The 72,089-nt window shown below is 37.4% G+C and overlaps 1 protein-coding gene and 1 long non-coding RNA gene across 3 annotated transcripts; one reads left to right on the top strand and one right to left on the bottom strand.

The window, feature by feature from the left end:
• Positions 1-22,557: 22,557 nt before the first annotated feature.
• Positions 22,558-60,592, bottom strand: Slc35f5 (solute carrier family 35 member F5). Of its 2 annotated transcripts, XM_063258970.1 has the most exons (16): positions 60,269-60,590; positions 59,434-59,524; positions 59,156-59,297; positions 55,443-55,586; positions 52,929-52,991; positions 49,997-50,078; positions 48,896-49,086; positions 46,773-46,854; positions 45,969-46,056; positions 43,296-43,360; positions 37,105-37,209; positions 32,624-32,783; positions 30,766-30,856; positions 27,993-28,147; positions 27,102-27,198; positions 22,558-25,191 (listed from the first exon to the last, which is right to left on the bottom strand). In XM_063258970.1, exons 1-15 carry the CDS (start codon positions 60,306-60,308, stop codon positions 27,123-27,125), a joined length of 1,575 nt encoding a protein of 524 aa, XP_063115040.1. In that variant the 5' UTR covers positions 60,309-60,590; the 3' UTR covers positions 22,558-25,191; positions 27,102-27,122. The 2 variants fall into 2 exon arrangements, with proteins under 2 accessions (XP_063115040.1, XP_063115041.1); XM_063258971.1 differs by lacking the exons at positions 27,102-27,198; positions 52,929-52,991 and having other exon boundaries at positions 60,269-60,592.
• Positions 38,156-42,262, top strand: LOC134478269 (uncharacterized). The gene is made up of 2 exons (XR_010050772.1): positions 38,156-38,643; positions 41,301-42,262. It is a non-coding gene; the product is annotated as an uncharacterized LOC134478269 (long non-coding RNA).
• Positions 60,593-72,089: the final 11,497 nt, after the last annotated feature.

Below are 72,089 nucleotides of genomic sequence, written 5' to 3'. Positions count from 1 at the left end.
GTCTTGGGCCAACAAGACAAGAGGAATAAAGTGGGGTTGTAGTTTTCAAAATTGAGCTCTTTACTGCCACCTGGTGCTCGGTGGCTCATCCTTAACTTCTTAAAGAAGATTCCCAGCAACGGAAACCAGACTTCAGGGTCTCCTGTTGGTGCCTTTCCCCTTGCTGCCACCAGAGGGAAAGGGACATGGCGGGCATGGGCTCTGGCCTGGAAAAGGGCAACAGCTCCGAGTTTAGCTGGGTAACTTACCTTTCAGGTTCCAGTTACAACTGGACTCAATCAGCTTCAGTCCTCAAAAGAAGCCATTAGTTGTTGAGAATTTGCTGCTGACTCAGTTTTGCTCTAGATTGTTTTAGAAAATATATTTTTCTCTACAGTAGGAAAGGACTTTGCAGCATTGAATTACATTTATGAAACATTTTTTATTAAGGTCCTAAACTAAGATTTTGTTTTCTGGAGCCCTTTTCCTTTTTTAAGTTTGATTTTCTTGTACAGATACTGCCCACCGCCCAACTTCGCTGATGACTGATTCTTCATCTTTGCTGCTTGTGAAGTAGATATTTTTGGTTCCTACAAGAGGAAGATAAAAGCACAGAAGCTGGCTCAACTCTTTCCTCACACCACACATTTCTGTCTTTCACATGTGTAACCCTTTTTCCAGAATGCCTACTACCTGATTTCAGACAGGACAGGTCATTTGGTCCGGCACATATTGAGAAGGTTAAAAGTTCACATGGTAACTGCTGTACGTTTTGTTAGATTTCAAGCCTTGGTTCCTGTCTGGGACTGATTTTGCTACTATTGCAGAGCTAATAGCCACAGAAGGTCAGAAGGGGAAAATAAATGTCCAGCGGGGAATTTGATATTCAAGAGAAAACTACTCTTTCAACAGAGAGAGGCAAAGACCACAACTGTTTTTGTAAGGGATGAGGGGAGAAAAATCTCAAAAAACAGCTTTAGAAATGTTTAAAGAAAAGTCTCCAAAATAGCTCCTCAGAGATTTTTATTCCTGTCTGATTTTTCCAAGCTGAAAGATAGACATGGATTTGCTAGGAAGGGTCACTCTCTTACAGGACACCTGTGTCTTGTGGCCCCGGGACTGGAATGTGGGAACTTCAACAGCGGGAGCCTTACTGGGAAAGGGTGAAACCATACTCCAGTCAGGTTTCTGTTCTCCAAATGAGAGGGCTGCAGGAACAGGCCTTCACTTTAGACTCCAGGCCAGAGACCTTCCTTTGTGATGTTTGCTCATTATCATGCCAATGAGGCCATGGCCATTAGTGCAGCTTCCTGGGGACCAGTTTGCTGCTCTGCTCTGTGGCCACAGATTGCAATTCCACGGCCACCATCAGTGCTACAAAGGCCTGTACTTAGGGCATCCGTAGCCATGAGAAACCAGATAATGTAATGTGTTATTAGTTATGAAAAAATCAAGTTAAGGCTGTTTTATCTACTCTTTTTAACCTTTTTATCCTGCAAGAGTTTCTTTTTAAATTTTAACATACTGTCTTGTTACTTTTCTCTCCTTGCTGAGACAAAAATATCCAGTACCCAAAGTTAAAGGTGGGAAGGTTTAATTCAGCTCACAGTTTATAAACGATTCAGTCCACAATCAGCTGGCTGCAAAGCTGGGTGGTATGGCAGAGGGGCAATGCAGAAGACAAACAGTTCATGGCTGCAGAAGACAGCAAAAGCAACCAAGACAGGGAGAGAGCAGACAGGCCTGTTTCCCTCCAATTGCATGCAGGCTACTGGCCTAGGGTATGCATGGCACTTGCACTCTTAATCCCAGCATTGGACCATGAATCAATCATGAAGTCTAGATTCAGCTACCTCTGAAAAACCTGCCCTTTATGACTGCAGGAGGTTTTGGAAGGACATCTAGATAAACCACAACATATATATTTATCCAATTGTTTGGTAATATATGCTTGTGTTATAAAACATAGCATATCAAATACAGCTTGGAATAATTCTCCTTCATTTGTTTCATACTTTGAATGTCTGTTCTCCCTGTAAGAATCTGCTACTGTCAGTTCCTCACAAATTCTTACACAGTGTCTTTCCATATTGGTATGGTTCAAGAGTGGTTTGTCCCACCAAAACTCATGCTGAGTCTTAATTCCTCAGCTTGGCAGTATTGGGACAAGAAGCTATGAGGGTCATTTAGATCAGACCAGAGTTCCCATGAATAGATTAGCGCTGTGTCATAGGAGTAATTTCTTACCTTCAGCTAACTGGACTAGTTCTAAAAGCAGGGCATTGTAAAGCAAGGTTATCGCTGTGTACTGTTTCTCCTGCACACATCAGCCTGCCCTTGTGCTTTTCCTCCATGCACAGACCAGCACAAGGTCCTCATCAGAAAGCAAGAAGGTGCCAGCAACATGTCCTTGACCTTCCTTACCTCTAGAACTGTAAGCCAAATAAATCTCTTTTCTTTATTAATGTCCCAGGCTTGGGTATTCTGTTGCTGCTACATATAATGGGCTTAAACACATGGACATAAGAAATGTGCATATACAGAGAGACAGATGTAATGAGATCTCACTTACTGTGGATTCTAAATCAAGTTCATAGAATTAGGATGGAGAATGAGTTACCAGAGACTAGGGGAGGGCAATAATATTTGTAAGAGATATTAGCAAATTTTCTTTCATAGAATTATTTCTTCATAATATACATTATAATATACATTATATAATGTATATATAATATACATTATAATATTTTTTATAATGTGTCCTATCTTATACCATATAAATGTTAACTCACGGTTATGGGTTCTAGTCAGTTACCCAGCATGTGAAAGGCCCTGGGTTCCATTCCTAGTGCCACAAACAAAACAAAAACAAAAAAATTCAAGGAACAAAATCCAAAAATTGAGAGTAAAACTGTAAAACTCTTAAATATGTAGGCATAAATCTTTATAATTTTATATTTGACAATGAAATTCTAGACATTATACAAAAAGCACAAGCAACAATAGGGGAAAGTACATAAAATAAACTTCATCCAAATGTAAGACTTTTGCCAGGGATATAGCTCAGTGGCACAAGCACCTGCCTGGCAAGCTCAAGGTCATGAGTTTCACCACTGGTACAAAAAAAAAAAAAAAAAAAGACCTGTGTACCAAAGAAGTAAAAAAAGATGACAACTCACAGAATGGAAGACGATATTTGCCAGTCCTATTTCTGTTCAGTGTCTAGTATGATTTTATGTTTTCTTTTTTTTTTTTTACCAGTACCAGGGATCGAACTCACAACCATGCACTTGCAGGGCAGGTGCTTATGATGCTGATTTTATGTATTCTTAGATTCTGTATATGTATTTGGCATCCATTAACTACAAGGCTAAACTGGCAGCTGGAGTTTCCCTCTCTCCTACAGCTCAGCCTGCCTGGAATTCTACTTTCCCCTTCAGCCTGGCTAATACAACCCAGATATGCTACCACCCACCTTCTTAGTGAACTTTCTCAGTCCGAGCCAGGATTTTCCAACCAGAAGTCACCTTAAGACCAGGCAACTAGAGACCACTGCTGTGGCCCATGCATGATGGAATTACTCAATCATGGCCAAGCTTTTTACTCTGCCTCCCTTTCCATTCTTGCAGAAACCTCTGGTTACTCCTGAAACTCCAAAGGTTACTCCTGGCCCTCCCTCCAGTCCTGTGCCTTCTGACCACCCTGGTGTCCCCTGCCACCCCATGTGTCCTGGTATGTTCCCTCCTCCTCCTGTGAGTGGCATTGACCTCTCAGTAAATCTCCTCCATAAATTAAATCCTGCGGTACAGAATCTATAAGGAATTGTTACAACTCCCTGACAAAACTACAGTTCAGTTTAGGAACAATCAGTGAGGCATTTCTCCAAGGAAGATATGCAGATGGTCAAAAACCACAGGGAAAGGATGCTTCACCTCGTTAGTCACCCAGGAAATGCAAGCGAAAACCACCACATGCATAAAATGTGTATGCAGTTAGCGCCACTGAACTGTATACCTCAAAATGGTTAAATGAGTACATTTTATGTAATGCATATTTTTACCACAGTAGGAAAAAAATACATATATATATAAGATTGTATTAGTCCATGTTCTCCAAATAAATGACCAATAGGATTTGTTCATTTGCTCTCTTGCTTGTTTATATATTATGAGATATTAAATGTCTCATATAATTATTGTGGCTTCATTCAATGATGGGTTATTACAAGTTGGAGCTGAGGGTGAAGTTTGAAGGTCTGAAAGCCAGGAATGCAGAGATAGAAAACGCTGACCTTTTGTTCTGCCCTAAGCCTTCAACATACAGATGAGGCTCCCTGCAATGGAGAGGGCCCTCTGCTTTACTCACTCTCCAATTCAAATGCCAATCTCTGCCAGAAACACCCTCACAGACACACCAGAAATAAGTTTGATCAACTAACTCTCTCTGTATCTAAAAGTAAAAAATAAAATTAACCACCATAACCATAGACCATAAAAATACAAATAAAACCAAAGACTCACAGTGAGATTCCACTACCAGGATGCTAGAATGAAAACTAATAAAGTAACACACACACATGCACACGTCCCCAAACCAGAATATAGCAAGCATTGGTGGGGTGCGAAGACACTGGGACACTACTACATTACTGTAGGAAGTCACTGAGAAGTTTCTCAAAGCATTAAACAGAGTCCTGTTTGACACAGCAGTTCCACAGTAGATATACGCTGCACTCAAGAGACATGAAAACATACAGCCATTCATAACCGTGTGCACAAATATTCACAGCAGCACTATTCAAAATAGTCAAAAGTGGAAACAAGGAAATGTCCATCACTGATGAGTGGATAAAGAAATGTGGTACTGCTACACAATAGAACATTATCCCACAATAAAAAGAAACTACAAATGTGTACTGCTACAACATTGTTTGAAAACATTATTTTAGATTTAAAAAGCCAGTCACAAAAGGCTACCGATTGTATGGTTTCATTTACATAGACTTTCTGGAGTAAGAAAATATGTAGCAACTGAAAGATTTGTGCCTGCTTAAAGCTCGAAACACATGGAAGTGGGGGTGGACACTGAAGGGTACAGGATTTGCTTGGGAATGATGAAAAAGTCCTAAAACTGACTATGGTAATGATTGCACAACTCCGAATATACAAAAACCCACTGAGTCATACACTTTGGGGAATTGTATAGGATGTGAATTATAACTTAGACAAATGCTACCTCATTACCAAGAAATGCAAGCCCAGAGGGCCGAGGAATATCAATGGTGGAGCTTCGTGATTACCCACAGCACTCACACCACCACTGAATTGTGAGCGACTGTCACAGTTCAGTGTGTCCACAGTTCTCTGAAAATTCTCCATTTTAACTACTGTGATCCACGCACACCACTCACCATGTGGTCGTAATTTTAGACCAGTAAGTGTTCCAACCACCACATTAACCTAATTCATCATCATTTAACTCCAGGCTCTTCTCCATATTGAAATGTACTAGAAAATGAAAGAAACACGGCACTCTCAAGGCAGATGAGGCAGATTCCACGCAGCAGTCTGCCCCCAGGTGATTTAAAACAGTTTTAGACACATGTAACAAATTACATCATTAATGGGTCAAGTAAGCAGGTGCGGGAGGGCAATACTGAAGGTCATTCATCATCCAAACATCCATTGCAAAGCACAATTTATTCTATTGTTAACTGAATCTTTTGATTGACCTCATAAAAAAAGATCTCGCAAATCAATAAGTAAAAGACCTTCTGGCAAAGACCATGCACTTACAGTTCTCAGAGGCAACACAGGTTAAACTAGGATTTAAGTCTGAAGAAACGCCGTCCTCTGAGACACAGGTAAACCGCGAAACTTCCATATTTTCTCCTGTCCCAGTGTTAAGTATCAGAAAGTTCAGAAGCAGTAGAAAATGAGAGTCTCCAGCATTACTGGTGCAAAAGTAAAGCAACACAGTCTGTTGAAAGAGGCCACCCCGCATGTAATACCATGCATGGCCCCATAGCCTGGGACACAGCAATTCCCCTCTAGAAGTCATGCTACAAATGCATTGTTCTCTTTTTTTGGGCCCCTACTCCTCTTTCCCTGTCTCCCTTTTACTTTCTTTCTTTCTTTCTTTCTTTTTTTTTTTATTGGTACCAGGGATCGAACTCACGACCAGCTGCTTGCAAAGCAGGTTCTTATGCCACTGAGCTAAATCCCCAGCCCGTCTCCCTTTTTCACTGCTTCAAGTGAAGTCAACAAAGGGGTAATAAATCCTATAAATTCGATAGAATTTAATTTGTTTATTGACTATAGGAATTAGCAGTTTAAAAAAAATTCCTTCCATGAAGCTTCACAGCTACAAAAGAAATAAATGAAGCGCTCAAAATGCTACTGCACTGTAGTTTGGGTTAGTAACCCTATTCAGCCAAAGCCGACCTTGTTTGAGCCCAATCGTCAGCATAGGCGCGACCTGCGCGCCCCCTGCTGGCTAAACGCAAAATAAATTTGAGGTAGAAAGTTTTACCAACACTTTCTGGAAAACTACAAGCGTTGCATTTACTCAGACTTCCTGTTTGTATTGCTTTCCCTCCTCTAACTCCCACCTCTTTCTTTCGTCAGATAAATTTGCCTCCCACTTCTCAGGAAAGATCAAGGTGCGCTGATATTCTTAATCTCAATTCCTAAAGCTGTTTATTCCTTCGTACCCTGTTGTATAGTTGAGCCAGCTCGTCCCTACCTGAGTATTTTGAGTTCTGGTCTCTTCCCGCGCGTGTCTCTCCTGTACTGCCCACTTACTATGTGACTACATCACACCTGGCCCACCCCACCCCGCCTCAGGGTTCCATCTCACCTGGGAATACTTGGTCACTACTCTTTCCCTAATCCAGGTGCTGTTGTTGTTTTTCTTGTTTTTAAAGAGAATAAAACCAAGCAAAATGAAGCAATAAAGCCAATCAAGACAAAATAATGAAAGCAATACAGGATTTCAAAACAAGATAATGGGAAAACAACGATGGCTACCATGCCTCTTGTTATCTTCAAAATAACTGCCCATACCATCAGACATAATAAAATCAAACAAAACAGAGCAGAATAAAGCCAACTGAAACAAAATAATGAAAGTCATACAGGACTTCAAAACAAGATAATAGGAAATTAACAATGGCTATCACCTTCCCTTTTTAGGTATTTTCTCCCGTTTCACTTTCACAATATCTATTGTACATTTTGGATCCTACTAACTCCTTCAGTTTTTATATTAGGGAGACAACATGATGCTCACCTATGTGATTCTGAACCATTTCACCCAGAAGCACGATCTCAGGTTGCATCCATTTACCTACGAAAGCTTTACAATTATACTTCTTTATAACTGAGTAGCTTTCCATTGTGTAAAAATGCTGTATCTTAGCCATTCTGTTGTTGATGGGTAAGTTTTTCTTGCTTTTTTCCCAGTCTCCATCACATGGAGCATTATCTTCTCTCTTCAAGCCTTTATTACATGAATTTCCTTTCAAGTCAAACGTGTTTCTTATATAAATCATATTGATGGATTCTGTCTGCCAATCCACTATCCCTGTGTTTCTTTTTATTGGTGAATTGAGTCTATTTACATTAATTGGTACAACCAACGTGCACGGGCTCATCTTTGCCATGCTATCCTCCAGCAATCCCCCTCTGCTACTCTTCCTGGAACTGTGGTCATCTTTCTATCTAGAATATCCTTCAGCACTCTTTGTAGAGTTGGTTGAGTGGTCATGAATTGCTTCAGTTATTCTTTATCATGGAAGTATCTTATTTTTCCATTTATTTTGAAAGATAGTTTTTCAGGGTACATCAATCTGGGTTGGAAGTTGTTTCAGGACTTTAAATAGTTCACTCCAAACTCCTCTTGACTTGATGGTTTGTGTTGAGAAGTCTGCCGTGATTCTGATGGATTTTCCTTTATAGATGACCGGGTTCCCCCCACCCCCAATAGCCTTTAATATTCTGTTCTTGTGCTGAACTTCTGAGGCTTTTTTGTGGTTTTTGTTTGTTTTTTTGTTTTTTGGAAACAGAAATTGAACTCAGGACCTCATGCTTGCAAGACAGGTGTCGTGCCACCATAGCCCTGACCCCTGGGATCTTGATTATTACGTGTCTGGATGTAGCTTTGTTTTTGCTTTGGCTAGTTGGAGTTATACATGCCTCATGTATCTGAGTGCCAGATTCTTCTCCCATGCTTGGAAAGTTTTCTGCTATTACTTCTGCAAATAGTCTTTTTTATGTCATTTGTGTTTACTATTGCTTTTTTGATGACACCATCATTCTTAAATATTTTTCTTTGCATTGTCTTGAAGCCATTGGATTTCTATTTCCTGGTTCCTTATTATTTTTAAAAGATTTTTCCTTTCATGACCGCTAGCTGCCATCGTGTCTTCAAAGTCTAAGAGTCTATCTTCAGTTTCTTTTGAGTGGTTTTTCCAACTTTCAGTTGAGTTTTAATTTCCTGGATATCTCTTTCATGAATTCCAATTCTTCCATATGTTGCTTATTCAAAGGTTCTTTCAATGCTCCCCTCTTTTTTAAATCTATATCTTCTTTAGATGTGCTCAGTAATCCTTTTATTATGCCTGTCATTACTTCTTTTACCTGAGATACTATTTCTGATCTGATTTCTTTTACAGCCTCATGAGGTAATTCCTTTACTTCAGTTGCCATCATCCCAGAAATTTCAGGTATGTAACTTTCCATGTCTTCTATGTCTGTCTCCTGGACTTGTTCTGTGTGGGCTGGAGGTCTTAGATTGCCTTTTGCTCTTTTGTCTTTTGTCTTGACATTTTCCTGAATTCCTCCTGACGAGCTGGTTGTGGGATCCCACCCACTTCTCATATTGGCTACCCATCTGTGGTGTAGGGGAATGGGTCAGGCACCTGGATTTCTCCTACCCTAGGATCCTGGGGAGACTATGGAGTGTGGGGCAGGCTTCTCCAGACAGGTGGGGCTTTTCCAAGTTGTGGCTGGCTGGTTCTCCCAGCCCACGCTGGCTACAGGTCCCCAGTGGTGGCTGTTGATCTCACAGGGTTGGGGTTTGGTCCTTCTTCTCCCAGCCCAAGCTGCTATCTGAAGAAGGGTCCTGACAGTGGTCTACATGCACGTGGGGGTGGGGATGGCTGCTGCTTCTATCAGCCTGTGCTGGTTACACTTCCCAATACGTTTCCACACTTAGCTGCTGGTTCATATTGTTACTATTGCTTCCAGTTTTTCTACACCCCCAGCCCTTCCTGTCCTCTGAGTGAGCTTTAGCCAGGGTTCTACTGAGTCTCCAACTTTCCCGCTGGTCTCCAGGTCCCTGAGTTCCATCAATGGAGGGAGCAGGAGCCCATCTCAGACCCCTTCCTGCCAGTTACAGCAGCTCCTGATCAATGGAAGGAAGAGAAGCCTGACTCACATCTCTTTCTCACCAGTCACAATAGCTCCTGATCAACGGTGGAGAGAAGAGCCCATCTTGGTTCTTTCCACTTGCAGCAGCTTTAGTCAATGGTAGGACAGGGACCCATCTTGGACCCCTTGCTGCCAGTAACAGCAGCTCTTAATCCATAAGCCTTCTTGTTATTTTTAAAAGATCTTTCTTTTCACAATCCCCAGATGAAAGTCTATCTTCAGGTTCTTTCCAGGGGTTCTGCCATATTTCAATGGAATTTCCTGGATATCGCTTTGAATATTCTTTATGCGTTGTAATTTTTTCTTACATTGTTGCTTCTAGGTTTCTGTCATTTCTATGCTCTTCTTTTTAAAAATCTATGTCTTCAGGGCTGGGGATTTAGCTCAGTGGCATAAGCACCTGCCTTGCAAGCAGGTGGTCGTGAGTTCGATCCCCGGTACCGATAAAAAAAAAGAAAAAAATCTGTACCTTCTTTAAATATACTCAGAAACTCTTTTATGTTTGTCATTTCTTCTTTCACCTGAGATATTATTTCTGATCTGATGGCTTTTACAGCTTCATGAAGTTGTTTCTTTACTTCAGTTGCTATCTTTTCAGAAATTTCAGGTATTTGACTTTCAGTTTCTTCTATTTCTGTCTCCTAGACTTGTTCTGGGTGGGCTGGAGGTCTGACATTGCTTTTTGCTCCTTCCTCGTGACATTTTTTGGGGTTTCTCCTGACAAGCCCGTATTGGAGTCCCAGGCACTTCTCATGTTGACTGCCCATCCATGTTGTAGGGGAAAGGGCCAGGCACCTGGGGTCCCTAACCTAGTTCCTGGGGAGACAGCATGGTAGACTTCTCCAGGTATGCATAGCTACACTGAGACTTCACCAATGGCAGCAGGTGTGTTGGGCCTGGCTGGCTGCTTCTCCTGGGCCATGCGGGTTACCCGTCCCCAGTGACAGCTGACAGGCTCACAAGAGCGTAGTTGGCTGGTTCTTCCAGCCAACACTGGCTACCAATCCCCAATGGTGGCTGGTGGGCTTGCGGGAGTGTGGTTGGCTAATTCAAGGCTTTTTAAAATGAAGCCTGTGGAAAATTTATGTACTACGCACTTGAGTGCTTGATAAAAATGCTGATTACCAAATTCATTGAGATCATCTGTGATTCTGGGACCTACACGTATAAAAAACCCCCTAGTGAGTTCTTGTGCACACAAACACACACAAACACACACACACATATGCACCATGTGAAACCATTCTATTTTTTTTTAAATGAAATTGGTATATTTTAGATATACAAAGTGATTATATTTATCACAGGGAATTTGTATCCATACGTGTGGTATATTTTGATTCTTCTTTTTTCCCAATCCCCCTCCTCCCTTCAGTCCGTCTTCCCCTCCCAATTTACAAAGCTTTGCAAGCCACAGGATCTTGCCCAGAAACTTGCCGTGGCTTGGAACCATCTAAAAAATTAAGTGTAAAAAACTCAATGCTGCTTCTCAAAGCTTTTGGTGGATTATTCAAAGTATTTGCTGTCCCTTGTTACAAGCAGACCATTTGTCAACTTTCCTATTGCTGGCTCCAAGTACTCAATACCCCAAATTTAAAATAAATGTTTAATTTGGATTGTGTTTCACAGGGTTCCGTCCATTGAAAGCAGGCTCCAAGCCAAGAATATCACATTGGAAGGTTATGACAGAGGAAAGGTCCTCAGTTTAGGATAACTGGAAAGCAGAACAGGGGACAGCTCCAGAGAGGACGAGACAGGGGACCAGATATAGATCCCAAGGCTATGACTCCATGATTATTGTGGTTGATACATTGTATCAACTTGAGAAAGTTAGAAATTTAACTAAGTTACTCAGTAGGGGGCTAGGGTTCTCATTTTGTAAACACTCTTTCTGAGTCTGTGCAAGAGGAGGGCATAGAGATTTTGTGATTGCTGCCCTGGGAGGGGGTGTGGTAGCCTGCTTACAATAGAAGGGAGGGGAAGAGGCTTGCTGCTTTTGCTGTCTTCTGTTACCCTGAAGTATTGTCTCTGTGCCATGCCAGCATGCCTTGGAGCCAGTTGAATATGGACTGAAAACTCTACAAACTGTGAGCCAAATACATCTTTCCTTCCTTCATTTTGGGTGTCAAGTATTTTGTCCCAGCAATGAGAGAAAAGTAACCAAGACAATTACTCAGAAGGATGCTTTAAATTCTCTGAGCAGCTCCCAAGCTAATCAAGTTGACAATTAAACTTAATTGTCACAAGGACTGATGACATCCTTCTCCATTGATGTCAGACTGTGCCACACAACTGGCTTTGACCAGTGGGATGAAAGAAGCAGTACCAAACCAAGAGAAAACCATAACAGCTCTTCCACAGCTGGGCCATGTTCTTTTCCCTTAGCCAGAACTGATGACTGCCCATATAAGGGCTGCTTCCTCATTCTGGGCTCAGAGCAAAGATGCCATGGACAGAGGTCCTGGCTGTATACAAGGGGTGTGCAGTGGATAGGAGACATGTTTTTGGTATTGCTATTTTTGGAGAGTCTTTTGTTACTTTAGTCTAACTTTGCCTACGCTGACAGTTGAAAATTCTTCATAAATGGCTTTTCTAATACTGTTTTCCATTACTCCCTAACATGTGTTTACTACAACGCTAAACTTTTTGCTTCTCCCCACTCACAATTCCAACTCCATGTAATTGTATCTTATGTGCAAGTTTCTATGTTTTTGGTATAGTCTATAGGCTAAAGACAATCACTTCTCCAACTACAGCCCCAATTAGTTAATGTATATTTTTATGTTTAGGAAAATGTACTTCCCCATTTATGATTAAGTTAACCAGTTTTATTGCAATTTCAAAACAAATAGACTTACTAAATCCCAGTAGCAAAGTGCTGCCCTTACGAATTCTTGCAGTAAATGGATTCTTTATTCTCAATGACTAGCAGCTGCCTCTTTTTTTGCTGATTGAGGCCAGGGGACCCTTCTCATGAATGTGCAACTAGGGGGAGTAGTGCACTGGTATAGGTCAATAGTCATAACTGGAGTAAACTGATACTGGCTTCATCAGGTGTAAAGAGTGAGCAATTGAAACTCCCTTATTCTCTAGGGCCAATTATAAACAGGCCCGAGAACAATCCCTTCCCCCCCCCACACACACACACAAAAAGGAAAAAAGATTGTACTTATTTCCTTAGTGGTATAATTATGGAACAAACAACTTTTGAAGAATAAGAAATGTATATGGAACTTTTTGTTGTATGCTTGATTCCAGTATTTACTTTTTTTTCTGCTTCTTTTAACCCAATTCCCTCTCAGACATTTAGGTAGTAATTGCAAAGGTATTGTGACTTTACATAAATCCACATACATCAATGTCATTGCATTAAGAGATGCCCAGCACATTGGTAAAGCACACCTCTGGGTGTGGGTAGATCATGGTGGCACGCCTTTGGGTAATACATGTAGTCCCTTTGTTGTTCCGTGCTGTTTATCCTACTCTGCTTCCCTGCTGCTAAGAACTAAGCAGCTCTACTGCACCATGATCTTCCTTCTTTGGAGCCTGCTGATTATGGTCCCAATCCCCCAACCACAAGCTACATGTTTCCTTCTTTAAGCTGTGAATTTCAGGTATTTTGACCAGCAGTTGGAAAGCTAACCAATACTGTACATTGCTTCAGGGTTTTCTGAATCTAATTTTAAAAGGGAGAGGAAGCATAATTTTTTATTTTTAAATTTTAAATTTTTAAAATGTATATATTTTTGAGACAAGTTTTCACTAGGCAGCTCAGGTGGAAGCATTGTTTTTAAATTATTTATCAATATTATACTGTGTGATGTTACTACAAGCTGAAGATACTTTGTACATATTGAGATTATAAAGTCCTTCATATCTTCCATTTGTGCCAAAGAAACAATGATTATGCAGCCTCTTCACTATCTCAAGCTGTAGAGGAAAAAAGAACTGTTTAACATTCCTAGTGGGAATATAAACTAGTAAACCACTATGGAAATTGGTGGTGATTACTCAGAAAACTAAAATTCGAAATTGCATTTAACCAGCTATTCCCCTTCTAAGTATCTTCCTGAAAGGGTAAAAGACATTTTCTTATAGTGATACATGCATATCCATGTTTATAGCAGCAGAATTAAGAATAGCTAAATTTGGGAGCAGTCTGTATGTATACCAACAGATGAATGGATAAAGAAAATGTGATGTTTGCCCACACAAGAGTACCACTCTGCCATGAAGAAAGATAAAAAGATTCATTTTTTAGGAAAATGAATGCACCATGAGACCATAGTGTTAACTGAAATAAATCAGACACATAACTTATAGATGGCATGTGTCTTACTTTTCTCATTGCTGAGACAAAATATCTGACACTCAAAGTTAGAGAAAGGTTTATTTAGCTTGTGGTCTGTGGAAGTTTCTGTTTATAATCAGCTGGCTCTAAGGCAGGGTAGCATATGGCAGAGAGGCAACAGTTCATGGGGGTAGAAGACATCCAAAGACATCAAGAGAGACAAAGGCAAGTCTTTTTCTGTTCTTTATATTGTATCCAGTCTTCCAGGGTTAGGGCAGTGCCAATACAGTCCGATCAGTGAAGTCATCCAGCAATCACCCACCCACTGGAAACCTGCAGTGGCTTCCAGTCTCCTGCCTGGGGAAGGAAGAGCAAGAGACAAAGTAGCAGGGTGCATAGCAGGGATCTTGGACAACCAATTGCTAAGAACAAAAGGCCACAGGTCTCTCAGAACCTTGGTATTTATTAGTTACATCTGAGTGAAAGACAATGAGTAAAGGGTGTGGGTGTTTCCAGGAACAGTAGTGGTGACCATCTTGGGCTAGAAGAACAAATCATTCTTGCAAGGACAAGGACAAGGACAAGATGGAGTGGGGGAAAGGGAGCGGTAAGGTGTCCAGGCACCTTATCCTCTTTAGTAGGTCTTATCTTGCCTGTAAGCACCATAGCTGTCACTAGGTCTTTCAGCTGTGACCAGAAAAGAGCAGAAGTTTCTAAATATCCTGGCCCAAAGGCAGGATAAGAACAAGTATGGGCATCTCTAGACCTAGACTCAATTTAAAATTCATTGTCCCCAACACCTAGTCTTAATCCCAGCATTGCGCTGTAACTCAATCACACACTGTAGATTCAACTACCTCAGAAAACAGCTCTATGACTGCATGAGGCTTTGGGGGACACAGCTAGACACAAACCACAACGCCATGGTTTCTTTGATATGACAAACCCAAATTATGAATAAAGAGCAAAATAAAAAGGAGCTAGATTTTTGTCAAAACGAAGGAGCTCAAGAGATGGATGGAGGAGAGAGAAGGGAAACATATGAAAAAATGAATTAAGATGTGTCACAGACATGTACCAACTGCACAGGACTGTAGATGTTATATAATGCAAACATACACTAAATTTTAAAAAGAAATACTTTTTTTCTACTAAAAACTCAAAATGATCCAAAATAACAAAGTTTCCTGACTTTTGGTCATTTTTTATAGTACATTCTAGAGAATGGAGGCCCCTCTGCATAGGCAGATACGCAGTAATCTGCGAGGTCTCAGTGATCAAATGTACCTACTTTAATAAAAATACAAATTGAACTTCACCCCCTTTACACCTTTATTTTCCTTAAAAAACCCTTTATGTGTATTAAGTATTTTATATTATGCTAAAGGATATTCACAGGAATATGTAACCCCGGAATCAGCTTTTTGTTTTGAAGCCCCCCATTAGGTTGGTCTTGTGGAATAGCACTGAGCAAGACTTCGAGTAAGAAACAAATCCATGCATGTGTGCTTAGACTCTCCATAGAAAATGAGTGTCAAGAAAAAAACTTACCTGAGTTTAAAACTCAGGTAATGACACATAGGTACATCCATGAAGAGTATTTGGTTTATCAACATTATCCAGCAATACACTGACATATTTTCAGTGCTTGTCATCTGCATTCTGATTGATGTGAGATACTTAAAACTGGTCTAATAAGCATTTGCTTGTCTTAACAAAAACATGTCAGTATGATGACCTGCTTTCGCAAGCAGTGTGTGTAATGGGTATTGAACTAGGATTCAATGAGGTCTTTATATCCTCAACTCTCTTTTAGTTTTTTGATTTGAAACAGGGTCTCATAAAGTTCTCCAGACAAGACATGAACTTGAAATCCTCCTGCCTCAGCCTCCCAGAACGTTAGAATTACAAGCATGTACCAACATGTCCAGCTTGACCTGCTATTTTTGTTTGAATGTACAACTTGCCTTTTAAGGATTTTCCTTAATCTTTATGATAATAGTAGGCCTATATTTTTGGTCCCATTAGCTTTTGGGATACACAGTCACCTTAGCTAGGCCACAAGATATTTTCTAATTGTGAAACAGTGAGCTAGTTTTAAATATTTATCTTTAAACCCTAAATATTAGAGTTAATAAATGCTGTTTTTAAAAATGTAAAGAAAAAAGTTTCAATAACAAGAGCCAAAGCTTAAAACCACTTATCTCTGTAAGCTTTTTTTCTTCATGACTTTTTAAAGGAATTAAGAAATTATTACTTCCTCATTCCCAAGTTTTGTGAATATATTGTTCTGAATGCTTTCCTTCTTTCCCTTTCAATCACTAGAAAATATTTGCATGTTGTATTTTCATTTGATTTTAAACAAGCAATACTGTACCTCATGTTTTTATCCCATGTGAGGGGAGACGAAAAGAGATGGGAGGCAGGTGAGGTGTAAGTAGAGGAGGGCTGGAAATGAGAACTGACAACTCCAGGAGAGGAAATTTCCTAATTCTGGTTCTGGGAGTACACTTGAGATGCACAAAACCAATCTTAGTTCCAGGATACATCGCGCACTGATGTCTTTATAAGGTTCTCACTGTTTGTAAGGTTCCTATGATGTGGTCCCCCCGGGGAAGCCAGCTACTCATCACGCTAATTCTGGGCCTGCTTGACCTGAGAGCTTCCACTGTTCGCTCTAACTCAAGGGAGTTGACACCCCAAGGCAGCATGTCTCATGTCTCATGTGCTACCTTGCTTCTATGCAGGTTGTGCTGTTATAATTTCTTTAGAAATACTTGCCAATTAAAAGTATTCCAGGTCCTTCCTGCCTGGAACAAAGAATCAGAGGAGACAAGCAAATAATAGTGCCAGAAAGTTTATTTGAAAAGTGTGGGGCGAATGGACAAGGGAGAAATCAGGTCTGCAGAGTGAACTTGGGCCAAACAAAAGAGGATAAAAGCAAAAATAAAAGCGTACACTGCATCTGAGAAACGGAGCGTGGACTACTGTGGAAACTCGTCACCCACGACAAAGGCCACTCTTCTTTTATACCACCATATTCCGTGGGTGCATGCAAGTTGTTCTACTTACAGGTTCCTCAAGTTGCCCTGCATCTTGTAACTGATAGATCCCACTCTCTTCCCCCAGCCAGCTTTGCCACACCCCTTCCTGTATCACTGAAGAGCTGTAATATTTTAGCCCTTCTCCTTCCCCTTTGCCTGAGACTGCACCACTTCAAGGCTCCAGCCTCCATGCCATAGTGCTGCTTCCTCCAGGTGACCTTGGCCTCAGGGTTTTATGAACACGCCCTCCCTCTGCCCCACCAGCCCAGGCAGAGCATTAGCTTTCTACTGTCGCTAATTCTTGTGATCTCTTCATCATCAATTTCTTTCAGGTCTCTGAATACTTGGCATAAATTTTGTTTTAAATTCTCTGTTTAAAATACTCATGAATAGCTTTTGTTTTCTTGGTGGAAACCCAACTGCTATCATACTTGACAAAATGAGCTATTCCAAATCTGCAGGAAAAGCTCATTGTGAGGGCTTTATTATGAGATGGGATGTAGACCTCCTACATGGAACCCTCCCAGGACAAACTCTTACCCAAAGTTTCACATTTTAAGTTGTCTTTGGGAGCAGAACATGCATAAATGTAACTCACTGTGCTCAAATTTTGATCTGGTAAGGCTGGCCAATGTACTCTATGGAAAGATCTATCTTATCAAACACCTTAGACACCTTAAGAGACTGAGGCATGGAAGAGTAAATGAATGGAAATATTTTAATAAAAGGAAACTTTCAAAATCAAACACTCAAAAGATAGAACTGAATTCCTTTTGGTTTTACTAAAATGGAAACTTCTACCAGCTGGGTGTAGTGGCACACACCTGTAATTCCAGCACTGCGGAAGCTGAGGCAGGGGGACACTCAAAAGTTCAAGGCCAACTTGGACTACATAGAGACCCTTTCTCAAAAACACTGAAACAGGGCCAGGGGTTTAGCTTAGTGGCATAAGCGCCTGCCTGGCAAGCGCTGGTACAAAACAAACAAACAAAAAACCCTATAAATGATTTTTCACAAATGCATTAAAATAATTACTACATATTTTATATTTGACTATAATGTTTCCCAAGTTATACAACATAAATTATTTTGCAGAGTGAACCTGGGCCAAACAAAAGAGGATAAAAGCAAAAATAAAAGCATACCAAACTGTATACCAAATCAGATTAGGTTTGGCCCTAAATCATAACATCAGTAGTAATTAGCATTAATGTTATAGTTGAGTTTAAATTTTAAATACTCCAGGATCTGAAAATGTTCACTTCATTAAGAAGATAGAGGATGCTATGGTTTGTGTTTGGATGCTCCCCCAAAGCCTCATATAGTCATGGGGGCAGGTTTCTAGCTGGAGACTGACTGTTGGTTCAATGATGGAATTATGGGTAGGAGTGCTGGCCTGCATACAATATAAGGGACGGAGTCCTCTCTCGCTCTTCCCTTTTTGCTCTTGCTGCCTTTACTGTTTTCTGCCACCATGCACTGTGGCCTTCTGCCATGTGCCATGCTACCTTGGAGTTAGCCAAGTACAGACTGAAATCTCCACAAACTGAGCTAAAAACCTTTCTCTAACTTTGTTGGATATTTTGCCTTAGCAAAGAGAGAAAAGTAACCAAGACAGATGAACAACAGGATCATGTTATAACACAATTGTGGCAAAAACTTGCATTAAATTACAATCAAGAAAATATGTATCTCAAACACTATGTTCTTAATTTTTCATTAACATTTCATCTTTCTATACTGTTTATGACTTCTGGTCTTCTCGTTCCGGTTATTGAGGTGACTTGATTTCTCTATCATCGTTTCTGGGAGCATCTGTACATATCTACTGGTTACTCAATACAGACCTATCAAATAAAATTAAAATGCTACAATTTGACCAGAATAATGAACTCATGCCCTATAGATGACTCTCAGTATGACACTTGATAATTTTAGCTTTGATTTACCAGCTACAGGTGACCTACTAAAAGCAAGATCAAAGATTTCCTACATTGAAACAAACCTTCAAGATTTTTCCCAGGCTGACTCCAAAAATAGAAAAGAATAAAATGGAAATTTAAACACACAATCTTACACAAGTATTAGTGCCTAACTTCTAATGCTAACTTACATATTAACTCACTTGATTATGCTACTTAAACCTTTAATATGGGCTCAGTGGCGTAAGTGCCTGCCTGGCAAGCACGAGGTCATGAGTTCAATCCCCAGTACTGAAAAAACAAAACAAAACAAAACTTTAATGTACAGTGTATTTGGGTATTTAAGTTTTTTCCTTGTAACAGATATTTCATGTTATACTGATAAAGAGCATATGACATAGTGTCACAGATAGCTAAGTTAGGTAAAAACATCGTAGGCAGTCAGATGGATAGGACCTGGCAAAATCAATGCAGAAGACACCTGTAGCTGGCAGCATGTCCACTGAGGCCAGGCTTCAAGGAAAAGAACTGCTCACCCATATATTTCCCATAAGGATGAACAGCAGGGATTGATATTCTAAGTAGGCACCAACCACCTTGGAATTAAACACCAGACCTTCTTATTCACCGCCCTTGTCAATCCTGTGTGCACTTTCTACATGATCTTCTTCCCAATTTGATCCCCATTTAATCAGTATTATCTATGCAACTATATTTGTCGTAACCTTATTGGTTCACCAATCTTGTCCCACCTCATACCCAGTGGGATTTCCCATTGGATCAATATTATCTAAGCAGCCATACTTACAATCTTGGTTATAGTTCTGTCCCACCTTAAACCCTCCTCCCCTCATAACTTTGCTCAATAAACACCCCTGAGAAGTAGGGTTGGCAGGCAACCCACTTTCCAGGTCCCCTTTTGTTCCTCTTAGAAGCTTCCTTTCTCTTAATAAATTCTTCCTACTCTCAACCTCCACTGTTCCTAGCATTCACTCTTTGATTTTAGAGAACATAAATTTTGCATTTTGGATATCTAGCAGGTTGGGAGTTAGTTTCCCTACAGCAACACAACTGCCAAATAATCTAAATAATATAAGGGAAATATTGTAATTCTCAGGCAGGAAGCATTAACCTGGACTTCTCCACTAGAAAATGCAGACCCACTAGTTTAAAATAATTTCCCCCCAAATAAATTTGCTAATGGGCACAGAGGGACTCCAACTTAAAAGTTAGTTCTTTTTTGTTTTTTTTGAGATCCATTATCACCATGCAATTCAGGTTGCTCTGAAACTCAGAGCGTAGGATGGCCTCAAATACAGTGATCCTCCTGCCTCTAAAGTCCTGGAATTACAGGTGTACACCACCATGCACAGCCAAAGTTAATACTCTTCCTCACGGTAGTAATTCAGTGTGACCTTGGAACAAGTAGCATTGCCTGGAGAGTTGTTAGAAATGCAGGTTCCCAGGAGTTCTTAGCCTGTGACACTCTGATCTATGCCCAATAGCCCACTCAGTGATGAGCTGAAGCATGCTCTAACACACATTGCCCTTAGAGGTTTACTTGGAGTATATAGAAAAACAGTCTGTCTCAGCAACATTTTTGGGTTCCTTAGAATTATTTGACTGAACAATATTTTGACTTTATAATGGCAAAAACATGATACATATGCAGTAGCATATGCATTTTGAATTTTCATCTTTTTCTGGCTAGCAATATGCTGGACAGCAACAGAGCTACAACTCTTCACTCAGCCTACAATCACAGGGTTAAGGTGACACCTTACAGTGTACTGTTACTAAGCTACAACAATTAGTAGGTTAGGTGTATTAAGCATTTTCAACTTTAAATATTAACTTATGATGGACATCTAGGATATAAGTTGAAGAGTACCCATGCAATTTACATATTACTTTGGAGATGGCTGGGGATATAGCTCAGTGGCACACAATTCTGCCTGGCAAGCACAAGGTCATGAGTTTGATTTCCAGTACCAAAAAAAAAACAGTTTCAAGTCACATTACTTGAGGTCAAAACAATTTAGAGTATTATACTTTATTTTAGAAAAATCTTTCAATGCTAGCCCTAAGTAAAAAGTTGGATATATTTATGTAGTCTGATTGTCACTGGATTTTCCTCATTAAAAAAAAAAAAAAAAAAAAGCTATGCCAAGGAAGCAGTAAGAACCTAAAAAGACTTTTTTTTTGCCTAATGTCTAAGACTCTTGAGATAAATGTTCTGCCTGCCTTGCAAGGACCTACTGAAATTAATGGATCCTCTCACACAAATGACTTTATTATTACTCACCATAATTAACACTAGGTACAAGAGAACCAAGTAGAGAAATATTGAATGCTTAACATTCAAGGATCTAAAAGTTAATAAAAGTAGCTGGCTGTTAAGCAAGAAATCATGTATGAAATTAAATTAAAAACTGAAAACTTGTAAAAAATCTGTTTGGAAATTTCCCTTTTCCAACTTCAAAAAACCATAAAGGAAACGTTGCCTTTATCTAAGTGTTTCTTTGCCCTAAACTCCAACCCTAAAGAAAAATCATATGTGTTGCACTGTAAATTCAAAATATTCCTACAAAAGATGCTACCACTTCACATGAACATTTTGGCAAGTATGCCTCACCAGAGAGTACTAATTATTTTGCGTAGGCAACTTTTCTTTAAATATATGTCAGTGATTCATTTGACATTCTAACATATATATATATATACTGAATATAGGAAATTTTATAGAAAATAATTTTTAAATGTAGTGAATATTAAAATGTTTACAGATATATAAACCAACAATTTTTAGATAACCAAAAACTCAGAATGAAAACAAGGTAATCAAGAGGAGTTAAAGGTAAAATAAACATTTCTACTTTCAGGCAATCTTTATTCATGATGATAAAACAAAGAGGTTCCCTATTAAAATAACAGCAAACTTCCAAGGTAATTATTTGTTTCTACTTTATAGTAAACTCTTTGTCTATCCCATTTATTAAAGGTTCTTGAGATGTAAAGGAAAATTCTGTGTATATACAGTGTATCTATGCTATTAATTCTTGTATAAGCAAATAAGATTGATACTATGAAATAAGACATGGTTTTTAAAAATTCCATATCAATGTAAAAAATCTACTTCAATTTATCTAAATGGAATTGTTAGAACACGAAAGACATATTAAAATAGAACTCTAAACTGGCATGGTGGTGCACACCTGTAATCCCAGAGCTTGGGGCTGAGGCAGAAGGATCACTGCAAGTTCCAAGTTCAGCCTCAACTACAAAAGTATGCCTTTAGAAAACAAAAGTAAACTCAATTTCAAATTCTTTAATCTGAAAAATTCATAAATGCAGTATCACAAGTCAGCATACAGTATTTTACCCATGTAAGTGTGTAAATGTCAGATAATATTCATCTCCTATTTCTGTAGATTCTCCCTGAAATATTATTTAGTAAAAAAGAATATTTCAAAAGGAGAGCAGGGAGAAATGTAGCAGAATCATAACAACCAGAACTGCATAAATTCAAAATAACACTTATTTGCTAATAAGGTTTTGGAAAAACACTAATTTATAATTCTCTTCTTTATCCTTCTTTACAGACATTTTAGCTCCTCAGCCAGCAAACTAAGGATTAGTGCTACTGGCCTTTTCAGAAAACCTGACTTCCAGAGGAGTCATACCTTCCAACCCAGCTGGCTCTGCCTGACTGCTTTTAAAGTGGGCATTCGCATTTTTCCTGAAGCAAGGCTGTGTACCTTTTAGAATACTCACATTTAACCTTGAAAGCTCAGAGTTCAGCTACAAAACAATGAACTCCATTCATCAAATTTCAGGGAAAAACTTTAACATAAGGAATTAACTAAGCCAGGATGACAGAAACCAATATATCAATTTTAAAAAATCAAAATTTATTTAAAGGAATAAATATAGGTGTATTACACATACATAATGGCCTTTCTAAGCCCCAGAAAGCATTCAGCCAAGCACCTGTAAAGCTGCCTCACTTTGCAATTTCACTGTGCTTGAGATTTTAATGATCATTTAAGAGCAAGTCTGTGACAAAATAGCTTCCTTCAATCAAGGTTATAATTTGAAATATACAATGATGGGATTTAAATCATTTATGAAGAGAAAAGTAAAGACTGAAATAAAGTATGAGAAATCCCCATGTATCTTTAGATTCAGAAAAATGTAACTAGAGGCCAGAATTTTCCTAAAAGGGGAGAAACATAAGCAGTAGTTGGAAAGTGACTTTTCACCAGCATTCCCAAAGCAACACAGACACTGTGACCCCAGGGCCTTGCTGCCTACTTTCAGACAATCCCCAGAAGGAAACCGGGCCAGCACTTTTGTTTGTTCGAGAGACAGGGTCTCTTTATGCTGCCCAGATTGTCTCTAAACTCTTGGGCTTTAGAGAATTTCTTGCTTCAGCCTCCTGAGAAGCTGACGTCACCCACAGACACCAGGGCACCCAGCTTCCAATACTCAGCTTCTTGACAGGCTAAACACTTAAATACAAATATGCAGCAAGGAGGTCTTTAAGTGCTCACTCTCTAGTCTACAGTATTCAGATACAACAAGCATCCAGAAAAGCAAGCCTCGAGAGAGAAGATAATAGGAAGGCAAGCGAAGCAGCAGTTACTCACTTGCTCGGCTAACTAGGTTAGTGGCAGAGGTTTCTGACAGTTATCAATTACAAGGCAGCAGTCCAGTGGAGGAGTGCCTCGGAAAGATCTGCACAGCAGATTAACAAAGACCTACGAACCAGTTCTACAATCCTAAGTAACAACACAACGTGTGATGTGAGCACAGTGTACATGAGCAATCACCAAAAAACCCTGCTAAGTTTAACTTCTATTCCTATCATATTTTAAGAATTATTTAAAATTTTAGTTTTAGCTCCTTTGCCTCAACTATTTTGCCCTGTGAAAAGATCTTTGTGAGCTGTTGAATGGCAAAAACAAAAATGAATAAACTTCAACCAGAATTAGTCACTGAGTAACTGAAATGTTATTTCAGGAAGTTCTTGCTAAAAGGAAATTTCACAGAAGTTCCTATGTCTTACATGCTTTTATCCTGTCAAGTTAAACAGGACAAAGTGTAACAAAACCAACATTTTTAAGTTTAGAATTATTGGTAGCACCCGTCTGTTTTTCATTTTAATAGCACAACCTTTTCAATTAATATAATACAAAAGTTCTCGGGACTATGTGGAAAGATGGCTAAACTTCATTTCAGACTCAGGGTAACAGGTAAGCAACTTTAAGGATGTGTACAGGATAAACTGAAGTGGGGCTCTGCAAAGTGAGATTTTACAAATCAGATTCATTAAAAAAAAATTTTACAGAGAACTAAACTATTCTCACAAACCTTGAAAAGGGGATGGATTCTGAGTAATTGAAAGCCTGTGAATTCCAAGACATATGTTCCCTTATAGTGAACAGAGGCCAGGAACAGATGGGTAAGTGCAAGCAAGACCTGTATTTAAGAGTTTGCCATTAGGAATATTTTATATTTAATTTAATCTTGGCGAAAAACTCAAATGTAATTTTAAAAGTACATCACTCCTTGACTTTCATTTTTGATGTTTTATCCACCAAAATTTTACTTAGGAAAACAAGTTATTTAAAGAAGCACCCAGTTCTAATCTGGCACATTACACAGTGTGAAATCACTGAACATCTATATCAGAAACACACACATATAAACATTTTATTTTAGTAATACTCTAACACTTCAATTTAATCATTCCATTATGAAAATTTAATTGAAGATAGAATATTTCTTTAAAACTCTAAATTAAACAGAGTTTTATCAATTAAATTTATAGCATACAGCCATTAGAAATACACAGTTTTTCATTTTATAATACTTCCCCTTCAAAATTTGTCATGTTTGTCACACTTTTAAAATACAAGGCACCTAATGCTATGAAATATGGTATATGTAGTGTAAGGTTACCAGATCTTTTCTCAAATATTTATTCTCTTTGAAATTTCACCAAATTTGCAAGAACACACTTGTTATATAAACATTTTTTTCTGTGTAGTTAATTTGTGATACCCTACCAAACTCAATAATACAATCCGTGGTACTGTCAGCTGCTTATGTTAAACATTTTACCAGCCAGACACAGTGATCTACATACTTAAAATGATTTCTTGAAAACATTTTTATAATATAGTCCAGCATTTAACAAATACATGAAAATAAACCTTCAGAACATTAGGATTTTGTTCCTTGATTAGTTAAATGATTTCTTCAACTCAAATTCTTGAGATATATAAGGCAGGGTAGTCCTTTAGATGGACTGTGGTCTGGAACATCCTGTAATTGTAGTGATATGTACACAACTATATAGTAAAGTACTTCATTATGAAAATGAAGAAAAGATATGAGGAAAATATATTTAGAGTTTCAAAGAACTGAAACTGTTATTTTTTCAGACTAGGCACTGAAACATTTTTCTACAAAAACTTGCCAGAGATTGTCTCTTCGCTGTATAATATTCCATCACCAGGCTAAAAACAAAGCAGAACAAAAAAATAGACATTGTTAGCTTTTAATTTTCATAGTTTTTACCTTCTATAGTTTATATTTTTAAAAGTAAATTACAGTGGTACCTCAGTTCAACTTAATTTTTTCCATGATTCTGGTTGAAAACCAAATTGGATGAGAACCAAATCAAATTTCCGTATAATTCCCAGCCATTGAATTTGATCTTAATACTGAAATAGCTACGTCATGATATATAGGGTCCCTGGACTAGAAAAATACCAGGTAGTATTCTACATGGCTTGGTAATTAACATTTATTTAGTTGTAAAAATATAAACAGTAAATATAAATCAGAAACTATAAAGAAACTATATAGCGAGGAGGGAGCGGTAGGAAAGACACAGGACTGAGAGCAGGCTCATCTGTGGGGTGGGAACAGAGTTCCTCATCCACATGAGTGAGAAAGTCAGTGAGGATTCCCTCGATGGAGAGAACAAGACATGGAAACAGTGTATACAAAGATACTGGGAGGTACATACCAAAAGAATCATCTAAGGGTTTACGGTGATTTCCTTACAGACTAGGAAAAGAAAGGCAGGACCGGGAGGGTGGGTCAGAGGAAGCTGCTTTGTACAAGAAGGCTCAGAATCAGAACTCAAGCTACGTGCACATGTAACCATCATGGCAATACTAACTACACTAAAAACAACTCAGAGGAGTAGGGGTCCAGCTCCGTGGTCAGGGCTACCCAGGACATGTGAGAGAGACACTAGGCTTAATGCTTAACTCTAAGGGAAGGAAAAAAAAAGAAGATAATCGGCCTGAGATGGAAGGTAAATTCCAACTCGTTTTTGTTTTTCTTTTTTTTAAGACAGTGGCCTTGAACGTTTTTGTTTTTCTTTTTTTTAGACAGTGGCCTTGAACTCACTAGGCTTGCCCAGGCTCTCTTTGTGCTCATGGTAACCCTCTTGACTCAGCCTCTCACAGGTATATGCTACCACATACTAGAGGCAAATTTACCGTGAAACTTAAGACTCAAGGCCAAAATGAGTGTTGACAATAGCTGCACAACATTCTAAGTGGTAGGGAAAACCTTGCTTCAGCTGCAAAACATTTCAATAGAAACTGCCTAAAGATAACGCAGAAGGAAGGAACAGAAAACCTCCAGAACTCTAGTGATTGACAGTGTTCTACTGTTCTAAATAAAGAACCAGCTCTATACATGCCAAAGATATATATTGGATTTATTTCAAGCATTCATTAACAAATCATTAAGTGCCATGTACTATCCGTGTCCTTCAAAAAATAACAAAAGATAGTATTTCTTAAAATTTTTAATATGAAAAAATGTCCCTAAAACTTTGTTAAATGAAAAAGCAGGGCCAGGGATTTAGCTCAGCACCACAAGTATCTGCCTGGCAAGTGTAGAGTTGTGAGTTCAATCCCCAGTACCAAAAAAAAAAAAAAAAAAAAAATCAATCACAGAATCAGCATTTATGTTGTACTAGATACCCAAAACACTGATTATACACTAAATTACCACATTTTTTTAATAATAGAGAAAAAATATTTTGCTAGAGTATATCATTTTTAAAAAGTGATTCTTAGCAATAAAAATGAATGTTAAAACTTAATGATCACTTAATGAATCAGACCCTAATTTAATTACCAAGTATTTCATATTTCTAACAGTCTTCTATGGGAGGCTACCATTTCACAAACAGGAAAACTGAGGCATAAAGAGGTTAAGAAATTTATATATGGCCACACAATCAGCACACAAAAAGCTGGAATTAAAACACAAGCACTTTGACTCCAGAGATTATACTGCCTTTGGCTGTATTGCCTGTCAAATATCTAATTATGAAATTTCTTTTTATATATTATGAAGGTAAGAAGCTTAATTCAACACTGATGCCAGCTCACATACAAACCTGAACTACAGACAACAGCAGCTAACTAGCTCCATCCTCCTGAGAAACACCATGCATAGGAATAAGACTCTCACACTGTTCACTGTCTTCTGGCGCTCTGAAGGAACAAAAAACAAGAAAAAGCTTAACTTAGATTTGAAAGGGAATCTTCAACATGATCTATTATACTGATTGAAGCTGTGAAGTCAGGATTTAAATCAGTTGTGGAAGCAAAAGTAGCATAGGAGTCCCCAACAATTTATCTCATGTTATTTTTGTACAAAATGTAAAACGCATTCTCTTTATTTTTGCAGTACTGGGAATTCAACCCACACCCTTTGCACTGAGCTACATCCTCAGTTCTTTCTTTAATGTTTTACTCTGAGACAGGGCCTCCCAGAGTGTTGGTATTACTCTATATCCAGCTTCATTCTCTCTTAAAAAGAAAGAAATTTTAAAAAGAAAATCTGAGGCAATGTTAACATATTCTCTTATGAATTATGCTCAAACCAATATGTTTTCTACAACAAATTCATTACAGAAAAACAGTAAGCCCTTTGGTGTTACCCATCAGTTAAAACATTTTTTATTAAAAAGTAGCAATGAATAAACTGTCTTTTTGGTTTTTGGTCTTTATTTTACTATTTTCTTTTCTGGTACTGGGAATTGAACTTAGGGCCTCATGTTTGCCAGGCAGGTGCTGTGCCAGCTGAACTATATCCCCAACCCTGAAGAAACTATCTTATGACTAAAACGACCTGAGCAAAAATATTTTTCTCTGGCATAATACCAAGATAAATTATAATCCTTGACTAATTTCTCACAAAATGTCTAAAAGTTAAGGAAGTATGAGACAATGTTCATTTCATTTAGCAAATACTTTGTAACAATCTATATAGAAACTAAACTTACCTCTGAATTCGATGTTTTCTGCATATAAATGCAAAAATTCTTCTGATTCCTACCATCACAGGATCCCAATTATTATAATGGCACAGGAGAGTTGCAATAAAGAATGAAACAAACACAGGGACAGCGCCTGCGAAAAACAGCCAAGAAAACTGCACCTAAAAATAAGATCCAGAAAAAAAATACCATTAAGGGAATTTTTCCCTTTATGTAAGTTTTCCATCTATAAATTCTAGTAAGACTACGTTAAAACACAAAGAAGATAAGAGTAAGCATTGAAAAGGCACTATTAAGTACTTTATCATAAAATAAAAGAATTTAGGCCTTCAACTTACAATTCCACTTGCCTAAATTGCCAATAAGTCTTGCTTGGGAAATGTGAAAGAACCAAGAAGGGATACTTACTCATTCACTAGGCAGAGTACGCCAAGAGTAAGACCACCTAAAAAACGACACTTTTGTCCTGCACACATTTGCACTTCTGCTTTAGTCTACTGCCTATTCTCAGGTGAATTCCTCCCCCTTGGTTTCATCTTCAGAACTTCACAGTTTAAGCTGCGCATGGTGGCACCATCTGAACTCAAGCAATGTGGGAGGCAATTTGAGTGACTCCCCTTGACTGCAGAACAATTGCTATAACTTTGATTATATGGAGACTTATTTCCTTATACTGATATGTACAGAGCGGGCTATGGTGTTTCCTTCTCTCTTCAACTGGCTCTAAGCATTGCTAGCAGAGGTACTGGTATGCAATCTCTAAAGCCATCAGCCTCCTGTTTCCTCGCCACAGCGCACTCTCTAAAATACATAAGCACAGTGGGATGGTAGAGCCAGTCAGCTCCAGGAATGTCAACTGGGTATGTGCCTCAAGATAAAAGAGGCTGTGACTCTCCAGGGCACGCAAGTTTACATATCAGAAACCAAAGCAGCAGCCCCCTAAAACAATTCAGTTGCTACCTTAATTAAATTATGCAAATTGATCCTTCTTTATATCCTTATCTCTGCATCTTGCAAAGATGCTTTTCTCCCTACCTGGCTAACCTGCTCCAGTTACTCAGGTACTTCCCACCACCCTCGAGCTATCCCCTTCTTCACAAGGTAATAAATTCTGGGAGAGGCCTAGGATCAGGGCCTTTGACCGCACATCCTCATGAGGACTGGACTTAGCACCCCTTAGCTGCCCTTAACTTGGAATATGTCTTATTGTCTTTACTTGCCATCGGTGGCACTGGAATGGTAGATTGTAATTAACTTACCGGGATTCCAATAACATCTCAATGGGAGCATAAATACAACTTTTGGATTGTGAGGAAGACTGGGAAAGGGATTACAATACTTGGGTGACTGTACACAGAATTTGGGATTACAATAAAGTAGTTATCAAAAACAACTTTTAAAACCTGTGTGCTGATTAACTCCGAGACAGGAGCAACATCATTGTTGGTTTGCTTTAAGAATGATGATGAATAAAGTAACGCCTATCTTTAAAACAGGGAAGAAAAACTGTTTTTGCTCTTCGAGTTAAAAAGAAAAGTAAAAGAAAAAATTTAGATTTTATAAGCAAGACTCCTTCTTGTGGAAAACATACACCATTCATTAATCAGAGTAAAACATGAGAATAATGTCTTTTATGAGGAACACAATGCATAACACAACACAAGAATAATCACAGACAATGTTTAACGCCCCATTTGTATGATACTCGAACACTAGGGACTAAGCAGACCTAAAAATACCAGGTAAGAGTAGTTACTAAGAGAAATTAATAAGCCTTCAGTTAGTTGTCAAGTCATTGGTAAACTAACTGTTTTTGAATATTTTCCAGAACATTTAATAAGCTAGAAACATCAGCACAGAACTGCTTTTCAAATAATGAGAACATCTCTGAGATTATTCTGCCTTTATCCCACAAAAACACAAATACCTAGAGAAAAACAGCTCTCAGAATCAGAGTATTATTTGTATATTATAAGCCCTTGATCTTAAGTATTCTCTTTTCTACTTATATTAAATCAAAACACACTCACATACACACTGTTGTTACTTGAAGCTTACAAGTACTGACTGCTAAGTGGCTCTCATCCATCTTTCAGCATTAGGCAAAGGCATGTCTCTTTCCTCCTGCTACTCAAGGAGGATACCCTTCAAAGATGGTAGCAGAAGACATCTCTTTTCTGTGATGTCATCACTGCCAGTATTTATCATCAGAATCCTGCATCCACAGCAAGTCTCCTTAGGAAAGGGAAGGACACCTATCTACTGAAATAAACACTCCCTGGGAACCACATTATTTATGAGCTGCTCAATTCTATAGCAGTACTGTCACAATGTTAAAGGTTTAACATCTCCCAAGTTAACTCAGAGATGTAGTAAAATGTACCTCCTGGGCTGTCCATATAGCTTAACAGTACAGCGCCTGCCTGGCAAGCAGAAGGTCCTGAGTTCAACTCCGGTTACCAAAAGAAAACAAAAAAGTACCGCCTGTTCCATACCACTGATTTAGAACAGAGACATCTAGAACATAATCAATTCGAAACTAGAGTATTACATATAAAAATACTGTCCTTAACCTAGAAATTCAGAAAAAAAAAAGAAAAGCTAGAAATGCTTTTCTTTGGTACTTTTTATATTTCTGCATAGTAAAGTACCTTAGGAAAAAAGATACAAAAATATTATTCATGTTTATATTCACTGTACTTTAGTTACCTCCTTTAGCTTTCAACAGATCTGTTTTAATATCATACTTAAAATACCTAAAATAAGTAGTTTGTCTTACCTTTTGCATACACATATCAGCTATTATGGATAGAGGTATTGTAAGGCTCAGGGCAAGGGTGCCGATCAATGATGAGGTAAGAAAGCAGCCCCTGGAAAAAAATTTTTCTATATTTAAAATACAATTTAACCAAGATTTTTCTCTCCCAAACTATAGGGTTGAGAGATCAAGGAGACAAAAATTTAGGACGGACTGAGACTCAAAAATTAATGTCATTAAAATGATTCCAAAGTTTATCTTCAAATATTAAAGTATTAATAAGTATAGAAAGTTCAAAGTATTTTATGCTATTTTTCAGTTCTGACTACAGATAGTGTCCAACTTGGAATATTTACTGTTTTCATTAATGTAAAAGATCGTTAGTTTTTATAGTTTTTTTAAACATTTGATTAACAATGAAAACAGAGTATTAAGATTATAGAACAGTACCTCATAGATAGACTGTCGAAAGTGATATGCCAACATGTGACTATAACCAAAGCAAAAAAAATCTCATTATGAAGAAAATTAAACAATGTGTTACTGCCTTGGCTTAGCACAGAAAAGAAAACCAAGTACTTTAACGACAATTTTCCTATTTTTGATTTATCTAACAATTGTCCTAACCAAAAGCTAAGCTCTTTGTTTTCCTTTCACTATGAATTACCAATGTTGCAACAAATTCTAAAATATCTGCATAAAAGTTTGTACAGTTGAAAAAAATACACCAAACAGACATAAATAAGCCACTAGGGTATATAAGAAGAAAATAAGTTACCACCTTTTAAAACTTAGCACATATTTTAAAATTTAAAATTTAAAAAAGTAAAACCCAATAGCATTAAAATTTTGACTTAATCTAGCTTTTCCCTAGTTAGCTAATGTTGAATCTTTTTGTTATCAATTAATTTTTAGATTAAAAACAACAGAACACATAAAATGCATGTAATGAATATAAAAATGAATTGAGTAAATAAACTCATATTAAGTTTTGCAACAGCAAAGTAGTACATAAATTACAATACAAACTAATCTGCAATACACAAAAGGGGTGTGTAGGGAGGATTATCGAGAAAACAGATTTCTTGAATTAGGAAGTGGGGAGAAAAGTGCAGGCAGAGCTCTGAAGGAGACCTCATGGGAAAAGCTATCTGCTTTGTAGTCTTTTGCAAGGGAAAACTACTCAGTAGTTCTATTTGATATGTAATAAAATTCATTTGGGAATTATGTATTAAAATTTGTGAATTTTTTTCACAATCTCTATTGAATAGAAAAGTAAAAAGTATAGTCTGTATTTAAAAGGTCTCTCAAACTCCATACATGATACTGTGTCCAAACTTATTTTAAGCTTATCACAGTCAATATATTTAACAATAATATTAAAATATATTAACATTTCAAATTAACCAGTTTATGATTTACATTTCTGATCTTGAAAAGAAACAAACAAAAAAGTGGAGGAACAATCAAAGTGTCTTAAGTAAACAACATTCCCTAGCTTCTCCCTTAGAATCATAAGTAAATATTTGGCACAGACATCTCAAAAGTCTGGATGTCCATTAGATAATCACCAGTTTCATTCACAAAGTACTCTGCTTTCTAACACATTTTTACAAGTTTAGAACTTCATATTTTTCGCTCATGCCTTTGCATTCACTTGTTCAGTAAGTATTTCTGTGATCCTTCTATGTGTAAGGCACTACTCTTCACAATGGGCACAGAAAAGTTAAGTACAATATCCTTGCTCTAAAGAGTTAATACAGGCAAGCACATGCATGGAGAGAGGGCCACAAGTCAAAAGGAACATGTTTATACTTAGACAATGCGAAAGTCAAGACATTGATAACTAATCTGTCACAGAAGTATAAACCGTACATACCACAACCACAGGAACTCTGAAAGAACCGTTCCAATAAGGCCATTAATGATAATGCACATTAACACTACTTTATTGGGAAACTCAAAGTCCTCAAATCCAGTATAATGAAGTAAAAAGAAACCTGGCCACAAGAGCAGCAGGTTAAACAGACCTACAAAACCTAAATGTGGGGGGAAAAAAAGAGATAAAAATTAAAACTTTTCAATTTTCCAAACTTGTAATTCTTATTATTAGAAAACATAAGATTTTACACTAAGGACTCCAATAAGTTTCCTTAAATGTAAATTTTGATAGCTTGTTTCTTAAGTCTTGTGAGGTCAACCCCAGAAAAACCTGTATTGAACAACTTCACGAAGCAACTACGTAGAAATCACAATGCAAAGTGAAGAGTTTTTAATCTTAGAGAATAATATATAGTGTTCTATAACTTAAGAGAATTCACTGGTGCGTGTAAGTTTGTGTATTTGTTCTAAATTATGAGGAATTGGGTAGTTTACTCTCTCATTCAACTTGTATTTGTATTTTTTGTTTGCTTTTGTTGGTAACGGAGATAAAACTCACCTCACACTTGCCAGGCAGGTGCTTGTGCCACTGAGCTAATCCTCTGGCTAACTTGTACTCTGATTGATTCTTTTTGGTTTTTTGAGACAGGGTCTTGCTAGTCTTGCTAGTTTAGTCTGACCTTGAACTCACTATGTAGCCCAGGCTGGCCCAAACTCTTAGCTATCCTCCTAAGCCTGCAGAGTGCTGGTATTAAAGGTGTGCACCACCACATCTGGCTGTATTTGTATTTAAAGGGCTTGTGCTAGCCTAAGAATACTGAAGAAAGGTTCCAAAGAAGACAAATTCCTGTTTCTTGCATTCCCAGACTTCATAAGCTCAATGGTGAGGAAACATGTATACGCAAATAACTATTCAACTACATGCAGACTAACTGCTAAAAGTCTGTGCTCTACAGTCTGAGTGTTAGGGTTCTGATCCCAACTCTACCACTTCCTACTAATATTAACCAGATACAAGAAGCAGACCCTGACTGAAGCCTTACTTTTCATTCTATAAATAATATTTAATTATTTAGGTTGGTGGGAAGATTAACCAAAACATTTATAAAATACACATAGCAGGCACTCAGTAAAGTTAACTATTAGTAACTACAGAAATTAAGCTTATAAATGACTATTACCTGTAAAGATTATAAAGAAAAATAACTATACTATAGAAATGTTCATTGGATTTTTCTATGCAATTTAATGTCACAAATCTGCCACAAGATTCAGGTGGTAACTATAGAGCTTTCTTAAAAGAAAATTAATTTACAATATACATTTTATATTTGCTGTACCACTGAATACTTGTAACTAGGCTGGGAGTGATTCACAGCTGTCGTGTTCTCTGAAGAACTCTCAGTGGACAGCAAACAAGTCAGCCTTTCCCAGAATGTCTGTTCCCCGTCATGCCACACGCCACTACCTAAAGGCTGCCTGACTACTGGGAAAGTCACAGTGCTGGCCTCAAGGCTCAAGCCTCCTGGCTCAACCTCGGGCAACTTGCGGTGTGCCTAGACATGCTGACCTGTGCCCGCATCCCTGTTCCCACTCATTTGTTTGTTTGTTTGTGGTACCAGGGATGGAACATGCACCCTCACACTTCCCAGGCAGCGCTTGTGCTGCTGACCTATGTCCCCGGCTGTTCCCACTGGACGAACTGCACCAGTGACCATGTGGTTCTCTCCTCTTTTCTGTCCTGCTTTCCCTACTTCTTTTCCTTCAGAAGACTCCGCACCTGCGCAACTAATAAACCATGCAGATCAAACCCCTGCCTCATAGTCCGCATTAGAAACCCTAACTTAGGGCAGTGGTAAAAAGCAAACACACCAAAGGACATTTAAACCAGTAAGTGATCCATGACCTACAGTAAGTAACATTAAAAGTCACTCTACGTAAAACACCAAAATCTGGCATTAGCAAGAATCAAATCTATTTTCCATTAAGTGCCAAGGCCATGAAATTCCACAAAAATTAACTACTTTTGGATCCAGAGACAAAGTCAAATCACTTCACCTCTTCCCCAGATCTTCCAGAACCTCACCCTACACACCTTCCTGCTGTTTCCTGATGGTATCTGGCACAATTATTCGGATCCACTTACTGTGCCCTGTAATGCCTCTTGTTCACATTCCTGCCTGCAGAGCCTCCGCCATTCCTGACTTCTTCAAATCCTGCCTATTCTAAGCTCAGAGCAGGTCAATATTGTTATGCATCTCATATCACATAAAAGACCAGTATGTTGAGTTACACACTATGAGACTTCCGCTGATAAGTAATTCATTTTTCTTGCCAGTTCAAAAAAAAGGGCTATGGACTCAAGTATTTGTTGAAACAGTCAAAAAGTACCAGATGAAATTTTCTATGACTCTAAAATGTCATTAAATTATCTCTTTCTCATGTATTTGTAATGCAGAACAGTAATGTTCATTTTGGTTCATGCATGTAACATTTTGACCATTTTCCATTTCTTTTCATTCCTGTCTTCTCCTCACCTTCCTGCTCTCCAAGAGCCTGCCTTCTAGATTCCCATTATTCCACCTTTTATTCATTTGTTTATTTATATTTTAGCATTCTCATATAAGTAAAACATGCTATTTGTGTCTAGCTTATTTTACTTAGCATGATGGTCTCAAGTTTCATCCATTTTCCTCCAAACAATACGATTTCATGCTTTTTCTCATACTACATTTTCTTTACACATTCATTTGTTGACAGAGACCTAGGCTACTTTCAGAGCTTACCTACTGTAAATGGCCACTATTCAGTATGGGTATTGGATGCATCAGTACAATGTGATGTCTTTAATTCTTTTGGGAATATACACAGGAAAGGTACAGATGAGTGAAATGGTATTTCTATGGGTGGTTTAGTTGAAATACCTCCACACTGATTTCCATACCAGTTGTACTAGTTTACATTCCCACCAAAGATATACAAGGCTTCCTCCCAACTCCCGCCACCCTGCATCCTCACCAGCATTCACTGTTTTCTGCGTTCTTGATGATAGATATTCTGTCTGGGTAAAGATATATTTCCTGAATTCTATACTTAAAAGGAACTTAGGCTATCATTTAGTCCAGTTGTTTTCCAAATGTTTTGTTTCTGACAATCTTGGGTGCAGGCATTTATACTGTTCTCTATTTTTAGTGGGAAAAATATTTTTTATAAATTATAGTGCAAAAAATCCAGCAAAGCGGAATGTTCCCAGTGAAAGCAGCAAGAGTCCAAGAACCACACCTTCTCCTCCAGTCCACTCAAGATTTTCTGAAGTCACCAAATTTGAATTTGGAAGCCACTCAGCTCATTCAGTATCTTCAGTTTTCAAATAAGAACAGTGGTATTTGGGTTCACAAACTCTTTGGTTTGTGAACAATTCGACCACAAATAGAAGCTTTTGGCTAAATTTTGTTTTCGTTTGCAAACTCTGCAAAAAAGCTGGCTGCATGAACACAACTGCAGCTAGTTTTTTTGCACAAACAGAAATGTAGTCTTCTTCCCGAGAACTGTGGAACAAAGTAAGTTCATGAACCAAGGTAGCACTGTATATAATAAATGAAGGTGCAACAGCTAGGTTCTAAGTTTCCTGATTCCCTGTGAGATTCACTTCAAACTTTCACTACAGACTTATTTATTTATATTCTGATAGATTTCAGAAGATACCATGCCAATCTACCCTTCTTTGTAACCTTACAAATACTGTAAGTTCTGGACTGGGCTGATTTTAGGTAAGAAAAATGAAAATCATATTAGATATTTCACCTGTAATAACCTAATAATCAAGGCCTGAAACTATATTGAGCACTTGGAGAATCTATTATAATAATTTTATTTATAATTTTATAATAAATGTTTATAAAATCTATGTTATGAAAGAGATAAAATCCAAATGGAAAACCCTCAAATGGCCCACAACTTTTATTTATTTTTTTATTTATCTATTTATTTAATAAGGGGATGAACTCATGACCTCATGCTTGCCAGGCAAGCGCTTATGCTGCTGAGTTAAACCCCAGCTGATCCACATTTTTAATGAAAGTAAATATACAGATTGGAATAGTATTACATTTATCATTTTTGGCAGTTTTGCCAATACAAAGCTTCCAACCTTGTATTATATTGCCGTTACATTAATAATACAATATGTAATATAGCATGTAAAGTCTCATGTTTATTGTAGGGCAATTTTGACACATCATTGAAGAAACTGATTCATAAGCTAAAGATATTAATGCAAAACAAGGTGCTAGGAGAAATTCCTTTCTCTACCACACATTAAGAGAATGGGTATAGCTTCATAGGTATACAATGATGATAAGGCAAGAGAAAAATATTCAGACTGAACTTCATAATCTTTAAGAGGGTTTTTTAAAAAAAAATCAAAACAAATCCTAAGTTAATCATTTAAAGTAAGCCATCTCACAAATATAATCTTACCAAAGAACATTGGAATATCCAACTTATCTTCTCTGTCTACTTTTCTTTTAATCATAACAATATACACAGCATACAGCATGGCTCCAGCAAGAGACCAAATGGAACCTGTAAAATAATTAACATAATGACTTAAAATCTAATCTAAACCTAAAATCTAATAATATGTCAGATATTACTTTTGGAACTGAATACACAAAAGTGAAAAGATAAGGTATAAGCCAATCTATCCCATCCATGTCCTCCAACAGTATAGGAAACAATTTTGTATGTAAAATATTTACATATAAAATACTTATATGTAAATAAACACAAAAGCATTTACCTCAGTAATCTAACCAAACACCTACTATGTTAGAATAATAAACCTCATGAGTAACACTTTGGTTTTAACTTTGAAATAGACTGTTCCTATCTTTTCTCTACACAAACAATTTTGGTATTTGACACTGTCCAACTTAGCAAATGCTCTTTTCCATCTCTGAAATGTTACTATTGCCCCCGACCCCCATATATTTTGCATATTCACCACCACTTCTAGCATCAAGGCTTTGTTACTGTCCCACCTCTTCCATAAAGCATCCTCGCTGTTTTGCTGAATGTCAAACCCAGTTATCGTCTGTATTAGACAATTTAATATTTACTTTGGGTAAGTACAATATTACTTTATTCTCTAGAGGCTATATTTTATAACACCATTATGTTCCTAATTCAGAATTTCTTAAAAATTAAAAAACACATAATTCATATTCATAAATGTTCCAAAATACCTAATATAATGTGAAGTTCACAGTATATAAATAATAAATATTGACTTCATTAACTCACTCTCAAAAACATTTCTGTAAGCCTTTGAAAACACTTGATAAGTATTTAAAATAATGTGCTTCTGCAATGTGACCATACTCAATACTTACATCAATTATTCTAAAAGTTTATGTTTTACTACATCAAATTTTTTAGAGATTTTCTAAAGTTTTTAAAGCAAAGGAAAGCCTGTCAACTGTAGGGAGCCGTGCGACAGCCCCATTGCTACCTCCCTGCCTCTCTCTCTCCTATGGGCACAATGCGTCTGCCTACATTAACCATAATGCTCTCCTGCTTACATCAAATACCAGGATGTGACGGTGACCCTGTTGTATTCATCCCCATAGCCTCTTCCTGTCCCACCAGCCCGCCCTTTCCCTATAAAAGATGTAATCACTTCCAGAATAAAACGGGGCTTGATCGGACTCCCTCGACTTGCTTCCGTCTCTCTTTGTCTCCCCTATGTCTTTATTTAATCCCGTTCCTCCTCCAGGTACACCCCACGGATTGATCCGCAGGCCGGATCAAGTGGCACCCAGCGGGGGGGCTCCTGGCACGGAGGAGTCAACGAGGGAGCTGTTCAAGACAGCCGGCTTAAAGTGAAAGCGAATTGAACCAGAGACCGCGGCGAGAACTGAGCAAACTAAATCAAGGATTAAAGCTAAAAGCAACAGGACATTAAATCAAGTACCGAGGCCTGCACAGACAACTACCCAACGTCCTGCCCGAGTCATGGTAAGTGAACGGCGACCCCATTCCCTTTCCCGGACATGGGTCAAGCATTGCGCGAACATGAATTGTTCGTGGGAGGCCTTAAAAAGGCATTAAAGACAAGAGGGGTAAGAGTTAGAACAGAAGAACTATTGCAGTATTTTCAATTTATCCATAAGGTTTGCCCTAGAGGGTTCTATAGATACCAAGAGGTGGAAAAGAGTAAGAGATGCTTTAAAAGATTATTATAGAGTTTTTGGTCTGGAAAAAGGTTCCAGTGACCACCTTTGCATATTGGAATTTAATCTCTGAGCTGCTTGCCCAGCGGCATGCAGATCCCCAGATTGAGGAGATGGTTGCACAAGGCCCTCCGAGCTGCACAGCCTTATAGTGCCTCTAAGATGGCGCCTGCCTCCAGCAGGCCTCATGGTACTCTTAAAATGGCGCTTGCCTCACTTCTGCCACATCAGCGTGGGTCCCTCCCTGAAATGGTGTTTCTGGTGACGGAAACAAACGTACCTCCCCAAGATGGCACCGCACAGCTGTAAGACGGCACGGGCGCTGTGCTGCTAGCTCCACAAGTCATTAAGACCCATATGCCATTCACAGTGGCAGCTTTAAAAGAATTAAAGATAGCTGTTGCCCAGTATGGCATTATAGCTGCTTTCACTCTTGCTGTTTTAAATTCTCTGGCTGACGGCTGGCTCACACCTACAGATTGGCAAAGATTGGCCCGAGTGACTTTATCGGGTGGGGATAATCTTTTGTAAAAATCGGAATATACAAAAATTGCAAAGAGACCTCCAGGCACAATACACAGGCTGACAATGGGTGAGACCTTAATATGTTAATAGTGGAAGATGCCTATGCATGCAGAAAGGCTCAAAAGGAGTTTAATCCAACACTTTTCACTCAAATTCAAACAGCAGCTACTCGAGCATGGAGAAAGCTGCCTACAAAAGATAATATGAGCTCCTCTCTCACTAGCATTAAGCAAGGCCCAGATAAGCCCTTTTCAGAGTTTGTTGATTGTTTGATTGCTGCTGCTAGCAAAGTCTTTGGTCACGATGATGCAGGCACTGATTTTGTTGAACAGCTGGCTTTTAAAGGCGCTGGCACTATCTGCCCAGCCGCTGTCAGACCTCATAAAAATAGAACAGGCCTAACAGGATATATACACCTTTGCTGTGGCTGCTGCCTTGCAGGGATTTGCAGTTGAACAGTTCTTGTCTCAAAAGCATGAACAGGACTGTTTTGCCTGTGGAGAGACTGGTCATTTTACAGAAAAGACTCCAGAGGTGGAGATTCCAATGTCAATTACTTTGACTCATTTAACTGATCGGAGTGATACTGGTTTAGTCTCTTAAGTTTAATTTCAGCATATGTAAGGATGGGGACAGCTGCTAAAAGGAGAATGAGAGACACTATGGTAGTTATTGTCTTCCCTAATGTCAGATCTTAAAACCTTAGAAGCCTTCATCATCCTGTAATATGTGTTTAGTTCTATAATATGCAGTGTGTATTTAATGTGCGTGAAGATGGGGACAACTGTTTGGAGGAAACTAGAGACAATTAGATAAACAGTAAAGATCTCCAGTAGACTTGCTTTGAAATCTGTGTTTCTTTAAATCTTTTTTTAACTGTTTTGTTCTGTTTTGATATGTTTGGTCTTGCCCTCTTTGAGATGGAAGCCAAGTGTGTGACTGATAAACATGTTACTGGGTTTTTGTTGGATCATTGAGCAGAGCGGTTGGCAATGTCACTATTTGAATGTCACTTTGCATGCTTTAATTTTGTAGCCTGAACAGCTATTTCTAAGACGACAATATGAAACTTACTGTTGATTTCTTGCCGTTTTTCTGTAATTCTGTATTAAGATCACTATAGAACAAGCCAGAGAGATAGTAAAAAATTGCCTTTCTTGTGCCATGCACCTCCCAATTCCACACTTGGGGTTAATCCTAAAGGACTTATCCTCAATGCATTATGGCAAATGGATGTCACCCACATTCCTGAGCTTTGGCAATCTTAAATATCTTCATGTAACTATAAATATTTTTGGAGGTTTCATTTATACCTCTCCCCAGACTGGCAAAGCAACCAAACGTTATTAGCCATATGTTAACTACCTTATCAGTTCTGAGATGCCTACAACAATTAAAGACTGATAATGGTCCAGGCTATGCTAGTTCTGCCTTTGCTTGTTTCTGTCAATATCTTAATATTGATCATATAAAAGGCATACCTTATAACCCTCAAGGTCAAGGCATAGTTAAAAGGGCACATCTCTCCCTAAAACTCACTGTTGATAAAATAAAAAAGGGAGAATGGTACCACAAGGAGGACACCTAAAAATATTCTATCTCATGCCTTATTCATCATTAATTTTTAAAATATGGATGCTTCTAGACAGTCAGCAGCCATGCGTTTTTGGCATACTGAAACACAAAAGCAATTTGCTTCTGTACTATGGTGAGACCCCCTGACTAATTCATGGCATGTCCCTGATCCCATTCTCATATGGAGACGCGGTTCAGTATGTGTTTATTCTCAACAGGATAGAGAGGCTAGATGGCTACCTGAGCACCTTGTAAAACAAGTAGACAGTTCTTCAAAGACTCCATGCAACGGCCAGGAATAATGTCATTTCCTGAGGCACAATCTCCTGTGTTCTCTTACAGGTGACACAACTCCCCGGTGCCCTATGCTGCCTACTCAGCCTGCTCCTTGAGCCGTACCACACCCATGGTGGATTTAGACCCCTGCCAAACAGACTAAAACTGCTGACAGCCATGCACACAACCCCCTGTGACTGCAAAAGATGCTCTTCTCGATCTGGAGGAACATAAACCAGCCAAATAGACTGCGTCCGGTGTTATGCGAGACAAGCTCCAAAAAATAGAAAAACGACTTCAACAACGACAACAACAAATGGCTGCCGACCCTTTCTCCTCAGTGTGTGTTGGGGGAGCTTTTCCCTTACCTAGTGCCCCTTTTGGGTCCCCTAGTACCCTATTGCTTCTCCTTTCTGTGAGTCCTTGTATTTTTCAGAAGATTATGACGCTCATTAATAACCGGATAAACGCGTTTATGGCAAAGCCCATTCAGATACACTATCATCAGCTGGAGATGGCAGATCCAACAAACCTACCAGAAAGGAATTCCCACAAGTGGCCCAAATGACAATGCAGCCTAACTGCCCTGGGGCAATGGACAGGCAGTCAGAGATGGGCAACTAGGACATGCATGTTAATTCCAACGGCCACCTAAGACAGGCACAGGACCAACTGCTGTTCTGCAAGCCCATGATGGGTAAGGCCTGGTTGGATTCATGCAGTGAGGTCCTTGACCTAAGACAGATGCTGTCTGGCAGGGCATGCCATACTCCTGATTAAATAAGATAGAAAGGGAGGAGATGTAGGGAGCCGCAGACAGCCCCATTGCTGTCTCCCCGCCTCTCTCTCTCCTATGGGCACAATGCGTCTGCCTACATTAACCATAATCCTCTCCTGTTTACGTCACATACCCGGATGTGACGGTGACCCTGTCGTATTCATCCCCATAGCCTCTTCCTGTCCCACCAGCCTGCCCTTTCCCTATAAAAGATGTAATCACTTCCGGAATAAAACAGAGCTTGATCGGACTCTCTCGACTTGCTTCCATCTCTCTTTGTCTTCCCTATGTCTTTATTTGATCCCTGTTCTTCCTCCAGGTACACCCCATGGATTGATCCGCAGGCCGGATCAGTCAACAAAACTTTACACACAAAATACCTAAATATATAAATTGTTCTCTATAACAAAGCTGCTCTGGGAAGAGGTAAGGCAGATCAAGGCACAGTTCACTAAGCAGTAATCAAAAGTAGTTTAGGAGGCATTCTTCTAGACACTAAACTTCAAATTTCTAAAAAAACGAGAGAAAAGCACTAAACTGATCATCTCTGGTTTTGTTAAATCTATTCACTAGATCAAAAATTAAATATCCACCATAGTAGTAACTGTTTCAGTAAGAGTCAAAAGTGAATGATAAAATTAGTATGAGAGAGTAATACAGGGACAGGATATTTGTATGCTCTCACAGTGTCTCCCTACAAGATGCTTATCACATACAAAGAAAACAATTAGTACTGTTAGACTGGACCACACTGGCAGGATCCACATTAAAATTAATACCTCTAGTAATGAGTTAAATTAACATTAGACCAGGATATAATACTACTTTCACAATACTCTTACTAAAAATGTACAACTTCAATTTAACCATAAGGAAATATCAGACAAATCTAAATCAGAGGCATTGTACAAAAAAACTAGTATCCTTCAAAAGTGTCAATGTCATAGAAGTCAAAAAGGAACAGTTCCAGATTAAAGGAAACTAAAATACAACAAAAGATCCTGAAACAAATGAATAAATTTTAAAAGGGTCTATAATAGATAACAATATTAAAATGAATTTTAATTTCTAATTTTTGTAGCTACACCATATGTAAATTGTTAACATCTAGAGAATTGAGTGAAGCTTACATGAATTCTATATTTTTTTCACATTATTTCAAAAGGAAAAGTTGAATAAAAGAAAAGGCCTGGCTTAGGGTCCACCTCTTGCGTGTGCACACTTGACAGTTAGTAGAGAACTTTATACTGTCATTAACAGAGAAGCTGCAGAGTCGTACTTACCTATCATATCTTTTCCAGCAGACTTTTCAGACCCTGACAGGTTTACCAGCACAACGCCTCCAATGCTATATACATATATATATATAAAAAAAGTCACTCCTGATTAGTAAAATAATCCATTCTTTTTTTTAAATAATTCTTAAAAGACTAGCCTTATAAAAGTTATTTAAAAGTGATCAAAACTAGTATCAACTTCAGGCAAAACTGTTAAAGAATGTTGTGATTACATAATTACCCCCAGTGATATTATAAGTATAGCACTATACTTGTATTAAATCATTGGATCCTCACCACTGACATTCTCTTTATACACAAGAAAAATAATGTACAGAAGTGACGTAAGTTGATCAAGGTCACACAGCTGGAAACACAACCAACACTCTCATATACTGTTTTTCACTTATGAAATAATTAACTGATTGGTCATCCCTCAGTCAATCTTCCAGTGACAAAAATAAACTTATACACATTTAGCAATGGCATTATTCTTGCTAACTGAAAAAAAACTCAATGAACAGTAAAACTCTTCTTACACACTTAAATAGTTCCATTAATCCTATGACTTTAATGGATAATAAACAGAATTAAGGATACTGAAAAGTCATATTGCTTATTGCATAATCGTAATTTACTAGACACTAGAGGTTTTCTTTCCATTTAGATGATGTTGATGATGGCTAAATAGTACTGAGTAGCTATTGTATACCAGACATTGTTCCACATACCTTAGAACTTTTGGCTCATTTTACTCTCATAACAATCCCAAAACAAGTTCTATTATGTTCAATTTACATATAGGAAATAAGCCAAGAGGTTAAAAAATTCCCCCAAATCTCAAGACTAGTAATGATGAAAGTGGAATAAGATATAGATGAAGAAATGAGATTTTTCAGCTCACTAGGTTTCCTTCAGTGTTGCTAAGATATCAAATTCTTTTTGTAATTTCAGAAATTCAATCTCATTGCTTAAGGCCAAGTCAAAATAATTTTATACAATTTTTAATATGAAACTCTTCAGAATATATAAAATATTTTTAAAAACTCTAGATATCGAATTTGCTAGACTAAAAGTCAAGTGAACACATTAGTTTGGTTTTTTGTTTTAGAGACAGGGTCTCACTACATAGCTCAGGCTAACCTTGAACTCATTATGTAGCTGGCTGGCCTTAAACTCACAGCAATCCTCCTGCCTGTCTCTTCAGTACTGGGATTACAAGTGTGCACCACTATACCCAGTTAGCAAACACTAATATTTTAGATTTATGGGCCATATGGTTTATGTTGCAATTCAACTCTACTGCTGTTACACTCAAGTAACCATAGACAACAGGCAAATAAATGAAAATGCATGCAGAATAACAATACTTTATTTACAAAACTCATGGATGGCCCAGCTTAGCCCACTACAGTTCTAGATCAACTTTAATGAGGAGTAACAGAATCTATCAAAATACTTGCAAGTTCAACATCGTGAATCTATTTCTGTCTTGATTAAAATCTTATTAGGTACTACAAAGAAAAGTTAAAAATTAGCATAAACTTTAATAAAGTTGAATAAAACCTCACTTACTTCCAAAATACAAATTTACTCCCCAGCACAAAAATAAATACTTGGCTAAGACATTAGCCAATCGTGCAGAAGAACAAACCTGTGGTGTTTAAAAAGTAAATGAGCTGGGTCAACCAGATTATTCAGTGAAACTACTACAGTCAACTGTCCCTCACATCTGAAGAGAAAAATTCAGTTGGAGCTACTGGTTCAATGCCTGCCAACATCAGTCTATATGACAAGTACTTTATATACAAGGCTCCAAACTTTAAAACAATGATGCAAAGTAGATAATATGATCATCCTTTCTTCAACTAAGAAAGGTTTTCACAGTTTAAGAGAACGGCCCAAGGACAAAATACAGAACTCTCAATCAATCCCAGTTCTGCCCTAAGAAATATTACTCTCATCATTAAATGATTCTGCTATTCTCTTTGATTTCTGGTTTTCTCTCACAAAAATAATAGCTTTCTCAAACCAATACATTATTAGTACTGTCTATAAATAAGCAAACCCTGTTAGGCTTTAGTGACACAAGGAAGTACAAAACAATACCTTAGCCACCAAAAGTTTACAATTCAATACAAAAGACAAGACAAACACAAAATTAAATAAAAATAAAAGATTTAAGTACAGTTACTGATAATGCTGCTGCTATGTAGTGATGTAAAATTTCCGAACGAATTACATGTAAAATAAATGAAAGATCATTGTAGGCTGAGACAATTAGAGAAAACAATGTTAATTTTTAGGCAAAGTAGAAGAAGGACAAATCAAAGTCACAACAAAAATAGGAAATTGTCTTGGAAAAGGAATAGATACCCTGAAAGTCATGATGATTCATTTCCTCACTAAGTTACATGTGAGTATCAGGATGAGACTTAGTAAATCTCCAATTACGTGAATGGCAGCATCGCTGCCTTGGGGTCTTTCCCTTCCAGTTAACCCATCCAGGAAGGTTTGGAAAACAGTGCTAGTGTATAAAGCAGGGCTGAGAAACAATGTCCATTTATTGCTGTCTTCGTCCTGAGTATTATAATATAAAATAAACTATCCTGCATCACAACTAGAAATTTAAACATCATATTTTTTAAGCAGAGTAAACTAGCTTATACTGCATTTTACCTTAAAATTACAGCCAGTAGTTTGGAGAGTGTAAATCTATCGCCACTGTTACTTGGAAACACTGCAGCAAGGATTAAGGTAAAAAGTCCTATTAGGAGAAAAGGATAAAAAAGAAGTACATGAGTTGTCAGCATTACTACTAACCAATTTAATACTTAGGTAAATTATACAACTATTTTCTTGTCATTTTAAATAACTAAGAATGAGACTTAGTTACCTATGCCGAAATGTATGAAGATATATATAAAAACAGCTTCTAAACTAAACCATGCTGATTTTGACAATACAGATCAAGTATAGTCCCATTTATTTTTAAATAAAAGAGTTAAATTAAGCATTCCGAGTAACACTGTCACCTCAACATAACCACACCTGTGGTGCTGAAGTTATTTTTACAGTTTTAAAATTACTTCTCTTATCTGCCAGATTTGGAAGGTGATTCAATTTTAAAAATAAAACACCTACCATAGGGCAAATTATAGTTCTGAAATAAGCAATTACATTTAGCCAAAGGGTTTAGAAAAAGATCTTTAACAAAGATATACACAGGGTAAGACAACCACAATACAAAGAGCCAACCTGTACCATTTCAATATACTGTTGTATAAAAAACACTGCAATGTACTTGAAGAAACGTAAGGAGCACAGGGCTAAGGCAGGAAACTATAAATATTAAGCAGCTAAAATATACAAAAATACATGACAACTAATGTAAAAAGTTATAACAAAATAGAAGTATGTGTATGACACACACATAAGAAATGTATCAATTTACAGTATAGATTCGGAACACAAATTTCTTACCAGAAGTTGAAGACAAGATATTCACTATAGCAACCTGAGTGTCTGAAAGTGCTTCTTGATATGACAAGTTTGCCAAAAACCACTAAAAAAAAGAACAATAAAATGAAACCTAATGAAAGGCATATTTGTAGCTGCCATTACAATTTATAGTCCCTTTTCTTCCTCCTACACACTTACTGAAGACTGACAAAGCTCTCACAGTGTGTTTCAGGTTGATTTTCTAAAAAATACTCATAACGGAAGTATCCTCAGTGCCTACGGATAAAGGAAAGAATAAAATGTGGTATATCTACACAATGAGATCTTACTCAGCCTTGAAGAGGCATGTGCCACAATATGGATGAACCTCTGGGATATTAAACAAAGTGAAATGAGGCAGTCATGAAATGACAAATAATGTAGGATTCCATAAGAAGTACTTAAAGCATTCAAATTCACAGAATCAGAAAGCAGAGCGATAGATGTCTGGGGCTGCAAGAGGTGGTAATAATTACTGTAATACATTGTTACAATTGCTCTATTTCTGTTATTCTATTGTTACCCTTTCTTTATCCTTAATTTAGAAAATTTTTCATGGTTATGTATGTACAGGAAAAAAAGACACAGTATACATAGGTTCACACCCTCCCCAGCTTCAGGCATGTGCTTGAGGTCTTGGAACATATGTTCCACAGTACCGTCTTTCTCTGTTTAAAATTGAAGCAAAGTTTTGCTTTATTCAAGGAAGGGAGATACTTCCTTTCAATAAACAAGTGTGTGTAACTCAGAGGTTTTCCTTCTGGTCCTCCTGACACCTGTCTACAGATGAGTTCTGTACCCACTTTAGGTAGCTTTCTTCCTTTAAATTAAATCTCCTGATATAATCTCTTACACTACAGCCAGATCTTGTCCTTATTACCGATTTAATCTGGCTTGTTTTAATGTTTATCACTGAGATGCTATCATTATATATCACCTCAAGGTTCCTTTGAAAGGAAGCATACAATTAATATAATTTTAGTCCTGTTTTACATATTTAAAACAAGCACACTGAGAATGTAGTTCAGCAGCACAGTGCCTGCCTGGCAGGCGCAAGGCCCTGAGTTTGACTCTCAGTACCAAAATAAATAAATAAACAAAATAAAACAAGCACACACAAGTCAAACTGAGAGTATAACTCAAAATATATGACTATTTTTATTATAAATATAACTATATATACCATACATATAATTTTTTCCATAATCATGTATTCCCAAACATTTTTGCATAGAGGAATATATTTATCAAAGTATCATTAAGGTAGAGGTTACTTAGCCAGAAAATGGAGACAAATAAGCTATGCAATCGGTGTAAGAGGCAAAATTATGAAACAAAACACCTTATAATTCAGGCCAATAATACTGACATTTGCATAGTATACTAGTTTAAAGTGCCTAGTTATAAATTAGAAACTTAAAGGCTCATATTAAACAATTTTCTGTTAGGCTACATTCAATATAATATATACATAAAGTATCCCTGAAATTCATTTTTAGAGTTCACAAACTCAGGCAAGTCTCAGATTCTAGTAGCCCAAAATAAAAATACTCTACTTATCATACTGTCATTCTCCTTGAACTCTTAAGGACATTTTCCAGATTCTATATTTGAATAATAGACTATAAATTGTACTTAAGAAATTCTATAAAAATATTCATTATGAACATTTGCTAAAACAATACTTAACTACATTTATAAAAATTTAATGTAAAAACAGTTATCTGAGGAAATAAATGGATATGATAAACTCTTATCTGGATATTTACTAGCCCTTGTATAAATCATAGTATAAGTAACTTTTCATTGTTCTGATCCTGAGGTAATGGTAAATTCTGAAGAATTTCTAAATTGTATGTGTGTATGTATGTATGTATGCATGCATGCATATGAACAGATATTATAGGATTTAATGACTACTAATTCTTTAAGGTATATAAGCATTTGCTAATTTTTATACTCTCCCAAATGTTGCCACATGGCAGCCTAATGTCATACTTAACCTAATAGTCTTACACTTCAATATTAAATTATTGGTATAAATATCACCTATATATTATCTAAAAATTCAAGTTCCAAATATGTAATAAAAAAAAAAAACCTACCACAAAGCAAAAAAAAAAGCTAATTTTTGCTACTTGAGTTGCAGTCAGTTTCCCCACAGTTTTCAATATGGATTCTTGGTCTTTCACAGTAGGATAGGACATGCGAGACAACTTTGCTTCTACCGCATGGCTTGATGGAAGCTGTCGAATCTCCATGATGTTACTAAACCTTACTCGAGACTTTTTGGGAGCTTAAAAGAAAAGCATAGTGCAAAATTATCACATGTGCCCTTTCATCTAACTAAAGTCACAAGTTTTAATTTAGTCATAACTGCATATTATTTCATTCATTTCTTATCAGAGTAAGCCACTCAGAGAAAAACAGTTGTACTATCACACTGAGCAGCTTTACTCACTCTCATCTATAAAAATGTTACAGAATTTCAAATAAGAGCAATATTCAGACCAGCTGTGCATATACAACTGCTTAGCTCAGGATTTTCATATGATTATTTTAGCATTTATATTTCGGTTTTTCATCATAGATACCCAACTTACGAAAATTATCTTCCTCGAAAAGCATGCTGAACACTCCTTTTTAGGACCATTCCTTGCAAAGGAAATTATGGATAAACACCTTACAGTGAAACTAGAATCTTTTAAGATTCACAAACTCCTATCACTTGATATTAGGGTCTTTAAGTACATGTTCAACAGAACAGTGTTCATTTAAAAAAAAAAAAAAAAAAAAAAGACTAAGTGTGATAATGCGCATCTGTAAACCCAGTGATCTGGGAGGCTGAGGCAGAAGGATCAAGTTCAAGCCCAATCTGGGAAACTCAGCAACTTAGTAAGACCTCATCTCAAAATAAATTTAAAAGGGGACTGGAATGTAGCTCAGTGCTAAGGTCTTGAGTTCATTCCCCAGTACTGCAAACACATGCATATGCAAACGTTGGAACCACAGAGATTCTGACATTACTTCTAGTTGAAGTGATACAAAAACAATCCATTCAAACTTCTAGGACACTTCAGGAAATGTCAATCCATATGAAACAAAACTAGCAGGTGATCCTAGACAACCCACAAAATTATTAAGTTTGAGGGGGGGCCTGAAGAAGCTAAAATTTCCATTCATTTCTCAATCTCAAAATTACTCACTTTTTTCAGTATCAGTGTTTGTGCTCTCAGGTTTTTCACTTGGAAGGTCATGAAATTTCACAGGAACATACAGTGGTTCACTCTGCAACATAACAGGAACAAATATAAGTAGCCCAAATAAAAGCTGACATACTGACTAAAATTTAAATGGATGGGATGGAGAGCCAGATTGTATCCAAAACATAGCTAATTCAGCATGTTTATGCAGCATAAATTTCCCAAAATAAACATTAAAAACTTAAGAAGGAAGCTCAACTGATCCACACAGGTACAGTAACAAACAAGAATCAGCACCTACAAATGTAGTATTAAGAGACTTTGGCACATTGTAACAATTAGTATTTAAAGGTCACACAGACCTCTCCCTCAGCAAACAGATTGTATTCCACACCTTTTCATGCTTTCTTTTAGAAAATATGCATTTGAGTGCAAAGCATGGTGGCATGAGCCTATAAACCCAGCTACACAGAAACTAAGAAAGGAGGATCGTTTTAGCCCAGGAACTCAGGGTCAGCTTGGGCAACATAACAAGACTCTGTCTGTCTTCCCAAAAACAAACAAAAAACATATTGAGATCCTACGTGTCAAGTACTTTTATAGGTTCTGGGGATAAGAAAACACAATGATCACATAGTTCAAAGAGGAAAGCAGACAATGAGCTGATAAATACATTATACATGAACATATGTGTATGTACATGTATAATATATTTACATACAGTATTAGTCAAATTGCTTTATTACATAAATTTCAAGAGAAAACCAAAAATTGTTGAAAGCTTTTATGTGGTTAGCAGATAACAACAAAAACAAAGATGTCTTCTATTTATCAATTCTTACTATGTACCACATACCAGTCCAGGGCAGTTAAACATGCATTTCTCATTAGTCCTCAAAATAACTTTATGAAACAAGACATGTTAAAGGAACTTTTCTAGAAGCAGAGATATAAAATAACCAAGTTGTAGACAACAGAATTAAAGCAAGGTTTCTAATGTTCTTAAGACCCATATTTTTAAGTGATTCTAAATGCCTCAGTAAGTTTTACAAATATTCTCTACACATTCTTTATTTAAAGAACAATTCTTCAACTAGACTATATCTTAAAGATTAACAGAACTTTTGTTTGTGTTTTTTTGACTTTTCTTTTCATTCCTGGTACTTTAGAATGAAAAATACTCCATAAATCAAAGGACTATAGTGTCTGGAAAAGAATAATCTTTTCATTACATTGACTTTTCCTTTTAACACCTGGCCTAGAACAATCTGATACATTCACCTTAGAGATAAAAGCAAAACTTAGAAGAAGAGTCGTCAGGAAAACAGGCTGCCACCTCAACACCACCTTCTGCACTGAGAGACACAACTGATACTACACTACCTTGTCAGTGCTTAAAATTCAGGGGAAAAAATGGCATTTTCACCAAACTTCACTAAATTCTTCCTAGTACCCAGTATCATAGTTGGCACACAACAGTCCTAAAAAAAATTAACAGTCAAAAATCTGTACTTTCAATAAAGCCATCAAGCTAGTACTTCACAAACTTGTACGTTAGAGTAACTTTAAATTCTCTCACAATTCCACATCTGGAAAGAAAAGTACTGTCAAAAACATATTTCAAAGAGATGCCTTAGTGATGGTCTTAAAAGAATGGACTTTGGGGGCTGGGGATTTAGCTCAGCGGCATAAACACCTGCCTTGCAAGCAGGCAGTCGTGAGTTCAATCCCTGGTACCGATAAAAACGAAAAAAGACACACACACAAAAAAAAAAAAGAATGGACTTTACATAAGCATCTCCAACTAGATTATAAATACTTAAAATAAGTATGCCAATTATTTAATTCATTTGCCTCTTACCTCTGCTTTCCCGCTCCTCAAACATTCTAACACTCTAGAACATACAGGTGTCATCAAAACATGAGTGTTTAAATTTTTAAAAAATTATTACAGTAAAAGACACTGCCTTTAAGCCCTGTCACCCTGAAAACACTTAACCCAGTGTCCTTGTCACTTTATGAAGCAGCTCCGGAAGTCATGCTCTATGTCTTTATTTGTGCTGTCATGGCTCCTACAATGCTCAGAACTAATCAAAAATGTTTATCTCTCATTGTCATTTTGACTTTAAGGAACAGCCAGAAGTCACACAGTGCCAGGTCTGGTGAATAAAGTGAAGATATACTGTAATTTTTTTTTTATGAGCCCTCTTTACAATTGGATGGCATCTGGCAGCAGAATTCACTGTATTTTTTATTACAGCTTGTGAAAACACTCGCAAAAGAGGATTCCTAAAATTGCTTCAGAAAGCTGCAAGAAACAGCCAGGTATGTCGGCACAGGCCTGTAATCTCAGCACTCAGGAGGCCAAGGCAGGAGGATCACTGCGAGTTCAAGGCCAGAAAGCAGTAAGAACAATGGGGTAAGTGTCTTCAAAATGAGGGGAAGTATTTTGAGGAGGATTAACAGCAATGTATGTTTTGCTGTAATAAAGTTTTTAAAATTTAAACATTTGCTGTACATTTTGATCACACCCATGTAAACTTTACTGCCACAGCCTAGAATAAGTGTTTCACGTAAGTTGCTCTAAAATATTTTATGGAATAAATGAATGAACATTTTGCATGTATATTCTCAGTACCAGGCAAAAATGTTTCCAAATGATAATAATGAGCATGAAGTTGGAAAGATGGTAAAAAACAAAGGACTGTTTTTTATTATGTTCACCCCTTAAGTGGTTTACCTCTCCCCTGTCTCTTCAAAGGTAGCTGAATTGCTTACCTGTAGGTTCCAGCTCTCCCTAAGGAAAAAAAGTACCATATTGTAATTATCATAGAGGGCACCCAATATTGAGTTACATCTCCTAATACAGCTAGGGGGGCCATCAGAGCTATTTGAGTTCTCCCTGCCATGGCCAATCAAGAAAAGAAACACATACCAAAGAACTAGTCATAGTTGTATCTGTTGTACAAGCAGCAAAGTAACCTTCAGCATCTGCAAACTAAATACAGATAACAAAATACAGTATTGAATTAAATTTATGGTATGGGGTAGTCAGATACCACTCAAACAAATAGAGCCAAAAATCCAGAATAATCCTACAACACTTTATTATGTAGTAACAATAATAGCTAATGCCAAGTATTCAGCCATACAGGGCATATAATAACATTTTCTCTTTAAGAATAAGGAAATTGAGGCTGAGAGTTTATCAAAATAGGAGAAATTAAAACTCATTTTAATTCAAGTTAGTTGTCCAGTGTCAAAACTTAAGTAACCTGCCCAAGATCACACTACTGTCAAAAAGATTCAAACACAACAGTCCATCTTCTGAAAGAACCTATACACATCATTTTTTAAAAACAGTTAAAAGTAGAAAAGTACACAGGTGACATACAAACTCTTCTATTCCAATAAATAGGGAAAAAGTTATCCAAAATATGTAGATTAAACAAGATGTTAATTGTTGGGATTCTGGCAAGTGTTAAATCTCATACATTGAGACAGAAATTGGTATAAGCATTACTGACTATAATTTGGCAGTAACAAGAGCTTTAAAAATATTACTCTTATGCAGAATTGTACTTTTAGAAATTTATCAACCAACAACTGAGATTAGTACAGTATAAAGAGATCTCTATTTTTTATATCAGAAGAAAAACAAAACAATCTGTCAAGGGTTAAAAAAATAGGAAAATAAAATATGATCTATTTTATTTATTTGCCTGGACAGGCATTCATGATACATTAAAAAAAAAAACAAAAACAAAATCAGGTCAGCAAATGATTAAGACCTGAACCTATTTCTGCTACACATAATTTTTAATATAAACACAAATGTAAAGCTATAGATAGTATCAATTATTTTCACTGGTCTTGAGATGGCAGGATTACAGATTATTCTTACTCTTCTTGTTACCATAATTTACCTTCAACAATGACTATTTATTACCAACATAATTAAAAATAAAAATATTTCAGTAATTCTAAATTATAACATTTTTCATGATATACTACTAAGTGGGAAAGTAAATTATAAAACAGGACATAATGACACAAATCTTATTTTTGTAAAAAATAAAGTTAAAAAATACATTAAAAAAAAAGTAGCAGGATACATTAGTGGTTATTCCTTCATTGACAGAATTTACTATTTTCTCCTCTTTGTTCCACTGTATTTTCTGTACATATTACAATATACAATGTCTTCCTGTATGGCAAAGAACACTGCACATGCACTTCTATAATGCATGATTTTCTCTTGCAAAACAAGACATACACATTCATATTTTAGTAAGCTAAATTTGTACGCATGAGTGATATTTCTAGACTTCATTTTTAAAAGTATTGTAAGACTCCTAAAAAATCTAATGAGCACATTTCTCAAAAATGTACTCATAAAATAGGAAATAATTCTGTTTCACACACTACTCGCTCAAAGTACAAACAAAATAAAAAGACTAGTAGAAACAGAAGAGATACAGGGGCTACTGGGGGTTTAGGGAAGAGAGGTTAGGGGCTTGAGTTTAATGAGTCCACAGTTCTCATTTGGGATGACAAAAAGTTCTAGAGATAAATAGTGATGATGGTTACACAGTAAAGTGAGTATACCTAATGTCACCAAACTCTTCCTTTAAAAATGGTTAAAATGGTAAATTTCACATTATATGTATCTTAGAATATTAAAAAAGGGGAAAAGATAAAAGGTTAAGGTGGCAAATTCAATGTTGTATATTAAAAGAAGAAAAGGATTAATATAAGCAGTTGTTTTATCTTCTCAAAAATTCGTTTCTAATTCTACAAGGAAGATTTACCACTACATAAACTACCACTTATGTACGCCCCAGTAATTACTGTATCTCTTTTGTTTCCATCAGTCCTTTTATTTTGTTTGTACTTTTTTGGGAGGGGGTGGTTGAAATAGCATTATTTCCTGTCTTACCTAATGAGTACATTTCCAGTACCTCTGAATGAGCACGTTAAACAGATCAGTGCAAGAACAGAATTTGACTAGCCAAATACCTAAACATGCCCTGAAATAGTTTTTATCTTAATATATAAAATGGAATTATTCTGTTTCAACAATAGACTCTTGTAACTACTAGATGATACTCCTCCAACCTACAAATAATCTAAGACTCTAGATACTCTTATTTCTGCCATCTTCCTTTTCACGTTAATTAATTTGGGCTACTTCAACAATTTTTAACAACTCAAAACATATCATGGGGTAAGGGAGAAGGAAAGTGATTATACATTTTGATTTCGTACAAGATACTCTGATTATCAAGTTGATTAGGATACATTTAAAATTTTGAACAAAACTAATTTTTCTTGTATTCTATCAATACTTACTTGAAACAATTTAAAATCTAACTCTATTTAATGAAGTTAAACATCTTTAAACTTTGAAAACTCATACCCTCCCCAACAAACAAAATTAAAAACTTACAAAAGCAGCATGCTTTCCTCGAAATTTTCTTGTGCACTGCTGCCTCCATGGCTTCCAAATAATAAATCCCAAAAGGTACAGAACAAACATAGATGTTTTTGCAAAGGTGCTGAAAAATGGTTTGTTGTACTGCGTGAAAACATACTGTAGAGGAAAAAGTTACACAGATAACTCTGAAGGGACTTTAAACCTTATCAATCGTCTCTAAGAAAACTAAGTTTTTATATGATTTTTAATTTCTTAAAAGATTCTTTGTATAGGAAAGGTCAAAGGGATTATAAAAATATTTTACATTCATTTTGATATTGTCTTTATCTTGCATATGAAGGTTCCTTTTGCCAAACACAGCAATGACAACTTTCGAAAAGGTTTTGTTCAACATCTATTGAAAATCTATCATGCAACAAACCTGTGCTATGGGTTAGAAAAATAAGATAGGTTTTCCTGTGCTTGAACTTACCACTAAATAAGAGACCAAAAATGAAGAAAACATAGTATGATGTGGTAAGAAACATGACAGGAATTCAGGGTTCCTCAACAAAGACCAATTGGAAGGTTAAGAAGTTTCCTGAGAAGCTACTTCTCAACTGTGTGCAGGGCTGAAGGAGTCAGCCTGAACACAGGAGAAAGTATCAAACAACAAAATAAAACCGAATGATGTATGAAGAAAATTACATGAAGTTTAATGTTTTAGGAAGTTATTCAAGAACCTACACTCTTCATATAAATTGTAAATATCAATAGAAAGTTATCATTTTGGTCTCCTAGGGAAAAACACTCTACGTGCACTGAAAAGCCCTAAAAACTTGACAAATTTTAGGGCCCAGGTGACAGTCTGTGCCATTCTGTACTAACAGAAACTACAACAGTCGAATCCAAGTATGAGGCAAGAAACATATAGGACTCCAGTGGTGGTGCACACCTGTAATCCTAGCACTCAGGAAGATGAGGCAATAGGATCACATGTTTGAAGGCAGCCGAGGCTACAAAGTAAGTTCAAGGCCAGCCTGAACTACACAGCAAGAGCCTGTTTCAAAATAAACCAAAACCAAAACCCAAAAAATGTATACAATAAGCCTGAAGCATCTTGCTCCAGAAAGCAAATAAAATGTTAAAAATTATTTAGGTCATATTAAAAGGACCCCAAAGTCAACCTGAAAGGGGCTGCCACTGGTGAAAGTAAGATAGTTTAAGCTTTAAAACAAAACATATAAAATATATAAAAATTAATGAATTTACAATGATGCTAACAAGTCACTATGGAAGTTGCCAGGTAACTATATTCTTAAAATGAACAAAAAGGTTTAATAAATAATAAAAAGATTTATCCAACTTTTTAAACATGAATCGTGCTTCAGAATAACTAGTTGTAGTTCTCCTTTAAGGGTTCTAGCTAATGCAGAAAGAACGATCCTTAGAAAAATAGCCATTTTGTAACCCTTACAAAGCAATAATCATATGGACATTCACACTTAACATGTGACAAAGGGGGCGGGGATTTAGCTCAGCAGCACAGCGCCTGCCTGGCAAGCCCAAGGTCCTGAGTTTGATTCCTCGTATCAAAAATGAATAAATGAAAATAAATATAGTTTGGTGAGGAATTTTAGTGTTTAAACTGGCATCACCCAAAACAGACTTGCAGTAGTCACTACGTGACCCACACTGTAATGCCACAGGAAGTACTTTTTATTACCCAAATATTTGTTCCTAAAAAGCTTAACCTAAGTGAGAATTTTATACCCACTTATCATTTTACAGGAAACAAAAGAAGAATAAGTTAAAAGACAAGGAAGTAACAAGCAAAATCAAAAATGTGTGACACATCTTAAAGAGGAAAAATGACTTACTGTTTCTAACCAATGGCATAAAAAAGAGTGGGGAAATACACATAAAAAATAAAAGTGACTTCAACTATACAACAAAGCATTATGTGATGTTTGTTTAGTTCCTAATAAACCTGAAAAGAAAAAGCCTGGCAAGCAAAACATTCTGAGTTTGATCAAAAAAAAAAAAAAAAAAAAACAAAAACAAAAAAAAAAAAAACCAAAACAAAACATGTTCTTGATACCCCTGGGCACATTTGAATATGAACTGGCTTCAGGGGATTTTAAGGAATTATAGTTCATTTTGTTATATAGTATCAATGGCACAGTAATTATGTTTTAAAAACAAAAGCAATTTTCAGTTTGAGGCAAATGCAGCTAGAATTTTCTTTAAAATATTCCAGGAAAAGTTTCAGCAATGTTGATAAAAGTGGAAAAAATTGACAATTGTTAAAGGTATTCTATGCTTTCTATTTTGTGTATGTTAGAAAGTTCCATAATAAAAATTCCCTTTTTGAAATACCCAATTTATCTCAAAAGTTTGTGAGTTTATCTGGCTGAAGTATTAAAACTTTAAATCAGTTGTTGGATAAAACTTATTAAACATTCTCCTCTAGATTCACTGAGATATAATTGAAAAGCTAAATGTAATTACTATTACCATATGGCACTTTAATTCATGTTACATTATTGTGAAATGTTTATCCTGAACGAGTAGGTTTTTTTTTTTTACTTTGTTCAGACATAAACTGCTAAATTATAATTGATTTGGGTGATATCTAGATTTTCTTACCTAATAAGTAAAATAATTACCTAAATTTTCTTACCTAATAAGTGAAACAATTTATTTGAAACTACAGAATTTCCAAGTTAAGTTTAATTCTCTGCCAATATTAAGGAGATTTTTTGAAGTAAAACTACAGAATGTTAATCTAAAAGATTACTGAAAAGCTTTAAAAGTGAAAATAAATGACCTGTTGTACTGCACAGCTTCATTCCAGAAAGGACAAAAAATTATTTATTCATAGGACATAATGTCAATGTCAACTTTTACTTAGCTATGATGGTAAAAAGACCCATCCTATCAAACTGCCTCCTTTGACATTTAAATCTGTAAATGGCAGTTTCCTTTTGTATGCTAAGACTGTAACATGTGAGTTGAAATAGTTAACTGTCTTTTTCACAGTAATCATTAACCAAACAGAATTAATGAGTAGAAAGAAAACTGATTTGTGAACTCTAAACACTACAATATATCAAACACAAAATTTAACTGAAGGCACTCATATAATGTACACTTCGTATTAATGTTTCAGTCAGCAAACATATATATTACATGCACGTGCATAATAGTAACCTGCAGGGTGAAAATTTTTATCACTTTTATTCATTTTTTCAAAAGTGGGGTTTTGTTTGCTTACTTGTTTTAGAGCAGTGCTGAAGACTGAAGCCTGGGCCTCTTACATGCTAAACAAACCTCAACCACTGAGCTAAACCCCCAGTTCAAAAATATTCTCACTCTCTACTAAGTGGAGGAGGTTGGTTTTGTATCCTGAATCGTTGTTCATCCCTCCCCCCCAAAAAGTATTTGCAGAGAAACTGAATTTATGAATTTAAAAAACCCAACAAACTCACCTTCACATATTAAGAAAATATTAATATTTTTCTAAGTAACCCTTACTACAAAATACCAGAAAACTGAACAAAAAACAAAGGGCATTCTTACAATTTTAAATTTAAATGTCACTAATTCAATATCAAAGAAAAGCACTAATTCAACAACATTTAACATACTGCATTCATTATTTCTAGTAATTGCTAGAAATACCACGAGTTAACACTGATACCAGTACTATAACGTAACATCATTCCGGAAGGAGAGGTACGTACCGAAGTCAGTTCTGAGGAAGCAACCCATATCACATCAACCAGCAGGAGAATAACAATCCCAAGAGCCATCCTCCTGCGTTGAGTGAAAGCACTGTTCTGGGAATTCATTCGGTTCATGATAAATACACACACCATTTGCAGTCTGTTTTTAGAAAACACAGACCTAATTAGAGATGCTTTTAGAAAAATAACGATATAAAAATGAGACGAGAAGTATAAAGAAACACCTGACATTTGTTAAAGTGCAGTCGAAAAGTCACACAGCACACAGAATTTACCTTGTTTTGAGGGCCTCTCTGAGCTCTTCAAAAGCAATGCCTGAAAACCGGGCAGATTTCAGTCTAAAAGGAGGTGAAGAACTCAGCCCACCTACAAACCACCACAAAATGACGCTTATAAAAATGTCAACAAATCAAGATTCTTTACATCTTTTTAAATTCACCTTGAAACTAAGGGCAAACCGAAGAAAAACTGCGAAAATGTGTTCAACACAACCGACGTTTTTCTTTAGGGTTACCCGCTGTATACTTCTGATTACACTGAGCGAAGTTCATGGGAAGGGAAAAAGCAATATTCAGCATGCGATCTATTTAAGAATACTAGGTAACTACCAGAAAATAGCGCCTCTGAATTTCACGCAAGCAAAATTTCTTGCACTTCTCCCAGCCGAGGACTCCACTCCTTGGTCAGTGTCTAGACGCGCGTCTAGATCTAAAGGTTGTGTTCCTCATCTCCAGTGGAATTTAGTGATCAGAGAGTAAGTGATTTGTCGTTGGGCCTGAGGGGTCCTTTCCATTCATCTCAGGTGGTAAGAGAAAAGGATTCTCCAGCTCCCTCACCAACCCCATGATTACAACCAGTGATTTAGATCCAAACAATTCACAAGGAGAGTGCAGAACAGCAGTTATAACGCATCCTCCTCCCTTTTTGGAGGAAAAAAATTTGCTGGCGACGCCTCTCTAGCGAGCTAGACGAAGCCCGAGGTCTGCGGAGCCACCGCCCCCCGCGGCCAAGGTCCCTGCGCCCGCTCCCGTCCGCCTCCTCTCTCCGCTCCGAGCTTCGCGGCCGCCGGGCTCCAGGTGCTCTCCGGGCCCTCGCCATCTGCCCGCCTACCTGGCCTTCCTGCCCCACGATGGCGTCGTGGCGGCACCATGAGCGGACCGGGCCCGGCCCCGCCGCCGCCGCCGCCGCCGCCCGGCGCCACTGCCGAGGCCCCTCACTCAGACAGCCGTCACGACGCCCAACATAGTGCAGAGCCTCTGAAACCGCGATGCCCCTCAGGGCAGGGCCACCGATGGCACTCTGTTTCGTTCGGCCGGGAGAGCAGGCAAGGAGGCAAGGGGCAGATCGCTAAGGCAACGACGGCCACGGAGGCCAGAGCTCAGCCGTGGCTCGGCCCTGGCTCGGCCCTCGCCCCGGCCCCGCCCCCTGCCGGCCAACTCCGCGGCCCCGCCCCCGGAGCCCAGCGGCGTCGCTCGTGTTGCGTCACGTCGGCGCGACACCGGCCAGCGCAGGCGCGTAGCGCCTGGTTGTTGGAGATGTGGTGAAGATTATGCCAGTCCTGGGCTAGAGGGCTTGGCGGTCCTCAAGAAGGCAGGAACGGGAAAAGACAGGCGAGGTGGCCTAGGGTCTAGATTGCCCCACCGTTAACCCAAAGTTCCTGGCGCCATTTCTTACTAAGTTCAGCATAGAAACTTAGAATATCTCTTTCTACAGAAGACAAAAGAAAAGTGGCTTGAAGATACAATTCCCAGGAACATTTGTCTGTAGACCGAGCCAAGGCTCTTGGAGTTGTTTGCTGTGACGCAGGCCACGATACGTATCTCCCTGCCCCGCGATCTTCTCACCTGAAAAATGGGACCAATGATGTTACTTGCTGTATTTGGGTTTGTGTATATGCCAGGATTACATGTGTAAAGGGTTTGGATAAAGGCATGGTACATAGTAAGAGCTCCACAAATGTTACCCTTATTAAAGTAGAGGGCTTTTTGTTTCTTAAATACCTTGAGTATCTAAAAAGGTTTGGCCAGCATCCTTATTTATATTATTTAGAAAACAAAAGCGGACTTCAGAATCTTAATTTAACTGTCTGCCACAATTGCATTGTTTCACATCTTGAGCAGATGATACAATGAAATTTTTCTTACCCCTGTGGTCATGATATAGTGTGTTCCTTTTGTTTCACCAAACCACATACTTTAGTGACTAATAGCACCAATGGAAAAAATTTCTGTTTTGTTTTTGTGAGACAAGATCTCGCTATTACAGTTCAGGCTGACCTTGAGCTCAATTTGTAGTCCAGGCTGGTCTCAAACTTGCAACAATCTTCCTGCTTCAGGCACCTGAGTTCAGGGATTACAGGAGTGTGCCACCATGCCAAGCTGAAAATATCTTGATATGATCAGTTTCTAATAAACTATTGGCATAAAGTGCCTCTAATAAATTATTCAGAAATCTGTTGTACAGAGTATAAACATTACAAATACTGTGAAATTACTTATTAAGGGAAGTTTGGTTAGAGACAAATTATTCCAGCACTACAGTAAGCCCCAATTTACAAAGGAATTCCGTTCTGAGAGAAAAATAGTTGACTTTTTTCCTAAGTCTGACAATGTGAGTTTTATCTTTGACACTGATAGACAATGTGTGTCACCTTGTGCTTCCTAGCAGTCCCCTCCACATCACTGCTTGTCCTCTTCCTGACATCCTGGGCTCTGACTGAGTACTGTACTGCTGTGAACCACCGCACCATACAGCAAGCACACAGCAGCACAGTTAGGACAATGTCCAGCAGACATGTGAGCCATGTCCATGATTTGTTTGCATGTAGGGATGTTCCTAATTGAAGGTCTGTTCATATCAATGAAAATTCACAATTTGAATGTCCCTAAATTGGGGACTTAACTGCAGTTTATTTTTTATTAGCATTCTTTAGGATGTCAGGGTCATAATATGTTTAAAGATTTTTTTATGCATAGTCTGAAAAAGTGATAACATTATGACTATCAGGATTTAAGAGCAGGAAAACTAGATTCTAATTCTTGATCTGACCACAATTTTTTATGTATCTTGAAGATATTCAACACTCTATTGTGCCTTCGTTTCTTCATCTATAAATGTTTTAAATTAAAATAACACAAGTGATAGTACCTAGAATATATAAATTACTAACACCTCTTTCCCGAGCATCTGCTAAAGAACAGTGCCACTAACTGAAAGAGTTTTCGGTGGTTAGAAGCCAGAATATAAAGTAAAGTGGCCTTTATTTTAAGACTGTGGAGAAAGAACCCCAGGACCACTGAGGTCTGGCTTTTCTCTCTGCCGGACACGTGGTGTGGGGACATACATATAGCTTAGGTTTGGGATGGAGCCTAAGGGGCATTACTGATGCACAGGTAGCCCATTGCAATTCATTTCATGCCACAGGTAAATTGCCTAGCGGGGCGGGGAAGGTGACCTCAAGATAGAGCCCCTGTGTTCTGCTTCCCAGCTTCCCACCGCTGCAGCATCCCATTCAGGGCAAAATCCTTTCACTAACACTATTGCATTGGATAAAGTAATTCTAGGCAGATTGATTTAAAGTAATCTCAAAACCTAGTTTAATCTGCCCATTGACATCCTCCTTGCCCCTGGTTTTTTGAAGGTAATTCTGCTGGGCTGCTCTGTAAAAATGGACACTGACATGGGTTTCTGTCCTGTGATACATACTGACCATCTCAGTTGTTCTTTTCACTCTTGCCCAGGAGACCTGGGCCTCAACCCCAGGGCCTTTGTGGTAAGCAAGCACTCTGCCCCCTGAATATGTTTTCAAGATCAGATCTGAATCCTGGACTCAAGTAATTTCCTGCCTCAGCCTTCCAGGTAGCTGTGACTGTATGAATGTGCTACTACCTGATTTTATCTCTATATGGGTAAGTCTTAGAAATGTGTATCTTTACATTTCCCCTCCTGTCAAATCTCACCTGTGTGTGTGTGTGTGTGTTCATGTTACATGTGTAGCTTGAACAATTCATAATAGCTAGGTCTTGGAGCAGCCTATATGTCCAACAGTAGAATGAACAAGGAAAATGTATTTGTACACTATGGAGTACTACTCTGTCATAAAGAAAGATAAACTTGAGTCATTTGTAGGAAAATATATACATCTTGACGCCATAACATTAAGTGAAATAAATTAGACACACAATCTTAAATATGCATGGTTTCTCTTAGATGAGAAAACCAAAATAGAAATAAAAGATAGATAGTTGAAAGAAGGGAGATAGAACTTTTGCAAATGGGAAGGATACCAAGAGATGGGACAGGGAGGGATGGGGGAGGGGGGTTAAAAAAGAATTAAAATGCATTATGTATATGTACCAACTTCCCAAAAAGAATGTAATCATTATGTACCACAAACATGTATTAATAAAAAACTAGAAAAAAAAACGGAAAAATACATGGTTTGAATAGCATTGTATAGCATCTGTAGTAGTGCTTATTACAGAGTTGGCAGACAATGTTTGTTGGATAAACTTGAATATTCTGCTCTCTCTTGACCTTTAGTTATATCTAATACTTTTCCCAAGTCTCTATTTATGTTGATGTAGCACTTTTTCTTCTTTCATAGGTTTTATTTTTTGTTTACTTTTTATTCTTCAAAATCAATCACTCTAGATCCTTTAGAAATCTCTCCATTGCGGTCTCTTATGATTAATCAAGTATTGTCTCATACTTTCAGAATAGCCCCCACAAAATGCTGTCTAGATAATGTAATTTTTAGAAAAGAACATATGCCGCAATATGAGTACAGAAGCAAAACTTTTGCATGTGTGTAAGCAGATACCAGCTAACTGTCTAGTATACCAGTCTCAGAGACTACAACTTAAATTCAAATGCTAGCAAAATTGTAAATGACCAAATCATGAGTATTTGTAGTCTTTAACTTGATAGTTGAAACCATCTACAACAATTGTCTAAATTCCAGGTATGAAAATAAAAGAGCAAGCAAAGAACGCTTAGAATCAGTCTCTGTATCCATGGGTTCCATATCCATGAGTTCAACCACCCACAGAAAGAATATTCAAGAAAAAAATGTATCTGTATTGAACCTACAAAGCTTCTTTTGGTGTTATTATTTCCTAAACAGTACAAAAACTATTTACAAGGCATTCACTTTGTATTAGGTATTATGTAATCTGGAGATTATTTAAAATGTATGGGAGAGGATGAATAGGTTATATGTAAATTTTATATGTGGGACTGTAGCATCCTCAGATTTTGGCATCAGTGGGGGTTGTGGGAGTCAGCTTGCATTCAAGCTGCTGTAGCAAAGCAGAGAACTATCGCTTTTGTTTGATGGTGACTTAGAGGCAGACAGGATAGTGTAATGATTTATGTTAGAAAACGAAAAGTATTCAGTTATTCCCTTACATCAGAACTGGAAGTTGTTGGTGTTGGGCGCAGGCGCTCAACATACCATACCCCACCCGGGACTAAGGACCACGCCAGCTTCCGCAATGCGCTACGTCCCTCTCCAAATTAGCCACCCCGTGCGCACCGCGTGCTCACTCCGTATTCGCCCCATGCTGACTCTGTGGCAACCCCTGATTGACCACAGCTGGGTATATTAGCCAGAGCCCGCGTCTCATCCCAACCCTGCCTCCTCGTGGCAGCCCTCGTGGCAGCCTGATTGGCTACAGTCAGATATATAAGCCAGAACCCGCAACAATAAAGCAGCAGTTACCTGTTACCCACAAGAGCGTCCTCTGTCTCACTGGGGGGCTGCGCCGGTCAGTTGGCATGAATTTGGTTTTCTCTGGTCAATGCTAAGTGGAAAATGGAAACAAGCTGAGGAAACTGACAGTCATCAATCAAGTCCAGGTTATTTTGTGTTGGTCACTGAAGAGACTGTGGTTACTTTTTTGGACTGGTTGATACAGAGATTGTGGGTCAGAGTTCTATTTTTTTATATATGATCCAGCCATTGTTTGTGAGTTCAGTCTCTGACAAGATTCTACTCAGGATCATCATATTCCCTGCAGTATACCAGAATTCTGGACACATGTGTGGATTTATAAGCATTTGTTGATTTGATATGCTTATAAGATGACTAAATGGATTGAGATTCATATTTTTTTATTTTAAAGAGAAAAAAACAGAAAAATTGAAAAGCAAAGAAACAATTAAAAAACCAGCAAGAGCAAAATGACAACAACAAAAAACTGTGGCGATGTAGGATTTCAAAACAACATGATAGAAATTTGACAATGGTTGTTACATTGCATATCATTATCCTCAAAGTAATTGCCCAGGCATTGAGATACAGGCATGTAAGACTGATCAAACAATATAATTTCTCTTCCAGCAGTTTCTTTCCCTTTTACTATATCTATTGTAACTTTTGTATCTTATTTACTTTTTCAGTTTCTTATACTACTGAGACAATACGGTTTACACATGCAAATCTCCCTTCACTTTATGAGTATAGTTTCTAATGGCATCCATTAACCCAACAAAGCCTTGAGTTTATTGTTCTTTATGGCTGAGTTTTTGTTTTCTCTTTAAAATAAACAAACTCCATTATGTAAAAATACTACATCTTCTTTATCCATTCCTTAGTTGATGGGTATTTGGGTTGTTTCCAAGGTTTACCTATTACAAATTGGCTGATATAAGCATGGGTGCACATATATCACTGTGGTATGTTTTCAATTGTTCTGGGAAAATATCCAGAAGCGGAATAGCCAGGTGGAATGGAGCCTAGTTTTTTTAAGGATTCTGTGTACTGATTTCCTCATTGGTTGTACCAGTTTACATTCCTACCAAGAGATCCATAAACTTTAAACAAAAAAATTTATATGTAGCATATAAAAGACTTTGGAATTTGAACCTTAGTACATTTTATGGGGTAAATCATGTGTTCTAGTAGAAGTCATAAACTTGGGAGGTTCTAAGATAGATTATTGTATGCAATAAAGCCCTAAACTTCATAGAAGTTATGGACAAACTGGCCAAGCAAGATATCAGCAGGAATTTGAATAAAAGTTTCCAACATCTTTGGAATAAGCATCTCTAAACAGTGCAAAATTGACATCCATTGATTCCCATGTTTTGAGGGTAGGACAGAGTTCTAAAAACATAATCTCTTCCTATGGATATACAAAAACAAGACTTTAGAAAAGAGAATCTGAGTTTGATTTTAATGGTCAGTATATTTTATAAGGGAAGAAAAGAGGTTTTTTTTTCTTCTGAGTAACAATATATGTTCATGAGAAAGAGGTGTATCGAGAGACAAGTTATAAAACTGGTTTGGCAAAACACAATGTGTTTGTGGTGAAGTAATAGAAAATAAAACAGGTCAGGTGAGTTCTGTGAAGATTGAAGCATGCTAGGAAACTAGGCATAAGTATGTGTCCCTCTAATTCATATGTGATGCGAAACCTGTGGCCTTTTAGGTAAGACAGAAATACCTTCAGGTAACTACTGTACCCCTGAGCTACACCCTCAGCTGAAGAGAAACACTTAGTAAAACGTGGTTGCATATCCTTATGTTCCAGTCTTGTAACATGGTAGGAGCATCCGTGGGGTCTGCCCTTAAGGATATTATGCTATAAACAAAACTGATAATCTACTTAGGGTAGATATTCACTAAGCTGGAAAATACAGAATCTCAGTGCCTTTTTTTGTCTCCCTTTAGCACTCTGTACCTCTAGGAATGCCAAGTCAATGTTTGTTTTGAATGTTACTTCCTTTCATATCTTATGACAGAAGACATATTTGCCAGGAATTGGATAAAAAATAAAAGACACATCTCATTGGTTTTTGAACAATTCAGAATAACACTATTGATGTCTACCTTGTGTATTCAACCACCTGATCCAACTTCCTAGTAGACTAGTAGCATGCTAATGAGGAACACTGATAATTTTATAATTATGCTCATTTCCAAACAGCTATGTGACAGCTAGGCTCATTTCCAAACATTCACTTGACCCCTCAGCTTCTAATTTGCTCACTTATCTCCTGTGTGGTCTGCTCTAGATACCGGATAGCACTCATACAGTACAACTTTGGCTCTCTTCTCTTTTGTATCAACACCTGAACACTTATCTGTATCTAATCACTCAGTGAACAACCCAGCCTGAGGAGCCAGGCTGGTCCCTGGAACCCTTCCCCTGACCATGTGATCCATGTGCAGCCTGGATTGCTTATCATCACATGAGAACATTTGAATAAATTAATACATAAACTATTGCCATGACACATATAACAGGTTGTTATGTCTCTTTTACTGTTGTCTCCTGTTTTGAGCAAGAGCTGCCAAAGAATAAATGAAACATTAATTAACAAAGATGGTCATAGTCTATGATAAGGTACTAGGTTATCAACATAGGAGTGTTCCAACCAAGTTTTACTGTCAGGCCATCATACACACATAGGCTGTCTATGTAACAGAGAACTACTTGAAAAATTTGTAAGTGGTCAGGTAAACAAGATAAGATTCACATTTGGCAGCAGAAATATATCATAAAAACAAAGATCTGCATTTGGAATATATCATATTTCCCAGAAGCAGTATTTCATGAAAACACATATTTACATCTGGTGTTCTGTTAAAAAGTCTAACATTCACATAGTATCTCCAGAAGAAAAACCCAGATTTGTTAGTATTTCTGGTTTCCATGGTATACATCCATGGTTCCTTACTGCCACCATGAGCAGCTTCAAACTACCACCATGACATCAGTGAACATGTAGTTTCAACTACAGTATTCAGTAAGACAACTTTACACAATATTTTCATCATGCAGATACAATAGGTATAAGTAAACTCAAAAATAAAGATAATAGTAAAATGTATGGTATTTAAATAATTAGAAAATAATGAGAATTTATTAATGGTGTTTAATATATTTATACAATTATAAGTATATATATATGATTTAATTTTTAATGAGGGCTGGCTATAACCCTATCCTTGAAAAGTTTCTAATAATGTAACTGTCAGCTTTCTTGAATCAGTACAGATAAATTCCAACATACCACTATAGCATTCCAAGGAGACACTGATGCCAGATAATAGCAGCCAGCCCACCAGACTAAAACCTTTCCTTCTTAACTGGCCTCCTCCTTCTACCTATCCTTTCTCCATCCATGCAGGCATCAGACACAGCCTAGGGAGTGTGGGGAAAGGGACCAAACAAAACAGGCAAGAGAGAAGTAATCCAACTTTCTCTTTGAACTGCAGATTTTTTTTTTAAAGAGTGTAAAACAAAACAACAAAGCAGATCAGAAGAAAAAAAAATGTGACACAGGATTTCAAAGCAAGACAACAGGAGACCAATAGTGGCTACCATAATGTTTCTTGTTTTCTTCTAAATAGCTGTCTGTATCGTATAAAACTGATCAGAACAGAGTAAGGCCTTCAAAACCAGATAATAGGAAAATCAACAATGGCCACCATGATATCTCTTGTTCTCTTCAAAATAGCTGTCCATACCTTAATGTATGTTGAAATTAAATAATACAAAAAGACTAAAATCACTCTAAACAAAAAATAAAACCATTACTGGATTTCACAGAATGATGACAGGAAATCAGCAATGGATACTATAATGTCTCTTTTTCTTCAAAGTAGCTGTTTATATCATCATGCATAATACAATGCATTCTCATAAACTTTTTAGGGGAAGTTTTAGGCATGTATAAGCCTCTACATGTACATCTATCATTTCTGCATTAGAGGGAAAAATGAAACAAATTACTAGAAAAACAAGACAAATAACAATAGCAAAGAGCCCAAAGCAATGATGATATAGGACTTCAAAACAAGGTGGTAAGAACATAACTAAGGTTATTTTGCTTAGTAATCTTCAAAAGAGTTCCACAGGTCACCACATACAAACATGCAAAATTGATCTAATCCTATGAATGTTAACGTTTTGTTTCAACTAATAGAATTTGTAACACAATCATCTTAGCTATCTTAAGTGTGTTTATACAAATTTAGATATTTTTCTTTTTGCTTCCTTTTTTATCCTTTTCCCTGAGTTATTATTTTTCTCCTTTACCCTTTACAGTGTTTATTGAGGATTTTGTATCATATTGAACTGCAGATTTTTAAGCCTAAAATAGGCCTAAATTGGAAGAGAGGTGGAACTTAAACTGAATAATTGTTATGCTTTATAAGATCATTAGACTAAAATGAACTTGCTAGTGTCTAAGCTAACTAATTCCCTACTCTTTCATTTTGATACATTTAAAGGACAAATAGAGCAAATGAGTTTATAGGGGAAAAATTGAGAAAAATAAATTTTCTTTTGTACCCTACAAAGTCTAGTTCATTGAGAAACATGCAGTTTACATTTCCCTATATAATAAATTGCTCTGAAACTTAGTATCTTACATATGATTTCAAAATTGATGTGGGTCAGGAAATTAGTGTGAAGATTCTAGCTTAGGATCTCTTTAAAAGGCTGCTGCCAAAGTATTGCTGTCATCTGAGGGCTTGACCGAGGGAGCAGGATCCCATTCAAGAAATGAGGAGCAATTTCTAAGTAAAGCATTATATTTGTTACATGTCATTCTCTGAGGCTCACTGAAGAATAGGATCAGAAAAGTGTCTGCATTCTTTAAAAATCTTGTAGGAGCCTAAGGAGGAATTAACTCAAATGTGCCCTAATGGATAACAGATAAACAGTGGCATGTGTATACAGTAGAATTTTAGGAGTATTATTCAAAGGAATGAAATAATGATATATGCGAAAGAGTGAAATAATGTGAATATATCTTGAAAATATTATGGTGAGTTGAAGAAGCCAGACAGAAGAGGCTCTTATATGATACCATTTACATGAAACATCCAAGAATACATAATCCATGTAGATGACATAGATTAGTGATCATCAGGCAACAGGGAAAGAAAACACAGGCAAGTCAGGTGGCAGCTGCTCGGGGGAAATGCAGTTTCCTTCCGGAGTGATGAAAGCACACTGGACACTAAGGGGAAGCAGTATGACATTGTAGATGTCACTGAAATGCCCTACTTTGAAATTGCCCATTTTAATGCTTTGCGAATTTAGTGTTCTTATTTTTCAAAAGAGAGGAGCTTGTGTTAGCATTAATGAGAATCTAGAGATTACAGAAATAGAGGGGAACAGGAGATCTTCCAGATGATAAGATTTTGTATCTTCACAGGTGCAAGTACAACCACTGAAACTAACAGTAGTTTGATGTTGGGTGTTTTGTTTTTGAGACAGTCTCATTATGTAGCTCAGCTGACCTTGAACTTGCAGCAATCTCCTTCTGGCTCAGCCTCCAAATGCTCTAATGACAGTAGCTGCTATTATGAGCTTGTGCCCATTTGAAAGTTGAAGTGAATTCAGGTTATGAGTAAAGTATAGCTGAATAGCATCTTCAGTATGAGCTGTCCCTCCTTTGTAGTGCATGTCACGGAAATTGTATTTTTCCAGGCCCCGCTGGACTTGTGATGAAAGGGAAAAACTATACAAGAGAAACTGTTCTTTTAAAAACTTTGTTCTTTTTGATGCTGCTTAGTTCTGTAACTGCTTCATGACTTTTTTTTTAACCTCTCTAACCACAAGAGTGTAACTGAACATACAGGATGTCTGTTGTAACAAGCTCCATGACCATTAATCTAATCCTATAACTGATGATCATTAATTTAGTCTTGTAACCAATGATCTCACACTAGCTATCAGAACTGCCAGGCTGTTCTGTCTTGCCTTTGTACCTCCTGCTTGTGCATCATATAAAATCCCTAGACCACCAGAAATTGGGGCCTGTTATTATGGGAATGAGCCCAATCAGTGCCCATCGACATAAATAAATCTGCCTCTAAATCTTGGGTGTCATCCAGATGTTTCTGTTTGCCATAGCAGTGACAGCCATTTATCAGGTAGAGGCTAGTTTGTGGTTTAGAATCATATGAGGCTCCCCCACCACCTTAGTAAAATTAATTAGTTCATTAGAGGACTCAGCTTACTAATTCTAGGAACCTTAAGGGTCATAAACAAGAATTTTACATTTGGTGACTTTGCAAACAAGGCCATTTCTTAGTAGCTAACAGTTCTGCATGTATCCTCCTGGTATAATTTATATCTAGATGTCCCCTCAAAGCCTCATGCACTCATGTAAGTGGGGCTTTGGAGTGACTGGATCATGGGAGTATGAAACTCATCCATGGGTTAGTCCACCGATGAGTTTATAGTTAAATGTGACATTGAGAGGGGAAGCCTGGTCCCTGAGGGCATGGCCTGAAGGTCTGTCTCTCTCCCTCCTCCTTGCTCTCTGTCCCTACTTGAGTTGCCATTTCATGCCCTTTTCTCTACTACTCCAATCTGTTATGATGCTCTGCCTTGGAGCCAGACAACTATAGACTGAAACCTCTACAAACTGTGAACCACAATAAACTTTTTCTCCTTTTTTAAATTGTGGGTGTTGGATATTGTGTCTCAGCAGCAAAAAAGTAACAAACATCCCTTGTGATCTCTAACTCACCTGATTTTGACTAGAGTGTTTGTGAGTACTACAAACAAGTATCTCACCTCCACCTTCATTCCCAATTGTATAAGAATGCTTTGTAGGAAGTGATTCTCTCAAAGGGAGCTTACATCTGTGGCCAGAGTTACATACCCTAAGAAATCCCAAAATAACTCATGGAACTTTTCTTCAGGTAAGTCTTTGAGGAATTGTTTCTATCATCCAAACCTCATGAAAAAGTAGGTAGTGAGGGACTGGGGATTTAGCTCAGTGGCATAAGTGCCTGCCTTGCAAGTATGGGGTTGTGAGTTTGATCCCTGATACCGAAAAAATAAAAAATAAAAAAAAAAAAAGAAAAAGAAAAAAAGTAGGTAGTGGTCAATTTCATTTATCATGGAATGATTTTTAAAAATTTATAGTATCTTTATATTATAAAAATTCATTAGAAATT

The sequence above is a fragment of the Cavia porcellus genome, unplaced genomic scaffold, assembly GCF_034190915.1.
Source record: "Cavia porcellus strain 051 isolate PalLab524CR breed Dunkin Hartley unplaced genomic scaffold, mCavPor4.1 scaffold_12, whole genome shotgun sequence".
Lineage (NCBI taxonomy): Eukaryota > Metazoa > Chordata > Mammalia > Rodentia > Caviidae > Cavia > Cavia porcellus.
This window is presented reverse-complemented; position numbering and strand designations above follow the sequence as displayed.

Coding starts and splice junctions, on each gene's coding strand:
- Slc35f5 (XM_063258970.1), bottom strand. CDS start 60,308: ATGGTGCCGCCACGACGCCATCGTGGGGCAGGAAGGCCAG. Junction 52,992..55,442: donor GAGGAAAGCATGCTGCTTTT/GTAAGTTTTTAA, acceptor ATCTGTATTTAG/TTTGCAGATGCTGAAGGTTA. Junction 46,057..46,772: donor TATCTTGTCTTCAACTTCTG/GTAAGAAATTTG, acceptor TTCTCCTAATAG/GACTTTTTACCTTAATCCTT.